The sequence below is a fragment of the Muscardinus avellanarius genome (assembly GCF_963383645.1).
Source record: "Muscardinus avellanarius genome assembly, chromosome: 12".
NCBI lineage: Eukaryota > Metazoa > Chordata > Mammalia > Rodentia > Gliridae > Muscardinus > Muscardinus avellanarius.
In genome coordinates, this window is record NC_137798.1 from 68609832 (window position 1) to 68681920 (window position 72089).

Below are 72089 nucleotides of genomic sequence, written 5' to 3' on the forward strand. Positions count from 1 at the left end.
GGGTGTGGTGGCATATACCTGTAATCCTAGTACTTGGGAGGCTGAGACAGGAGGATCACAGGTTTGAGAACAGCCTCAGCAAGTAATGGGACTCTCATCAACCTAGTGAGACTCTGTTTCAAAATAAAAATAAAATAGGGCTGAGGGTATAGATCCAAGGTAGAATGCCCTGGGTTCAATCCCCAATACCACACACAGAAAAATTATTTTACTACAACTGACAACACAATTACCAGTAGAAAAAAGACAACTTTCTTTCAAAGAACACAATCATGTGGCTCGGTGTAGCTCAGTACCAGAGCGCAGCCTTAGCAGGTGTGAGGTCCTGGGTTCATTCCTCAGCACCAGAAAGAAGAAAACAAAGCCAAATCATAAATATATACTAAATATAAGTGGGATAAATTATGCACTTTGCTCCCAACCATAGAATCCTCTGAGCAGAAGGCAAAGTCTCCAAAGTCTATTTCCTTTCTAGATGCCTTGATAACCTATTTGATCAGCCAACGGGAATGCTGGAACCAGGTATGGTGGTGCACACTTGTAATCCTAGTACTTGGGAGGCTCAGACAGGACAGGAGGATCGCAGGTTCAAGGACAGTCTCAGCAAGTAGTGAGACTCATCAACCTAACAAGACCCTATTTCAAAATAAAAATAAGGCTGGGCGTGGTGGCGCACGCTTCTAATCCCAGCATTTGGGAGGCTGAGACTGGAGGATCACAGTTCAGGGACAGCCTCAGGTACTTAGTGAGGCCCTCTGCAAATCAGTGAGACCCTGTTTGAAAAATAAAGAATGAACAATAAGCCAGACACGCTTGTAATCCCCGCGCTTGGGAGGCAGAGACAGGAGGATGAGCAGGTTCGAAGCCAGCCTCACTGGCTTAAGAGACCCTGTTTCCAAATAAAATATAAAATAGGTCTGGGAGTGTAGCCCGGAGGTAGAAGGGTTCCATCCCCAGTACCATACACACACACACACACACACACACACACACACACACACAAAGAATAAACAATAGGGCTGTGGGGTGTAGCTCAGAGATAGAATGCCCCTGGGTTCCAGCCCTAGTACCACAAAACAAACAAACAAACAAACAAAATTAAAAAATAGGATTAAGAGCCGGGTGTGGTGGCGCACGCTTGTAATCCCCGCACCTGGGAGGCTGAGACAGGAGGATCACACAGGTTCGAAGCCAGCCTCAGCTACTTAGGCTCTCAGTAACTTAGTGAGACCCTGTTTCCAAAAATAGGTCTGGGAGTATAGCCTGGAGGTAGAAAGCCTCTGGGTTCCACCCCCAGTACCACACACACACACAAAAAAAGTAGGATTAGGGGTGTAGCTTAAAGGTGATGCACCTGGGTTCAATCCCCAGACACACACACACACACACACACACACACACACACACAAACAAAAAAAAAACCTTGCTGGGTCTTTGAATAGTTGATGGTAGCCCTAGAGTTGGATGAGTCTGTGAAAGTAAACAGTCATAATAACTGCTTATGATTTTTTTTTTTTGTGCTAGGTATTGAACCCAGGGGCCTGGAGCATATGAAAAACATTTTCTATCACTTAGATACACACCCAGCTCCTGATCCTCATTTCCTATATACAAGTAGGCCTCTTAGTATAAGTAGGAAACTGGGGGATAAAAAACTAGGAGCAGTGCCGGGCGTGGTGGCGCACGCTTGTAATCCCCCGCTTGGGAGGTGAGACAGGAGGATGCGCAGGTTCGAAGCCAGCCTCACTGGCTTAAGAGACCCTGTTTCCATATAAAATATAAAATATAAAATAGGTCTGGGAGTGTAGCCCCGAGGTAGAAGGGTTCCATCCCCAGTACCACCAAAAACAAACAAACAAACAAACAAACAAACTAGGAACAGAAACTGCTCTGCGCCCTTTCTCTGCGGAATCACCATGGTGGCTGGGACCCTGCAACATATCCTGAAAACTGGAGGGCCTTCAAGGCCCACGTTGCTGCTCAGTACAGCGGGGCCCAGGTCCGTGTGCTCTCCATACCACCCCACTTTCATTTTGGCCAAACCAACTGCACCCCTGAATCTCTCCACAAATTTCCTACCAGCAGGGTTCCAGCATTTGAGGGTGATGATGGATTCTGCACGTTTGAGAGCAACACCATTGCCTGCTGTGTGAGCAGCGAGGGGCTGGGAGGAAGTGCTCCGGAGGCAGCCGCCCAGGTGGTGCAGGGCGTGAGCTTTGCCCACTGTGACATCATGCCCCCAGCCAGTACCTGGGTGTTCCCCACCTTGGGTATCATGCACCACAACCAACAGACCACTGAGGACGCAAAGGAGGAGGTGAGGCGGACTCTGGGGCTGCTGGATGCTCACTTGAAGACCAGGACTTTCTGGTGGGTGAACGGGTGACGCCGGCTGACATCACAGTTGCCTGCTCCCTGTTGTGGCTCTATAAGCAGGTCCTGGAACCTTCTTTCTGCCAGGCCTTTCCCAACACCATTCGCTGGTTCCATACCTGCATTAACCAGCCCTTCTGGGCAGTCCTGGGGGAGGTGAAACTGTGTGGGAAGATGGCCCAGTCTGATGCTATGAAGTTTGCAGAGAGCCTCTTCTTTCCCTTGGAAAGAGGAGGGTTTGCGGGAAGAGAAGCAGAAGCCCCAGGCTGAGAGGAAAGAAGAGGAAAAAGCAGCTGCCTCCACTCCTCAGGAGGAGATGGACAGGTGTGAGCCGGCACTGGCTGCTGAGCCCAAGGCCAAGGACCCCTTTGCTCATCTGCCTGAGTGCCTTTGTGTTGGATGAATTAAGCTCAAGTACTCCAATGAGGACACGCTCTCTGTGGCACTGCTGTCTCTTGGGGAACATTTCGATAAGGATGGCTGGTCCCTGTGGTCTGCTGCATACCGCTTCCCCAAAGAGCTCACCCAGGCCTCACTGAGTTGCAACCTCATCACTGGAATGTCTCAGCGGTTGGACAAGCCGAGGAAGAACACCTCGCCAGTGTCCATTTCTTTGGAACCAACAATAGCAGCTGCATTTCTGGAGTCCGGGTCTTCCGAGGCCAGGAGCTTGCTTTTCTGCTGAGTCCAGTGTTACGGTTTAAATGCTGGGGGTTCTTTTTATTCTTTCTTTTTTTTTGCAGGTCTGGGGATGGAACCCAGGGGCATTTGACCTCCGAGCTACACCTCCTGCCCTATTTTTTATTCTTTAATTTGAAACCGGGCCTCACTGAGTTGCGGAGGGCCTAAGTAGCTGAGGCTGTCCGCTAACCGCGATCCTTCGGTCTCAGCCTCCCGAATGCTGGGATTACAAGCGTGCGCCACCACGCCCAGGTTCTTTTTCTTATTCAACTAAAGTTTGTTGAATAGAAAAATTCAAACTAATAAGCAGCTCGGTGCAGCTTTAACAAATCTTTATTATAGAATCAATAGGAAATAGAGAGGAGAAGGAAAAAGCAGCATGCTGGCTCACATGCTGGAGAGTCCAAAAAGGGGATTCTGACCCTTTTTGGGACTACAGCCTTTATATAGATTTTGTATTGGTACCTTTCTTATCAGCGTTACCAAGGCAATGGGCTAGTAACTTATTTCTTAGCCAGGTGGTGCCTCTTTTATCTCCGGACAGAGCACTCACTAAGTGCAGGGGTCAAGAATCTACCTGGCCTCTGCCTCTGTTGTATTAGGCAGTATTGGTGGCTCATCAACTAGGGGTGCTTCAAAGCAGAGCATGGAGTTTACCTTTTCTACACCCAGACCAGGTCACAGAGGAGAGGAGGTAAACAGAGGCACTGATTACCTTTATATAGTTTTAGGGCTAAAGGCTTCAATTGACTCTGAGACTTTTACAATAGGTTAATTATTAGAACGAAGGGCAAAGAGAGAGGGGAACTCTGCATTGTAATAGCTGCCGCCCTCCCCGTCTGAGTGCCTGCACAGCACCCAGGCCCTGACTATATTTTACATTTTGGAAATTAATACCAAAGCAATTTTCTAATACTGGCACATTCAGATTGGCAGGTAGACAAGTCATACTTATGGCGGAAACTAGATCCTGGCAGTGAGGAGACCCAGACACTGGTTCGAGAGTACTTCTCCTGGAAAGGGGCCTCCCAGCATGTGGGCAAAGCCTTCAATCAAGGCAGGATCTTCAAGTGAATGTCTCTTGCACCATCTAGATGCCTGAACCTGCCCTTCAGGAAGATGGGGGTCATTACAAGAAACAACATTGAAAAAAAAAAGAAGAAGAAACTACTCTGCAACCCGGGAGTGGTGGCCCACACTTGTAATCCCAGTATGGAAAGGCTGAAACAGAAGGACCGCAGGTACAAGACCTGCTTCAGCAACTTAGTGAGTCTCTCAGTAACTTAGTGAAGTGAGACCCTCCTTTCACATCAAACATAAAATAGGGATGTGGGTGTAGTTTGGAAGTAAAATTCATGCCCCTGGATTCAATTCATATATATATATATGTATATATATATATATATATATATATATATATATATATAATGCAAAAATAATATAAGTGCTACATCTATTTTGTCTAGGATTTTACACACAAAATGAGTTTCATTTGGAAAAATATTTATGAGTTGGCATGGTGGTACATGCTTATAATCCCGGTACTTGGAAAGCTAGACAGAAGGATTGTGGGTTTGCAGCCAGCTTTAGCTATTTAGTGAGGTCCTCCACAATTTAGTGAAACCCTGTTTTAGTAAAAAAAAAAAAAACCAAGCCGGGTGTGGTGGTGCACGCTTGTAATCCCAGCATTAGGGAGGCTGAGACCGGAGGATCACAGTTCGCAGACAGCCTCAGCTACTTAGTGAGGCCCTTTGCAACCCAGTGAGGCCCGGTTTCAAAATAAAGAATAACAAATAGGGCAGGGGGTAGCTTAGAGGTCAAATGCCCCTGATTTCCATCCTCAGACGTGCAATAAATAAATAAATAAATAAATAAATAAATAACAAAAGCCTGGCATGGTGGCACATGCTTGTAGTTTCATTATCCTGGAGACAGAGACCAGAGTATCACAGTTCGTGGATAGCCTCAGATACTTAGTGAGGCCCTCCCTTTGAAACTCAGTGAGAACCTGTTTCAAAAAAAAAAAAAAAGACTAAAAAAAAAAATAGGACTGGGGGTGTAGCTTGGAGGATGGAACCCTGAGTTCCATCCCCAGTACCGCAAAAAACAAAACAAAACAAACAAACAAAAAAAAGCAAAAAAACCCAAATAGATCTGGGGGTGTAGCTCAGAGGTAGAATGTTCCTGGTTTTAATCCCCAGTTACACATACACACACACACACACACACACACACATACACACACACACACACACACACACACACACACGGAAATATTTCTATTTTTAGTGGTCATTGATTCATTCACAAATATTCTTTGTCATATGTTATATACCAGGTAGTCTCTAGGTTGTGGAGAGACAATGTTAAAACAAAGAACATGTTCTCGCCAGTTTATTTTCTAGTTGGCAGACAGTATCTACAGTTTTTATTAAGAAACACTTAATATAAGCCGGGTGTGGTGGCATATGTTTGAAATCCCAGTACTTGGGAGACTGAGACAGGAGGAGGATCATGGGATTGCAGATGGCCTCAGCTACTTGGTGAGGCTCTCCGCAACTAGTGAGACCCTGTTTCAAAATAATGAATAGAACCCGGGCATGGTGGTGCATCCGTGTAATCCCAGCAATTTGGGAGGCAGAGACAGGAGGATCCGGGTTTGCAGACAGCCTCAGCTACTTAGTGAGGCCCTCTGCAACTCAGTGAGACCCTGTTTCAAAATAAAGGATAAAAAATAGGGCCAGGGGTGTAGCTCAGAGGTAGAATACCCCTGGGTTCCATCCTTAGTACCTAAACAAACAAACAAACAAGCCACCACCACCACTACCACCGCTGCCAACAAAAAACCAATAAGGTTACCGATGTAGCTCAGAGGTAGAATGCCCCAGGGTTTAGTAAAGTACTGAAAAAAAAAAAAAAGAAGTACTTAATGCAATTTCAGTTATGGTAACTGCTATGCAGGGTGGGATGCTCAAAATATTTTAACATGGGTTTGGCCAGCTTGGTATTTCTTTTTCTTTTTTCTTTTTTCATTTTTTTTTTTTTTTGTGGGTTGGGATGGAACCCAGAGGCATTTGACCTCCGAGCTACACCCCCTGCCCAATTTTTTATTCTTTATTTTGAAACCGGGTCTCACTGAGTTGCAGAGGGCCTCACTAAGTAGCTAAGGCTGTCCACGAATCGCGATCCTCCGGTCTCAGCCTTCCGAATGCTGGGATTACAAGCGTGCGCCCCCATGCCCGGCTTTGGTATTTCTTTATACCCTTTTATATTTCCAGTCTTTCTTCGCTGTCTCATTTTCATTTTCTGCTTGCGTCCACTTCCTTGATGCTGAACTTCCCAATAAATTGTTAATATACAATAGTCCCACCTTATCTCCAGTTTTACTCTCTGCTTGATTCAGTTGTCCACAGTCAAGCATGACCCAAAAATGTAAAATGGAGTGTTCCCAAAAGAAGCATAAGTTTTAAATCGTGTGCCGATCATTCATAATAGATTGATGAGGTCTCACACTGTCCATGCCATCTGGCCTGGGATAAGAATCCTCCGTCTAGCACGTCCACACTATGTAGGCTACCCAGCTGTCAGTCACGTAGTGGACCTCTTGACTATCAGATCGACTGATGGCTCATAGTGCTGTGTTTACGTAACCCTCATTTTTCTCAGTCGTGGTACCAAAGCACAAGAGTAGTGAGGTGGGCAACTTTTTCAATATACTGTCATAGTTGTTATATTTTGTTATTAATTATTGTTAGTCTCTTACTGTTCTTTCTTTCCTTTCTTCTTTCTTTCTTTCTTTCTTTCTTTCTTTCTTTCTTTCTTTCTTTCTTTCTTTCTTTCTTTCTTTCTTTCTTCCGGGTATACTGGGGATTAAACCCCAGGGTGCATTCTACTGGGATTACAGGTATGCACCACCATGCCCGACTCTATACAGTTTAATTTATAAACTTAATTTATAAATTAGGAGCTAGGTGTGGTGGCGCATACCTGTAATCCCAGTACTTGGAAGGCTGAGACAGGAGGATCAGAGATTTACGGTCAGCCTCAGCAACTTAGTGAGACCCTCTGCAATTTAGTGAGATCCTGTTCCCAAATAAAAAATAAAAGAATAAAATAGGGCTGAGGGCATAGCTCAGAGGTAGAATACCCCTGGGTTATATCCCCAGCACCACACACTTACACACACACACACACACACACACACACCTTTATCATAGGTATGGAAATATAGGAAAAATCTATACTATATATATAGAATGTACTACTGTTCAAGCTTTCAGGAATCCACTGTTTTCTTTTTTTTATGGTACTGGGGGTGGAATCCAGGGGCTCTCTACCTCCAGGCTACACCCAGCCCTATTTTATAATTTATTTGGAAACAGGGTCTTGCCAAGTTGCTGAGATCCTCACTAAGTAACTGAGGCTGGCTTTGAACCTGTGCGATCCTCCTGTCTCAGCCTCCCAAGCGCGGGGATTACAAGTGTGCGCCACCACACTCGGCTCCATTGGGGGTTTTATTTTTTTATTTTTATTTTTATTTATTTATTTATTTATTTATTTATTTTTTTTGCGGGTTTGGGGATGGAACCCAGGGGCATTCTACCTCCGAGCTATACCCCCTGCCCTATTTTTTATTCTTTATTTTGAAACCGGGTCTCATTGAGTTGCAGAGGGCCTCACTAAGTAGCTGAGACTGTCCGCAAACCGCGATCCTCCAGGTCTCAGCCTCCCAAATGCTGGGATTACAAGCGTGCGCCACCACGCCCGGCTTTCCACTGGGGGTTTTAAAACATATCTCCAGCCGGGTGTGGTGGCGCACGCTTGTAATCCCTGCGCTTGGGAGGCTGAGACAGGAGGATCACACAGGTTCGAAGCCAGCCTGAGCTGGTTTAAGTGACCCTGTTTCCAAATAAAATATAAAATAGGTCTGGGAGTGTAGCCCAGAGGTAGAAGGCTCCTGGGTTCCATCCCCAGTACCACCAAAAAAAAAAAAATAAAAATAAAAAAATAAAACCTATCTCCAGCTCATAACAGAGGACTATTGTATAAACTGGAACTTGTGACTGTGTTCTCACATACTCCCCTCCTTTCTCCCACCTTACCCCCAATCAGAACATAGGCCAGTCTTTTTTTTTTTTTTTGGTGCTGAATTTTGAACCCAATGGCATTCTACCTCTGAGCTATACTTGCAGCCTATTTTACTTATTTATTTTGTTGTGATGCTGGAGATTGATTGAACCCAGGGGCATTCTACCTCTGAGCTACATCTCTAGCCCTATTTTATTTTTTAATTTTGAGCCAGGGTCCCACTAAGTTGCAGAAGGACTCACTAAGTTGCTGAGGCTGGCTGCAAACCTGTGATTTTTCTGTCTCAGCCTCCCAAGTACTGTGCTTGCCACCGTACCTGGCAACCCATTTTATTTTTTGTTCTGAAACAGGATCTCAGTAGATTGCTGAGGCTGTCCTTGAATCTGCAATCCTCCTGTCTCAGCTTCCTAAGTACTAAGATTATAGGCGTGTATGCCACTGGGCTTGGCCAACCTTAGCCTTCTTGTAACTGGGCTATGCCTTCAATTTTTGTATTGTGGGAAGGCTGAGATGCTGGAATCCAAGGGTCTCACTAAGTTCTGGAGGCCCTCACTAAATTGCTGAGGCTGGTCTGGAACCTGTGATTTTCCTGTCTGAGTCTCCTTAGTACTGTGATTACAAGAATGTGCCACCATCAGCCAGGCATAGTGGCCCACACTGGTAATACAGTACTTGGGAGGCTGAAACAGGAGGATGGCAGGTTCACAGCCAGCCTCAGTTACTTAGGCTCTCCGCAACTTAATGAGACCCCTGGGTTCAATCCCCAGTACAAAAAAATAAAAAAGGATAAAATATTGATAACTGTAAGGAAAAGTCTGGGGTAGGGGCAAGGGGCAAGAGGCAGGCAGACAGTAAAAAGAAAAATCAAGAGCTAATAAAATAAGCTTAAAATAAAATGAGAGCCAGGCATACTGGCACATTCGTGTGTGTGTGTGTGTGTGTGTGTGTGTGTGTGTGTGTGTGTGTGTTTTACAGAGGATCAAACCCAGGGGCATTCTACCTCTGAGCTGCATCTCCAGCCCTATTTTTTATTCTTTATTTTGAAACAGGGTCTCACTGAGTTGCAGAGGGCCTCACTAAATTAGCTGAGGCTGTCCGTGAACTGCGTTCCTCTGGTCTTAGCCTCCTAAATGGTGGGATTACAAGCATGCGCCACCACGCCCAGTTCTCCATATTTTTGATCTGGTTATTGTAATAATAAGCAATACTTTAAAAATTTAGCATAGTCTCTTTACAATGTGTGTGTGTGTGTGTGTGTGTGTGTGTGTGTGTGAGAGAGAGAGAGAGAGAGAGAGAGAGAGAGAGAGAGAGAGAGAGAGAGAGAGAGAGACGCAGACAAGACAGACAGACAGACAGACAGACAGACCAACCAGGAATTAAACCTAGGGGCATTCCATCTCTGAGCTATGCTCCCAGCTCTGTTTTATTATTATTTATTTTATTTTATTTTGCAGTACTGGGGATGGAACCCAGGGACATTCTACCTCTGGGCTACACCCTCAGTCCTATTTTTTAGTTTTTATTTTGAAACGGTCTCGCTGAGTTACAAAGGGCCTCATTAAGTAGCTGAGGCTGTCTGCGAACCGTGACCCTCCTGTCTCAGCCTCCCAAATGCTAGGATTACAAACATGCGCCACCACACCCAACTCTATATTATTATTAATTTATTTATTTATTAATTTTTGTGGTACTCAGGATTGAACCCAGGGTCATTTTACCTTCGAGCTACATCCTCAGCCCTATTTTTTATTCTTTATTTGGAAAGAGGATCTCACTAAGTTTCCAAGGGCCTCACTAAGTAGCTGAGGCTGGCCAAGTACCTGTGATCTTCCTGTTTCAACCTTCCAAGTACTGGGATGACAAGCATGTACCACCACACCTGGCTTTTTATTTTTTATTTTGAAACAGGATCTCCCTAAGTCGCTGAGGCTGCCACAAACCTGTGATCCTCCTGTCTCAGCCTCCTAGCCTAAAATACTTTAAAATTATTTGCAGGATGATTACATTTTTGTTATTAAATTTTAATTATTTAAACTTTTTTTTTGTAGTACTGGAGATGGAACCCAGGGGCATTCTACCTCTAAGCTACACCTCCAGCATATTTTTTTCCCCCTGTATTTTGAAACAGAGTCTCACTGAGTTGCGGAGGGCCTCACTAAGTAGTAGCTGAGGCTAGCTGGGAACCTGGATCCTCCTGTCTCAGCCTCCCAAATGCTGGGATTACAAGCGTGCGCCACCATGCCTGGCTAATTATTTAAATCTTAATGATCTGTAGGATGATTAAATTGATCCATGGGATGATTAGTTTCCCCCCTTTTGAAGAAAAGGAGGGATATTAAATACCATGTCTCAGAATGTCCCTTTCTGTTCTTAAAATCTAGCCTATTTAAGGGGATGATGAGGCCTGGGCTCGACGGTGCAGACATGTATCAGCCTGAAGGCCACTGGCTTTCTCTCGTGTATACTGGGAACTAGGGCAAGCGGTGTTATCTGCAGAAAGCTACTTTCTTGCATGTGTGCCAGGACAGTTGCTTCTCGGGGTGCTTGCTGGCCACACCAGCAAGCCGATGCCGATAATGTCACTGCTTCTGCAGCCTAGCTCATGAAAGCCGTCTCTAAGGCGACGGGCACAGCGCTGTGAAAGTGGTGCATGTCAGTCTTCTGCCAGCTGCCGCTGGACCAAGCACCAGAGGGACAGAGGTGCTATCAGGAGGGACTGAGGTGCTACGGGTACAGCCTGTGGCCACTGACCTCTTTTTGGAGCAGTCAGGGGTCTCTTGAAAATGTTACCCACTAAGTCCTGTAACTCACACACCAGCTCAAAGCACTTTCTTTGACCTTTCATCAACCTGCTCCACTGCCCTGGCACAATGGGGCTGTGCACATGGCAGTGTAAAAACATTTTCACATAACAGAGAGGTTCACTGGTATTTTGCGACAAAATACTTAGAAAACCTGCCAAGCCGGGCGTGGTGGCGCAGGCCTGGAATCCCAGTACCTGGGAGACTGAGACGGAAGGATCACTGGTTGGACGACAGCCTCAGCAACTTAGCAAGACTCTCATCAACCTAGTGAGACCCTGCTTCAAAACAAAAAATAAAATAGAGTTAGAGGTGTAGCTTGGAGGTGGAACACTCCTGGGTTCAATCCCCAGTAGCACAAAAAGAAAAAAGAAAATGAAATTCTACCGAAGTGAAAATAAATTATGTAATTTCCTTTTATAAAAAAGAGAAATATTTCATATCTGTTGACCTTTCCTGTCCTAACAAGAGGCTCTCAGTAGTATGTGATGTTGGCGGGTAGTATTTGGGGACTAGAAAACAAAGGAACACTTATCTGTTCCTTCAAGGTAACAGTGACCTTTTAACAATGAATGGAAAAGTAATTTCTTATCAAAAGCAAATATAATTTGAAAAGTTTGTGCCCTTTTGTGATTTTATTGCTGGAAATGATGTTTGTCACTTATAAAACTTCAAGTACTCCTGGCGTGGTGGCGCAGGCCTGTAATCCCAGTACTAGAAGGCTGAGATAGGAGTATTGCAAGTTCAACGCCAATCTCAGCAACTTAGTGAGATCTTTCTTGATTCCAAATAAAAAATTAAAATAAGGCTGGGGATGTAGCTCAAAGGTAGAATGCCCCTGGATTCAATCCCAAACACCATCCAGGCGTGGTGGCGCATGCTTATAATCCCAGCGCTTTGGAAGCTGAGGCAGGAGGATCGCATGTGTTCAAAGGCAGCCTCAGCTACTGAGTGAGGCTCTTAGTAACTTAGTGAGACCCTGTTTTCAAATAAAGTATAAGAATAGGTCTGTCTGGGAGTATAGCTCGGAGGTAGAAAAGCCCCTGGGTTCCACCCCCAGTGCCACACACAAAAAAAAGCCCAAAACAAAACAAAACAATTTCCAGTACCACAAATAATAATAAATAAATAAACAAACAAACAAATAAATAAGATAAAAATAAAAAAGGACTGGAGTGTATCTCAAAGGTAGAATGCCCTGGGTTCAATCCCCAGTAGAAATAAGTAAATAAATAAATAAATAAATAAATGCCAGGTATGGTGGCACACGCTTGTAATTCCAGCACTTGGGATTCTGAAACAGGACGATCGCGGTTTGTAGACAACCTCAGCTACTTAGTGAGGCCTTCTGCAACTTAGTGAGAGCCTGTTTCATAACAAAGAATGACAAAATAGGTCTGGGGGTGTAGCTCAGAGGTAGAATGCCCCTGGGTTCCATCCCCAGACCCCCTCCCACACACACACAAAAGCTTCACAATATCCTAAATGTATAAATAAAATACAAGTAAATTTTTGTTATAAGAGTAAAATAATAAGTATCCATTAAAATTACAAAGATCCTTCAGATACATTTCTAAATGAAGAGAGCAATAGGACAATATATGTTGTTCTTTTTTACTTAAATTAATTTTTTGACTCTTCAGCTCAGCAGAAGAGATGATTTATTGTACACGCATCACACTCAGCCTCAGCAGAGAACTAGCCCAGAACGCCAGAGGCCCCGCGCAAAGGGCCAAAGGGGGCTGTTCGTTATGGGCAAGGTGTCGCTCCCAGAGGTGATGATGGCCCAATGGCGATGGAAGTTCCAGAAACATTGAGACAAATTCCGGTGAGGAGCACGCAGTCCCACAACACGTGGCGGGGTCGCCGGCCTCCGGCATCCTGATTTCTGCTCCTTTGGCCTCCACGCTGCCCGCGCTAGCTTACCTGGACCTCGGCCTCATCTTTCTTCTTTATGCTTCAGTCTGCGCATTCGCTTCTTCCTCCACTTGGCTCTCAGCGCGTAGACGTTTCTAAGAAGATGGCGCTAAGGCTGAGAGCTTAGATTAACTTCTGAAAGGATATTTATGTTAGCTATAGTTTTTAATTTTCCTCTGTGTGTGTGTGTGTGTGTGTGTGTGTGTGTGTGTGTGTGTGTGTGTGTTACCAGGAATGGAACCCAGAGGCTTTCTACCTCCGGGCTATCCTCCCAGACCTGTTTTCTATTTTATTTGGAAACAGGGTCTCACTAAGTTGCTGAGAGCCTCACTAAGTAGCTGAGGCTGGCTTCGAAACTATGCCATCCTCCTGTCTCAGCCTCCTAAGCACTGGGATTGCAAGCGTGCGCCACCATGCCAGGCTACAGTTTTTAATTTTTTTAATTTTTGTGTGTGGGGCATATTCATTCGAGTCACCTCTCCATGCCACTCTGGCATGGGGCTGTATTTCTATTTTCTGTATTTCTATTTTTCTAATAAACTTCTTTAAATCTTCAAAAAAAATAAATTTTTTTTTGTGTGTGGTACTGGGGATTGAACCCAGGGTCATTCTACCTCCAAGCTATGCAGCCAGCCCATTTAATGTTTTTGGGTTTCACTAAATTGCTGGGGTTGTCCTCAAACCCATGATCATCCTGTCTCCGATCTCCAAGTACTGGTATTACAAGCTTGGGAGAGCATGCCCGGCTAGCATATACAGTTTTTAAGTTTCCAGAAGAACTGGTTAACTGTAGTTACCTCTGAAGAGTGAGAGCATTTCACTGAAAGTAGAAAGAGATTTCATTTCTCCTTTTTTACCTTTCAATAATTTTAAGTTTTTTATTTAACCATGAGCAAGTTTAATTGGTTTATGATTACATCTAAAAATATCAATGCGCCTCGCATGGTGGCGCATGCTTGTAATCCCAGCATTCAGGAGGCTGAAACTGGAGGATTGCAGTTCAGACTCAGCTACTTAGTGAGGTCCTCTGCAACTCAGTGAGACCCTGTTTCAAAATAAAGAATAAAAAAAATAGGGCGGGGGATGTAGCTAGGAGGTCAAATATCCCCGGGTTCCATCCTCAGACCTGCAAAAAAAAAAAAAAAAAAAAAAAAAAGTATCAAAATAGCCATATAATGCCAGGCGTGGTGGCGCACGCTGGTCACTTGTAATCCCAGCGCTTGGGAGGCTGAGACAGGAGGATCGCGCAGGTTCGAAGCCAGCCTCAGCTATTTAGTGAGGCTCTCAGCAACTTAGTGAGACCCTGTTTTCAAATAAAATATAAAAATAGGTCTGGGAGTATAGCTCGGAGGTAGAAAAGCCCCTGGGTTCTACCCCCAGTAACACACACACACACACACACACACACACACACACACACACAAAGCCATATAATAAGCTACAAGAAAAATGCCAGGTAGCAGGGGCTGAAGATGTAGCTCAGTGATGGGACACTTTTAGGAAAGCAGCCTGTAAACTTGGAGGCCAGGGTGCCCTAGCCCCTGAGGACTTGTTTCAAATATTGATTGGAAGGGGAGATTAGACTCTCACCTTGAAGAAAGATTAAAGTTAATTACAATCATGAAGTGTTTGTGTGTACATTTTTAAAGATTTTCATCAAAAAGGACTTTCTTTTTAATGCTCAACTAATTAAAAACTAAGTTAATAAAATAATTTCAACTCTCAAAAACATTCTGGTTAATTCTGTTAAACTGGAATTTAACTCGAAATCAATACATTTTAATGTGTAGATAATATGAAAATTTACAACTTACTCCTGATTATTTTTAAGATTTCTCTATCAAGGGCTGTGACAGTAAAATGTTAATGTTACTTGCTGCTTTTTTGCAGCAGTCCAATATTGTGGGTTTTTGTTTTGTTTTGTTTTCGCAGTACTGGGGATGGAACCCAGGGGCATTCTACCTCAGAGTTACACCACCAGCCCTATTTTTTATTCTTTATTTTGAAACAGGGTCTCACTAAATTGTGGAGGGCCTCACTAAGTAACTGAGGCTGGCTGGAAACCTGGATCCTCCTGTCTCAGCCTCCCGAATGCTGGGATTGCAAGCGCTCGCCACCATGCTGGCTTAATATTTCTAATGATACATTGGGAGGTATATGATATTGGAAATTCAAATCAAAGCATTAATTTCTCACATTTTGATCAGAAAGAACTAAGCTAGGCGTGGTGGCACACACCTGTAATCTCAGCACTTAGGAGCTTGGGAGGCTGAGACAAGTGGATGGCAGGTTTGAAACCAACCTTGGCAACTTAGTGAGGCTCTCAGCAACCTGGTGAGATCCTATTTCCAAATAAGAAACCAACTGGGGTTGTAGCTTGGAGGTAGAAGGCCAGTGGGAAAGAAAGAAAGAAAGAAAGAAAGAAAGAAAGAAAGAAAGAAAGAAAGAAAGAAAGAAAGAAAGAAAGAAAGAAAGAAAGAGGAAGAAAGAGAGGGGGGGAACGAACTGTGGAAACTGGATAACAAAGGTCAATTTCCATTCTGGTAATAATATATTTTAGGCTGAATTTGAACTAGTAGTTAATAAGTAAAACTCACCCTCTTGTTACTGATTTGCTTTAGACCCAGAGAAACAGCTTTTGCCTCTGTATAGTCCTCCAGCAGATGAGATTTCATTGTAGTCTTAACCTATTTCACTTTTTTTTTTTTTCCAGTACTGGTGATGGAACCCAGGGCCATTCTACCTCCAAGCTGCACCGCCAGCCCTATTTTTATTTTATTTTATTTATTTATTTATTTATTTATTTTGTAGGTCTGCGGATGGGACCCAGGGGCATTTGATCTCCGAGCTACAACCACCCCCCTATTTTTTATTCTTTTTTTGGTGGTACTGGGGGTGGAACCTAGAGGCTTTCTACTTCCGGGCTATACTCCCAGACCCATTTTATATTTTACTTGGAAACAGGGTCTCACTAGGTTGCTGAGAGCCTCACTAAGTAGCTGAGGCTGGCTTCGAACCTATGCGATCCTCCTGTCTCAGCCTCTCTAGCGCGGGGATTACAAGTGTGTGCTACCACGCCCCGCCTTTTATTCTTTATTTTGAAACTGGGTCTCACTGAGTTGCAGAGGGCCTCACTAAGTAGCTGAGGCTGTCTGTGAACTGTGATCCTCCTGTCTCAGCTTCCCAAAATGCTGGGATTACAAGCGTGTGCTACCACGCCCGGCTTTTATTTTTTATTTTGAAACAGGGTTTCACTAAGTTTCTGAGACTGACCTCAAACCTGCAATCTTCCTGTCTGTTTCCTAAGTACTGATATTACAGATGTGTGCTACTGTGTCCAGCTTTTTATTTTGAAACAAAATCTCACCAAGTTACCGCATGCTGACATCAAATCTGAGATCCTCCTTTCTCAACTTTCCAAATATTGGTAGTATAGGCATGTGTGACAGCACCTGGTTAGACCTTTGTATTTGTTATTTCGAGACAGGGCCTGGGTAAATTGCCCAGGTTGGCCTTACACTAGTGATCCTCCTGCCTTAGCCTCTCAAGTAGCTAGGATTACAGGCATGTACCACCTTACCCAGCAATAAATATTGTGTGTGTGTGTGTGTTTTTTTTTTTTTTTTCTGTGGGTCTGGGGATAGAACCCAGGGGCGTTTGACCTCTGAGCTACACCTCCAGCACTATTTTATTTATTATTTGAAAACAGGATCTCTTTAAGTTGCTGAGGCTGGCTTCAAATCTGAAATACTTCTGTTTTAGCCTCCCAAATACCGGAATTATAGGCAGGTTTGAAGCCACCCTCAGCCACTTACGGAGACCCAGTTTCCAAATAATAAATAAAATAGGGCTGGAGGTATAGCTCAGAGGTAGAATGTCCCTGGGTTTAATCCCCAATAACTAACAAACACACACTCCAAACAGAAAAACCTGAATCATAGCTGGACATGGTCCACACACCTGAAATCCAAGTACTTGGGAGGCTGGAACAGAAGAGCCACAGGTTCAAGGTCAGCCTTAGCAAGTTAGGAAGGCCCTCAGCAACTTACTAAGATCCGGTTTTAATTTTTTTTTTTTTTTTTAATACTGGGGGCTTAGCAGAGCCCTTGCTTGCTCCCTCTCACTGCTGAGTAAGCCCTGAGCTCCAAAGATGAGAATGTTGATGGAGACAGCATTGAAGTTTTTTTTGTGTGTGGATCTGGGGATGGAACCCAGAGGCATTTGACCTCCGAGCTACACCCCCTGCCCAATTTTTTATTCTTTATTTTTGAAACAGGGTCTTACTGAGTTGCAGAGGGCCTCACTAAGTAGCTGAGGCTGACTGAGAACTGCGATCCTCTGGTCTCAGCCTCCCAAATGCTGGGATTACAAGCGTGCGCCACCATGCCTGGCTCATTTTTAAATTTTTTATTAAAAAAAAAACCTGGCAATGAACCTTCTTTGGCGATAGCATATCAGACAATTACTGGTGTGAGTGGCAGGCTTGCCCTTAGTTCTGCCTTGTGCAGGTGGGTTGTTCAGTGCAATGCTACCACTTTCAGCTTCGGGTCCATGGCGCAGACTGATGGTAGAAATAACCAGGAGCAAGTCCAGGCAGCAGGGAAAGCAAGAGAGGGCCTTGAGCAGTCAGCACAGGTTCAGCAACAACCACATCTAGACACTGGCTGGGCTAGTTTCTGAGATGGAGTAGATGTGAGAAGAAAAAAAAAAAGCTAGCTGTTAATTATTTCAGCTAAAAACTTTAAATATAATCACAGGGTCAAACAAGAGAATTGACAAGAGAAGTATGCTTTCTAGATGGAAGGATTTTTTTTTGGGGGGGTCCTGATTATTTGCAGATACAGTAAATAATTGCAGTATCTTACAATTTGATTATTTGCAGTATCTTGCAGATATTTGATTATTTTGCAGATATTTGATTATCTTGCAGATATTTGATTATTTTCAGTATCTTGCAGATACTGCAAGACCCTGAATGGATACATTCTAAAGCCCTCAGTGGGTGCCTGAAACCACTTCATTTCTACTATAGATCATAGCAACCTCAACATATAACCTCTTTTCTTCTTTATTAGGTTAAGAAATTTCACAGTTTTGCTCAAAGGCTGCAGTTTGTAGCTTCTCTTTGGCATATCCCAATGGCCAGCATCACTATTCTTGGGCTTTGGGGCCTTTACGAAGTAAGATCAGGACGACTTGATCAGAAGCAGTGCAATACTTAGCAATACTTTACAACACACTGTCTGATAACAAAGGGGCTCTTGGGTGACCACCTGGTGAGTAGCTTGTACAACATGGATACACTGGTCAAAGGAATGGTTCAGGTCCTGGCAGGGGTGGGTCAGGATGACAGGAGAGACATCGGACCACGCAGGATGGCACACAATTTCAAATTTATAAGCTATCCGGGCATGGTGGTGCATGCTTGTAATCCCAGAATTCAGGAGGCTGAGACAGGAGGATTGCAGTTCGCAGCCAGTCTCAGCTACTTAGTGAGACCCTGTTTCAAAATAAAGAATAGAAATAGGGCTGGAGGTGTAGCTCAGAAGTAGAATGCCCCTGGATTCTATCCCCAGTACCGCAAAAATAAAATAAATAAATAATAAATTTATAAACTGAGGTGGGTGTGGTGGCACATGCTTGTAATCCCAGCGCTTGGGAGGATGAGACAGGAGGATCGCACAGGTTCGAAGCCAGCCTCAGCTACTTAGTGAGGCTCTCAGCAACTTAGTGAGACCCTGTTTCCAAATAAATTATAAAATGGGGCTGGGGGTGTAGCCCTGTAACCATGGCATTGCAAAAATAATCAGCTTTTTTTTTTTTTTTTTTTTTTTGGTGGTACTTGGGGTGGAATCCAGGGGCTTTTCTACCTCTGGGCTATACTCCCAGACCTATTTTATACTTTATTTGGAAACAGGGTCTCACTAAGTTCCTGAGAGCCTCACTTAGTAGCTGAGGTTGGCTTCGAACCTGTGCGATCCTCCTGTGTCAGCCTCCCAAGTGCGGGGATTACAAACGTGCGCCACCACACCTGGCTATAACCAGCTGAAAAAAAAAAAAAAAACATTTATTTAAATTGAAAAAAAAAAAAAGAAATGGGCTCTGAGTGACTGCAACTTTCATATTCAAGATATGGGAATGAGGAGAGTAAATTATCTTATTTGTAGAGATTACAGACTGTTAAAGAAAATTTTAAGGCCCCCCCCACATGAAAAAAATGACCTTTTATCCAATTGAGGGCTTTTATTTTTGTAGTACTGGAGATTGATCTCAGAGACATTCTACCTCTGAGGTTCACACCCATCTCTGTTTTTTAAGTTTTTATTTTGTTTTGTTTTTGAAGATTTAAAGGAGTTTATTAAAAAGAGAGAAATACAGAGGATAGTTACAGCCTCATGTAACACGAGGGGGTGCTTCAAATGAAATCACCTCGTTTTTATTTTAAATCAAGCTGTCATTAGGTTGATGAGTCTCACTACTTGTCGAGGCTGTCCTTGAACCTGCAATTCTCCTGTCTCAGCTTTCCAAGTACTGGGATTACAAGCATGTGCCACCACTTCCAGCCAGTCCTTTTAAAATAGACCAGGGCTGGCTGATCTGGTCCACAATACCCCTAAAAGCCTTTCAGAACCACTTAAAAGGATTTGGCCCTAGAGAATTGAGGTCAAGCTGACTGAGTGGATTAGTAACTTAATAACTATGTGGTTTATTTAATAAGAAAGTGCTGTTTTAATATATAACTTGGATAGTGACTTAAATGTGTGTGGGAATAACCCGGTGGGTTTGTTAACCCAATGGTTGGAGCCTGGCCCCCAAGTGTTGAACTCAGCAAGTCGGCCACGGGCCCCAGGAAGAGGAGTTTCTGAGGAGGTGATTCTGGGTGGGGACCGCGCACTGAGAATCATTCTTCCAGCCAGTTTAGCTAATTCCCTTGGCAGGAGTCTCAATATTTTCTCTTTGTTGCTTGAGGAATATGAAAAAAAGCAAGATTAAGGACATGAGAATTTATCAAGCCGGGCGTGGTGGCGCACGCTTGTAATTCCCGCACTTGGGAGGCTGAGACAGGAGGATCGCACAGGTTTGAAGCCAGCCTCAGCTACTTAGTGAGGCTCGCAGCAACTTAGTGAGACCCTGTTTCCAAATAAAGTATAAAATAGGTCTGGGAGTATAGACCGGAGGTAGAAAGCCCCTGGGTTCCACCCCTAGTACCACAAAGAAAAAAAAGAAAAACAAAGATCAAGATCAGGTAGCCGGGCGTGGTGGCGCATCCTTGTAATCCCAACATTCGGGAGGCTGAGACCGGAGGATCGCGGTTTGCGGACAGCCTCAGCTACTTAGTGAGGCCTTTTGCAACTCAGTGAGACCCGGTTTCAAAATAAAGAATAAAAAACGGGGCAGTGGGTGTTGCTTGGAGGTCGAATGTCCCTGGGTTCCATCCTCAGACCCCCCCCCAAAAACAAACAAACAAAAAAAACAGATGCTACAGCCATTTGGTGGATAGTGTTTGCCCAATTTTTTATTCTTTATTTTGAGACAGGGTCTCACTGAGTTGCGGAGGGCCTCACTAAGTAGCTGAGGTTGTCAGCAAATCGTGATCCTCAGGTCTCAGCCTCTCAAATGCTGAGATTACAAGCGTGCACCACCACGCCTGGTTTATGACTTTCCTTTTGATTTAGACTTAGTTCTAGCAGGTAATGTCCACCAATTGAATCTATAAATCTCAGAAAAATACTTACTGCCTCTTTCTCCAATTCCTCTCTTCCCCAGTCACTCATTCAATCTAGGGGTGGAATTGCAGGGTGGCAGGATAACTGTGTTTCAGCTTGACAAACTGACACATTGTTTTCCAATGTTACTGTGCCATTTAGTTCCACCAGAAATTACTGGGATTCTAGCCTACCATGGTGGTGATTAACTGTAACCCCAGTACTCAGGAGGCTAAAACTGGAGGATGATAGGTTGAAGGCCAGCCTTGACAAATGGTGAGACTTTCATCAATCTAGTGAGACCCTGTTTCAAAATAAAAATAAAACTGGTCTTGGGTATAGCTTGGAGGTATAGTGCCCCTAGGTTCCATTTCCAGTACCCACACACACACCAAAAAAAAAAAAAAAAAAAAGAAAAAAAAAGAAAAGAAAAAAATAAAGAAAAGAAAGAAAAGAAAAAAAAAGAAAGAAAAAAAAGAAAAAAGAAGAAAAGAATAAGAAAGAAATTTACTAAGGTTACAATTTCTTTCTTTCTTTCGTTCGTTCGTTCATTCTTTCTTCTCTTTTTTCTTTTCATGGGTCTGGGATGGAACCCAGGGGCATTCGACCTCCAAGCTACACCCCCTGCCCTATTTTTTATTCTTTGTTTATTTTTATTTTTATTTATTCTTTTTTTTTTTTTTTTTGCGGGTCTGGGGATGGAACCCAATTCAACCTCCGAACTACACCCCCTGCCCTATTTTTTATTCTTTATTTTGAAACTGGGTCTCACAAGGTTGCAGAGAGCCTCACTAAGTAACTGAGGCTGTCTGCAAACTGCGATCCTCCGGTCTCAGTCTCCCGAATGCTGGGATTACAAGCGTGCGCCACCATGCCCAGCTATTTATTCTTTATTTTGAAATAGGGTTTCACTAAGTTATGGAGGGCCTCACTAAGTAGCTGAGGCTGTCCGTGAACCGTGATCCTCAGGTCTCAGTCTCCCGAATGTTGGAATTACAAGCATGTTTCACCACGCCCAGCTTTACAATTTCTTTCTTCAATCCTCACCAATCCTTGTTATTATCCATTTTTTTCCCCATACTGGGGATGGAACCCAGGGGCATAGGGGCATTCTACCTCTGAGCTATATCCCCAACCCTATTTGACTTTGAAGCAGGGTCTCACTAAGTTGCCAAATGCCTTGCTAAATTGCAGAAGCTGGCTGCAAACCTGCAATCCTCCTGTCTCAGCCTTCCAAGTACTGGGATTACAGGCCTGCGCCACCATACATGGCTCTTTGCTTATTAAATGATTTTTTTTAAAAAATTGTGAGCTATAAGCATTTTTAATATATTCTGAGTGCCAGACCTCTTATTGGATACATGATTTGCAAATATTTTCCTCCCTTTTGGTCAATTTTTTTCTCTTTCTTTTTGTGGTACTGGGGATTGAACCCAGGGACATTTTAACTCCCAGCTGCAGTCCCATCCCTTTTTATATTTTAATTTCGAAACAAGGTCTTGCTAAATTATAGCATGCTGGCCTAGATACTGTGATTACCCCCCCCCCCCCCCACACACACACACAGCTTCCCTAGTACTGGGATTACAGTTGTGCACTGGCTGGTCTGTTGTCTTCCCTCATCCCATCCCAACCCCCAACTCTTGATATCCTTTAAGACACAGAAGTTTTCCCTCCTTTGTATTGGGAATGAGCCCAGAGACATTCTACCTCCAAGCTATACCCCCAGCCTGATGTGAGCAAACTATATGCCACAGAAGGTGAAGCTCTGGAAGGCTTAGCACATTATAGTCAAAGACAACATCAAGCCAGATGTGGTGGTAAACACCTATAATCCCAGTGTTTGGGAGACTGAGACAGGAGGGTGGCAGGTATGAGGCCAGCCTCAGCAATTTATCAAGACACTGTTTCAAAATAAAAGGGATAGAAGTATAGCTCAGAGGTATAAGACCTCTGGGTTCTATCCCCAATACCGCACACACATAAAAAAGGACAACATCAAAAGAAAATTCTTAGCCGTGAGTGGTGGCACATGCTTGTAATCCCAGTACTTGGGAGGCTAGGTCTGGGAGTGTAGCCTGGAGGTAGAAAGCCTCTGGTTCCATCCCCAGTACCACACACACAAAAAATATCTTGGTCTTATGATTTTGTGCATGTGTGTGTGTATATATGTGTGGTACTAGGGATGGAACCCAGAGGCTTTCTACCTCTAGGCTACATTCCCAGACCTACTTTTTATATTTGGAAACAGGAATCTAAGTTCCTGAGAGCCTCACTAAGAAGATGAGGCTGGCTTTAAAACTGTGCGAACCTCCTGTCTCAGCCTCCCAAGTACTGGGATTACAAGCACGCACCACCACGCCCGATGTTGGTCTTATGACTTCTGACTAAACATTTCTTTATCCATACAATATTGGCTTGAGTCCTTCATTCAGTTTGTTTTGTCACTTTATTTATTTATTTATTTATTTATTTATTTATTTATTTATTTATTGGTACTGGGGATGGAACCCAGGGACATTCTATTTCTGAGCTACACACTCAGCCCTATTTTTTATTCTTTATTTTGAAACGGGGTCTCACTGAGTTGCACAGGGCCTCACTAAGTAGCTGAGGCTGGCCATGAACCGCGATCCTCCTGTCCCAGGCTCCCAAATGCTGGGATGACAAGCGTGCGCCACCACGCCTGCCCGGCTATGTCACTATATTTATTGAAGGGGGTAGGGGGAAAGAATGGGACCATAAAAGCAAATACTAGTTTGGCACCAGCATCACCAAGCCGAAGGAACTTATTTGCAAAGCCATTCACAAGAATGAGCAAGAACAGCTGTAAAGGGGTAGGCTCAGGGTGTGGGGAGAGCCACTGTCTGAAGTCAGCTCTGACAGACCTGCGAGGGCAAAAACATGGTGTATGTAACCTATCATGACGTGGGACAGCTTAAAGCCCCCAAAGACAGAAGTCTATAATTTTTTTTGTCCCTACTTATAAAACCATCTCATGGAAAAGTCACCAAAAGTATCTTTGGACTTGAAATTTCAGAGGAGTGATACATATGGTATGGCTGTGTCTGCAGACCTACAATGACTAGTAACTTGCTTGTGGGCTAGTTATAAGGTAAATGTAAGACAATGTGTTCACTATGACCTTTTTCATAGGTAAGAGACACCTAATGAGGAAGCCAAGAACCTGCTTGGATAATATTAAATAAAAACACAGGTGGCCATGGATGTACTGAGCACTGCATATATACCACATATTTTTGGTGTCTCTGATTCTGCCAGCACCCTTCCTACACCCATGCCACAGCTTTCATGTCTCCAGCAGCTGGGATTAGCCAGATGTATAGTTGATATTAATCTAAATTCACAGAGGAAATGTCATGGTCTTTTAAATATGATGGGAAAAAAAAATGAATTAACTCCAACTTTCTTCCCAGAGCGTGCCTAGAAATCCCAGAGGGGGTTCCATGAAGGCTAGTCCTCTTTTTAGAACACATAAAGGCCTTTTGTGGCTGGTCTGCAAATGCTTTGAGCTCGTAAGGTAACTCTTCATGGCATCTGAGTAGATTTCTGGGCACGCCGCTTACTTGTTCTATAACCCTTTCATTGAGTTTGGAACTCAGTGAAATATAACTTCATATCCAAAGTTCTCCTAACTCTCCGAGGACTCCTTTTCTAAATAACTGCAGTTATGTCAGTCATGATGTCACCAAAATTCAAGGGCAGGAGCTTTTCCATGAAAAATACAGGATTAATATATAAAATTGCAAAGGAGTAAGGAGAGAGCTGAGGAGGCTCACCAAGTGCTGTGTGCATGTATGTCCCTATCACTCGGGACGGCATCATCATCATCATCATCATCATCATCATTATTATTATTGTTGTTTTAATTATTATTTTGCGGTACTGGAGATTGAACCCAGGGCCATTCTACCTCTGAACTACACCCCAACCTTCTTTTCTTTTTTTTTTTTAATTCTTTATTTTGAAACAGGGTGTCACTAAGTTGCTGAGGGCCTAAGTAGCTGAGGCTGGCTTCGAACCTGTGTGATCCTCCTGTCTCAGCCTCCCAAGTACTGGATTATAGGCGTGTGTCAACATGCCTGGCTAAGAAACAAATATTTAAAATACTTAGGCCCAGTGTGGTGGTGAACACCTGCAATGGGAGGCTAAACAGGAGATTACAGGTTCCAGGACAGTCTCAGCAAGTAGTGAAACGCTCATCAAACTACTGAGACCCAATTCAAAATAAAACTAAAAAATAGGCCTGAGGGCGTAGCTCGGAAGTAGAATGCCCCTGGTTTTGACCCTCAGTAATTAGTGCATGTGCACGTGCGCACACACACACACACACACACAAAAAAAAAAAATTAATAAGTTAAATAAACAAAATACTTATTTGTAAAGATATTTGAAATATTTTTCAGAGTAGAAAATTGAGAGTTTATACCTCCAGTTTCTTAACTATAATAATAATAATTATTATTATTATTATTATTATTATTATTAGTGTGTGCTTGTGTGGTACTGGGGATGGAACCTAGAAGCCTTCTATCTCTGGTCTACACTCCCAGGCCTTTTTAAAAAATATTTTATTTGGAAACCGAATTTCACTAAGTTGCTAAGAGCCTCACTAAGTAGCTGAGGTTGGCTTTGAACCTGCATGATCCTCCTGTCTCAGCCTCCCAAGTACTGGAATTACAAGCGTGTGCCACTATGCCCAGATTAACTTTTATTATTTTAAGATTGTTATCACAAGATTGCCATCAGAAATAAGCAAAAATAGCATAGCATAGTGGTGCACACTTGTAATCCCATACTTGAGAGGCTGAGACAGGAAGATCCAGGTTCGTGGACAGCCTCAGTTACTTACTGAGGCCCTCTGCAATTTAGTCAAACCCTGTTTCAAATATAAAGAATAAAAAATAGGGCTGGGGTATAGCTTGGAGGTAGAATGCCCCTGGGTTCAACCCCCAGCACCCAAAATAAAAATAATAATAATAATAAAATAAAAATAAAAAATAAGCCAAGTGTAAGCCAGGCGTGGTGGCGCACGCTTGTAATACCCGCGCTTGGGAGGCTGAGACAGGAGGATCGCGCAGGTTCAAAGCCAGCCTCAGCTACTTAGTGAGGCCCTTTGCAACTCAGTGAGACCCTGTTTCAAAATAAAGAATAAAAAATAGGGATGGGGATGTCACTCAGAGGTAGAATGCCCCTGGGTTCCATCCCTAGTACTGCCCCCCCCCAAAAAAAAAGCCAGAAGTGGTGGTGCACACCTGTAACCCCAGTACTTGGGAGGCTGAGACAAGAGAATCATAGGTTTGAGCCTCAGCAATTTAGCAAGACTGTTTTTTTTTTTTTTTTTTTTTTTTTGTGTGTGTGTGTGTGTGTGTGTGTGTGTGTGTGTTACTGGGGTCGCATCCAGGGGCTTTTCTTCCTCCAGGCTATACTCCCAGACCTATTTTTATACTTTATTTGGAAACAGGGTCTCACTAAGTTGCTGAGAGCCTAAGTAGCTGAGGCTGGCTTTGAACCTGCTCAATCCTCCTGTTTCAGCCTTCCAAGTACTGGGATTACAAGCATGTACCACCACACCCAGCTAATACTTATGTTTTTTAAAAAGGATATTTATGAACCTTTTCACTAAAAATACAATATTAGAAATGATCACGAGCTGGGCATGGTGGTGCACACTTGTAATCCCTGCACTTGGGAGGTGGAGACAGGAGGATCACGCAGGTTCGAAACTAGCCTTGTTGGCTTAAGAGACCCTGTTTCCACATAAAAATATAAAATAGGTCTGGGAGTGTAGCCAGAGGTAGAAGGGTTTCCAGGAACCACCAGTACCACTATAAAAAAACAAAACAAAACAAAAAAAGAAATGATCACAAGTTAGATGGGGTGGTGCATACCTATAATCCCAGCTACTCTAGAGTCTGAGGCCAGAGGATTACAGATTCAAGGCCAGCCTGGGCAACTTAGTGAGACCCTTTTTCAAAATAAAATAAAAAGGGCAAGCAGAGTATGGCGACACAAGCTTATAATCACAGTACTTGGGAGGCTGAAGCAGGAGGATCCAGATTTGTGGCCAGCCTCAGCTACTTAGTGAGGCCCTCTGCGACTTAGTGAGACCCATTAAAAAAAAAAAAAAAGAATAACAACAACAACAACAAAAAACCAGGGGGGTGTTGCCCGAAGGTAGATAGAATGCCCTTGGGTTCAATTCCCCAGCAACACACACACACACACACACACACACACACACACACACACACACACACACACGGAGCCAAATTGTTTGACTTGTTAAAGAATTTCCTCAGCCAGGCATGGTGGCACATGCCTGTAATCTTAGCACTTAGAGGGGCTGAGACAGGAGAAAAATAGGTTTGAGGATGGACTCAGCAACTTAAACTGTTTCAAAATAAAATATAAAGCCAGGCATGGTGGCTCAAGCTTGTAATCCCAGCATTCAGGAGGCTGAGAGAGAATTGCCTCAGCTACTTAGTGAGGCCCTCCGCAACTCAGTGAGACTCTGTCTCAAAATAAAGAAAAAAAATAGGGCTGGGGGGTGTAGCTCGGAGGTAGAATGCCCATGAGTTCCATCCCCAGACCCACAAAAATAAAATAAAATAAAATAAAATAGGACTGAGAGTATAGCTCAGAGGTGGAACACTCCTTGGCTCAATCCAAAGTAACACTCTCTCACACACACACAGCCTCCCCAAAACAACAACAACAAACAGGGCCGGGGGTGTAGCTCTTTCTATTCCTAAATAGTACTTTGATTTTAAACAAAATGCATCCAAGAAAAAGCCTGTAAAATGGAAAGTGAAAATCCTAGACTATTCTAGAATACAGATAACACAAAGGCAAATACATAGAAGACAACAAAACAAAAACCTTCAATCTTGAATTTGACATTTATTTTAAAATACATTTAGCATAGAACTGTCATAGGGCAGAAAATAAAACACAAAGAAATGGGATAGTCTCAAATACTTTTTAAGCTAGACATAAAAATTAATAGGACAGCATAGACCCAAAGTATGAATAAGAGTTCTTAAAATTCAATTAATTAACCACACATTTTGAAAGAAAAGCTCTTTTCATATTTTCCAATGTACTGATAGGTTCCTAAGTGCCTCGCTTTCTTTTTAAGTATTAAGAGCCCACATTTAGTTGCTTTATTTAAAATGATCAGATTCTGTTTTGGTAAAAATTGACATGCCCCCTAAATTCTCAATCAGAATTATAAAAATATGAGCTCAAATAGTTATACTATGCAAAATAGATATATCTTAATAATCACATAGATATAGATAGATATTGCACTAAAATCAGAGATCCCATACCTGATGTTCATTTATAGGGAAAGTTCTCTTTTATGAAAACTGTACTACAAACAAACTTAATGTTAACCTAATTATAATATCACACTTCAAAATATAAAGGCATGGACCAAAAAAAGTACTATCTCCAAATTTTGTGAAAATAATAAAAAGCTGGAGAAAATAAGATTTAAACGATTGATACTTACTACTTTTTAGATTTTATAATGTACCTTAAGTAGCTATTAAGGGATATTAAAATTAACAGTGGGAAATCCGATCCTTTCCAAATAATTTAGAAAAGTGATTTGTTTAAATATGAAGCACGTGCATTGTCCCACCTATAAAGTTCTACTATATTTCCATTCGCTGGAAAATCTACCCACAGTATAAACAATCAAGACAATTTACAAAAAATATATCTTATTCCTATAACTTACAATGCACAGAAAAATACCTACAAAAAATGGAAATATTCATATCCATTTAGCTTTCCAATAAGTGAGAAACTTTAGCCCATTTTACATTTCTTTTTGAATAAACACTAAAGAATTGAGGATGGTTTGCTTCTATCCCTGTTAGACTCGCATATATTTTAAAAATATTTGCCTGATTATATGTAACTGAAGATAGAATTAACGTCTTATTTTTATATCACAGTATAGATGGCATTTCTTAATTCAGCAACGGAAAGGCACAATTAGCGAGCAATAAAATTCAGTACCTGACTTCTTAAACTTATGTTCAAAAAAGAGTTGCAAAAAAAGTACATTCAACACAGTGTACAGAACTTAAAAAAATAAGTAATCCAAAAACAACTTTCCTGAAAATTTGGTCCGTTAAAAATGCCTCCCATGTTTAACATCATGGGTGACGTGTGATGGCAGTGTAAAAACAGGCGGTAAATGAGCGTGCGGTTGGTGGCACATGAACGAGTCGATTGGTTACGCAGTCCAAGTAGGAAATGGCTTCCACAGTAAATCAGTGTTAGATATATTTGTTAATAACATACCTGTATTATTTCCAAATAACAGGCACAACTGTTTGCATATTATTGACCTCATAATACACTCCCACGGTTTTAAGTAACGTGGGTATATTATTTTATATATAACATATATTAAGTACATAATTGTATATTATGTACTTTAATATATCTCATATATAACTCGAATCCTTAACAGCACAAAATTTCCAAACATTACATGAACATTCTAAATGGATACTTTTCATTTTCCCCAGCACTGAAGAAGCTCAGCTCACCTAAAACAATATCTGGATGTGCAACGGTAAAAAGCACTGACTCTTTAAGAATTTCCTTAAATAAGTTATTTAAGTTAAATTCTTGCAAAAGCCTGACTCTGATCCGACTTTTACCTAGAGTATATTTTTAGATATCAGTAATTGATACCCTCCTTTCTTACCATAAACAGTATTTCCCATCAGGAGATACCAATAAAGACAAATAGGTAGGGCACTAAACATGAGATGGAGAAGCCAACCATGCCGTAGGTGACGTACCTGTAAGGAAGTTCAACTTCCATATGCTGTCTTGCTTTTCGAATATCATCACATGGTATATTGAAGACTTTACAAGCTAAGGGAATGGTGATCCTTTTCATTATATCTCTGACTATTAGTACAAATACCATTCCTATAAGGATCCGCATTATGGCTTTTCCAAACAGAGTTACAGTAATGGGGGGCCTAGCTAATGGCAGTGTGTCTAGAGGGGGATCTAACAAAAGGCCCATGCTGTGAGTCACGTGGGAGCCGCATGCGATTCCAGCACCACTCCCTAGGATCTCGGCTGTGTCTCCTCGGGACGTGCTCCAGGTGTCAAGGGTGAAAGAAAAGATTCCTAAAGCTAAATGGAGACCGACGATGATGAGAGGAGAGTATTTGTAGGTTTGGTTGAAGTTGTCGATCAGGTCCACAAACGGATAGAAGACAGCTAGGATTAAAATGGTGTACAAGAATCCAGCAATAATGTCCTAGGAAAAGATAAGAGTATGGTTTGGTACAATACAAAAAACAGTCTGTATGTCACATTTCAAATGTTGACTAGATACAAATCTTACAAAGTCAAAACCTCAAGGTAGACTTTACGAACTTATCATATAACAGGTGCTGCGACTGTTTTTGTTTTGTTTTGTTTTGTTTTTGTGGTAACTGTGGCTGGAACCCAGAGGCCTTCTACCTCCCAGACCTATTTTATATTTTATTTGGAAAGAGGGTCTCTTAAGCCAGCTGAGGCTGGCTTCGAACTTGTGCCATCCTCCTGTCTCAGCCTCCCAAGCGCAGGGATTACAAGCGTGCGCTATCACGCCTGGCTTGCAACTGTTTTATTTTATTATTATTATTATTTTTTTTTTGGTGGTACTGGGGGGTGGAACCCAGAGGCTTTCTACCTCCGGGCTATACTCCCAGACCTATTTTATATTTTATTTGGAAACAGGGTCTCACTAAGTTGCTGAGAGCCTCACTAAGTAGCTGAGGCTGGCTTCGAACCTGTGCGATCCTCCTGTCTCAGCCTCCCCAGCGCGGGGATTACAAGCGTGCGCCACCACGCCCGGTATTGCAACTGTTTTAATAATAAAAAGATTACAAAACTAGATTGTCTTCACAGTTCTCCCCTTTCATTCACTACATATATAGTCTATACAAATTTATATTCAGATTCTGATCAACAAACCATGCTTCCAATTTGCAGTTTTATTTCTGGAGAATGAGTATACTTTTATTCAATGACACAACCTTTCCTTGCTGTCAGAGCTTAGACACTAGTGGAAGAGACCATTAAAAAAATATGATATCACAGTTACAGATAGTTACAACTGTTGAGAAGAAACCAAGACAGGGAGGTGGGAGAGAATGGGGCAGGAATTGGGGAAGGGCTAATTGAGTGATGTGGGCATGTATGCCTCCACCATCTTGTACTCCAGTAAGATCTATGATTATAATAAAAAGGGGAAGAAGAAGGAGGAGGAGGAGGAGGAGGAGGAGGAGGAGGAGGAGGAGGAGGAGGAGGAGAATTCAAGACAGGACAAGATGGCAGGACAAAGGATCCTCTTGGAGTGATTAGGGCAGCCTGCCTGAGGAGACGACACCTGGGCAAAGACCTGGTTCTGAACCAGAGTGAGCCCAGTCCTTACAGGGCTAAAGGAAAAACGCTCTGGGTGGAGCAACACCAAGTGCGAAGGCACGAGGCTTTGGGTGAAAAAGAAAGTGCTGCAGTCAGTAAAGGAAGTGAGAGGCGTCCAGGGTGACTCAGGCGGCAAAAGGAGGGTGTGATATGAGGTCAGAGAAGGCAGAAGGCCAACCTGAGACCGCCTGCAGGCTAGGGAGAGTTTTGATTGAGTGACCACTGTTGGTTTATTGTGGTGGTGGGGACTGAACCCAGGGGCATTCTACCTCAAAGCTATACCCCAGCCTTATCATCTGCAATCCTTCTGTTAGCTTCCCAAGTACTGGGATTACAAGTGTGCCCCACCACACCTGGCTTTTATTTTTTTATGGTGAAAAGCAAGAAAGGAACTTTATTCAGTATGGTCATACTGGGATAGATATATTTTTTTTATTTAGAAACAGAGTCTCCCCAAGTTATTGAGAGCTTTGTGGCTTCAAACCTGCAATCCTGTCTCAGCCTCCCAAGTACGGGGGTAGGTGTGTGTGTGTGTGTGTGTGTGTGTGTGTGTGTGTGTCCCAAGTATGGGGGTAGGGTGTGTGTGTGTATGTGTGTGTGTGTGTGTGTGTGTGTGTGTGTGTGTGTGTGTCCCCACACCTGGCTTGATTTTTTATTTTGAAACAGGATCTTGTTAAATTGCCAAGGCTGTCCTGAGAACCTCTCGTCTCATATTTTTTTCCCCTGATTCCTTATTTATAAGATAATACATAATCAATTCCTAGAGTGCCCTAAAAGATACCATGGGAGATGCTGAGTAAAGAGAGAGAAAAAACATAGAATTGAGTTCTAAAGGAACTGAGAATCTAGCGCAGGTGACAGATGAGAAGTGGGAGACTGAGAAAGAGAAGACGGGAAGGCAATGCTTAGGGGTAAGAACATCTGCAGTGGGTCGTGAAGAACGGACGGGATAGTTAGAAAGCAGAAAGGGCATTCCCAGCAGGGCGTGGGGCAACGCTTGTCATCCCAGCATTCTGGAGGCGGGGACAGGAGGACCGCAGTCCCCACAGCCTCAGCTACTTAGTGAGGCCCTTTGCAACTCAGTGAGTTTTTGAAACTCCTGTTTCAAAATAAAGGATAAAAAATAGGGCTGGGGGTGTAGCTCGGAGGTAGAAAGCCCCTGGGTACAACCCCAGTACTGGAAAAAAGGGGGAAGCGTTCCAAGGCAAAGGTTACCGCATCCCCACAGGTGTGGAGACGAGAAATTCTCTGTACTGAAGAGACCTAAGCGTTCAGGAAGGCATCACACCTGTGTGAGGGCAAGTTGACCAGACAGGTCACTGACTGGAGATGGAGCAGTCAGACCGGAAGCAGGGTACTAATTAGGAAGCCGCTGAGGTCTGAGGTACGCTGAACAACACCCAGGGGCCAGCCCGAGGGGGGCGTCATGCCAGCTGGGCAGGGAGTGTGTGCTGCAAAGCCAGGCTGTGCTGCTGCCCTGGAAGCTTAATTGCATTATCAAAATAAAAGACTGATGTCAGCCCTAAAATGTACTGATGGGGAAAAGTTGCATATGCAAATACAAAAGTTTCTAGTCACGGAGGCCTTGACTAAGACTTGCAGCTCCACTTGGCTTCAATCCAGTGACAGGAGAGGCACAGAAGAGAGTGTAAAGGAAAATAAAACTGCAACTGGAAAAAGGAACAAATGTTATGCTTAGCACTATATCCAGCTACTGTGATTAATGGAACCTTTCAATTAAATACATAATTACTACCTTAACACTTCACAAGTCATCATATTGATATTTTTGTAAAAATAAGTTAGGAGACATACAATAACCATACTTTCTCATTTAGGTTTCATGTAATGTTGCAAATGACTGAATTAATTTCCTGCCAATGAATGTCAGAAAAAAAAAACAAAGCATTAAAAACCCAATGTTCTCCTTACCAGAATGGAGTGCATTCCCATGTAGACTCTACTTAGGCACACTAGCGAGCACCAGCAGGGAATGAGAAGCAGTCCACATACAAGAGGATACTAAAGGAAAAAAAAAGTCAAATTAGGTCAATTTAGTTAGATACAAACAACCAAATAAATACCAAACCACTGTGCTATGAAACTCCAGGTTATCAAGAACGACTTGCTTTCCTCCCCCTACCGAGCCCTGGACTGAGCGGGGCACACAGCGGACATTAAAGGAATCCTGCAGCAAGGGTGAGCCACCGAAGAGCTCCACTGTTTCTATACTCTTCTTTCTGGGAACTGGCTCATTTTTGCTGCTACAATAGAGAGTCGACTACGGCTTGCCACAGGAGGAGGACAGGAAAGACAATGTACTTAATATGGCTCCAAAATGAAGGCAGGCGCCTCTGGACAGCATCAGTGTCGCGCTCCCCAGGGGCGGACCCTCGCTTCCTTGGTGACCGCCACTTCCAGTTTGCAGGGACATCCCCTCCTGTGGTCCATGAGCTTTCTACTTCTGTGCCCCCCACTAAGTTTCTTCCCCTCCCTCCTCCTCCCCCTCCCCTCCCTCCTCTTCCTCCTCCCCCTCCCCCCTCCTTCTCCTTCTCCTTCTCCTTCTTCTTCTTCTTCTTGTGGTACTGGGGATGGAACCCAGGGGCATTCTACCTCCAAGCTACACCCCCAGCCCTAGTTTTTATCTTTTTTTTTGGAAACACGGCCTCACTACTAGCTGAGGCAAACCGCGATCCTCCTGTCTCAACCTCATGCTGGGATTGCACCACCACACCCGGCTCCCACCCACTCAATTTCAAATGGCAATATTAATGAGAAAAGGTTTGGTGGGGCCCTGGCAACAGAACACACAAAAGGAAAAAAGTGTGAACAGAAATTACAGACAACTTTTGGTATCCTGAGATAAGAGACAGGGGCTGGCCCACATGCTGCAAGTTTGAAAAGAAAGAGGAAGGGCACTTTTGGGACATTTTATATCTCCCAACTTCAAATTTCTCAAAGAAATTGAAGCCACAGTGGATGAAGAAGTAGAGCTGGAAGGAGGGAATGAAGCAGGATTGAGAGTGCAGAGACGAAGGAAGCCATAGCTGCTCTGATTTGGCTTCTCGGCCCCATTTCACATGGTTCTCCATTCCTTCCATCCTTCTTTTTTCTTTTCTTTTCTTTTTTTTTTGCGGCAGTACTAGGGATAGAACTCTGGGGCACTCTAGCTACGAGAGACACCCTCAAGCCCTATTGTTTATTCTTATTTTGAAAGAGGGTCTCACTGAGTTGCCAAAGTCCTCACTAAGTAGCTGAGGTGCAAACTGCAATTCTCCTATTCTTATTTATTATTGGTAGTCTTGCTTTTTTTTTTCTCCCCCCTTGGCACTAAGGATTGAACCCAGGGGCATTTGACCTCTGAGCTAAACCCCCAGCCCTATTTTTTTTTAATTTTTTATTTTGAAACAGGGTCTCACGAAGTTGCGGAGGGCCTCACTAAGTAGGCTGGCTGCAAGCCCGGATCCTCCTGTCTCAGCCTTCCAAGTCCTGGGATTGTAAGTGTGCGCCACCATGGCTGGCTGCCTTTTCTTATTTTTTAGTTACTACCTAGCACACTGAAGACCTGCATCCCAAGGACCATATACCTAAATCCTTCCCATATCCTCCTCGAGGCCTGTACAGAGTTAAGCACATCTTGCCTTAAACCAAACTCATCATCCATCTCCCAAACTCATGCCTCCTCTCATGTCCCCCACTTTATTCAGAAACATCGTAACGCACAGAACAATCTAATAAGAAACTTGAGTCGTGCCTGATTCCTCTCTTAGCCCTGCTACTCCAGCACACCGGAGCTTTCCTCATCCAGCCTCACCAGGCTTAACTTCTGAAAGTGCTTGGCCGGCCATCTCTTTCCATCCCCGCTTATCCAGGCTCTACCTTTTTCTGCTGCCATTTCTCCCCATATGTGAAAAGCTTGGTTTATGAAGTAAGTACTGTGACAGAGAACACTAAAAATTCAGAGGGGCCCTAAGGGATAAACATTTAACTTAGCTTAGGGATGTTAACAAAGCCACCCACAATAAATAAGTTTGAAGTTGTCCTGAAAGATGGGTAGGATTATATCAGAGAAAGGTCTGAGCACAGGGCCGGAAAGAGAGAGCAGAGTATTATAAACAGCAAGAACAACAGCAGAGCTGGGCGTGGTGGCGCACGCTTGTAATCTCAGCATTCAGGAGCCTCAGCTAAGGTGAGAGACCCTTTCCAACTCAATGAGACCCTGTTGCAAAATAAAGAATAAAAAATAGGGCCAGGCGTGGTGGCACAAGCTTGGAATCCCAGCATTTGGGAGACTGAGACAGGAGGATCATGGTTCGCGGACAGCCTCAGCTACTACTTAGTGAGACCCTTTGCAACTCAGTGAGACCCTGTTTTCAAAACAAAGGATAAAAAATAGGGCTGGGAGTATAGCTCGGAGGTAGAATGCCCTTGAGTTCCACCCCAATTACTGCTAATAATAATAATAATAATAATAAGGCTGAGGGTATAGCTTGAAGGCAGAATGCCCCTGGGGTTCCACCTCAGTACCGCAAAAAAAAAAAAAAAAAAAAAAAAAAAAAAAAAAAAAAAGCTCTTCTGTGAGCAAGAAATTGTGAACTATGAGCTTTTCTATGACAGTATGTAATAAACTCTCTTCCTGCTTGGCAATGCTATAACTAGTAAAAAATGTAAATCATATATAAAAACATTATAAGCAGCCAGGCATGGTGGTGCACACTTGTAATCCCAGTACTTGGGAGGCTGAGATAGGTTTGTGGCCAGCTTCAGTTACTTAGTGAGGCCTGGGGGTATAGCTCAGAGGCAGAAGATCCCTGGGTTCAATCCCCAGTTCTGCAAATAAATAAATAAATAAATAAAACCATGATAAACTGGGTGTGGTGGCACATGCTTGTATGCTTGTAATGGAGTACTTGGGAGGCTGAGAAAGGATCAAAGGTTCCATGTCAGCCTCAGCAACTTAGTGAAATCCTGTTTCAAAATAAAAAATAAAAGACTCTACACTAGCAAAACAAATAACCCATCAATAAATGGGCAACTGAATTGAATAGACACTTCACAAAAGAAGAGATACAAATGGCCAAAAGATACATGAAAAGATGTTCTTCATCACTGGCCATCAGGGAGATGCAAATCAAAACTACGCTGAGATTCCATCTAACCCCAGTCAGAGTGGCAAGCATAAAGAAATCAAAGAACAACAAATGCTGGCGAGGATGTGGGGAAGGACGAACTCTACATTGTTAGTGGAAATGCAAACTAGTTCAGCCACTATGGAGATCAGCGTGGAGATTCCTTAGAAAACTGTGAATGGATCCACCATATGATCTAGCTTTACCACTCCTGGTTATCTTTCTAAAGGGATTGAAATCAGAGAACTACAGTAACAAATGCATACCCATGTTCATAGCAGCACAATTCATAATGGCCAAAATACTGAACCAACCTAGGTCTCCATCAACAGATGAATGGATTGCAAAATTATGGGAAATACACAAAATGGAATTCTACTCAGCTATAAAAAAGAATAAAATCATGTCATTTGCAAGATGGAAAGACCTGGAGAACATTATGTTAAGTGAGATCAGCCAAGCACAGAAAGAGAAAGGACTTACGTTTTCTCTGATATGCTCAAATTAGGGAGTATTAGGGATACCAGAGGGGCTCCAGACAATAGAGGAGAAACCTCAGCAAAGCTAGAATGGGAGGAGAGGAAGGAAGAAGGCTGAGGTTGATTAATGAAGGAGCTACATCTAATTTGTGTAAAAATATAAATACAGCATGGTTAACCTGGACACTCATTGTTGGGAGGGGAGGAAGGGGAAAGGGGCAGAGGGTACCAAGCATAGTCTGAATGTATGCCATTTAAAAAAAAATAAGAAAAGCAGGCTGGGGGTATAACTTGGAGGTAGAATGCCTATGAGTTCCATCTCAAGTACCAAAAAAAAAAAAAAAAAAAGAAAAGAAAAACAAAACCAAATAAAAACAACAACAACAAAACAATGATAAGCAGAATAGAAAAAAATAAAAGAACAGGTGCTTAAAAATCAGTGACACAGCACTGGATGGAGGTGATAATCAGCTAATCAGAAACTTGAGAGAAGAACAGACACAAGGCTGGGAAACCAGCTAGCTAAGGCCCCAATAACACAGGTTGCAGGAAGCTGGTGTGGCCAGAGCAGAGAAAGTATACACCACAGGTCATTGAAGAAACGGGTGAGGAGGCGGTCAAGACACCGTGGCACATATCTGTAATCTCAGTACTTGGGAGGCTGAGGTAAGAGGATCACAGGATTGAGGCCAGCCTCAGAAAGTTAGTGAGATGCTTGGCAATTTAGCAAGGTTCTGGTTCAAAAATAAAAGTTAAGCTGGGCATGGTAGTGGACATTTGTAAGCCCAGTACTTGGGAGGCTGAGACAGGAAGACTGCAAGTTCACAGCCAGCCTAAGCAACCTTGTAAGGCTCTCAGCAACTTAGTAGGTCCCTGTTTAAAAAAAAAAAAAAAAAAAGGCTGGGCATGGTGGCGCACGCTTGTAATCCCCATCCTTGGGAGGCTGAGACAGGAGGATCACGCAGATTCAAAGCCAGCCTCCACTACTTAGTGAGGCTTTCTGCAACTTAGCGAGACCCTGTTTCCAAATAAAATATAAAAAATAGGTCTGGGAGTGTAGCCCGAAAGTTGAAGGCTGCTGGGTTTCATCCCCACTACCACAAACAAACAAACAAACAAACAAATAAATAAATAAAATGCCCTTAAGGTCACTCCCCAGTACCAAAATTAATTAATTAATTATTTTTTAAAAAGAGGGTGTCTTTTTTTGGTTTCTGTATGTGGTGCTAGGGATTGAACCCAGGGACATCCTACCTCCAAGCTATACCCTCAGCCTGATTTTTTAATTTTGAGACAGAGTCTCACTAAGTTGCAGAGGGCCTAAGTAGCTGATCTTCCTGTCTTAGCCTCCCAAATACTGAAATTACAAGCGTGTGCCACCACGCCTGGCTCATGGTGGGTGTTTCAGGTCTATGATTCCTACTAAGGCTAGCTTTGACCCCGTGGTCCTCCTGTCTCAGCCTCCTACTGGCACTGGAGATTGTTTTTTGTTTTTGTTTTTTTGTGGTACTGGAGGTGCAACCCAGGGGCTTTTCTTTTCTACCTCCGGGCTACACTCCCAGACCTATTTTATATTTTATTTGGAAACAGGGTCTCACTAAGTTGCTGAGAGCCTCACTAAGTAGCTGAGGCTGGCTTCGAACCTGTGCGATCCTCCTGTCTCAGCCTCCCAAGCGCGGAAATTACGAGTATGCGCCACCACGCCCGATTTAGCACTGGAGATTGAACTCAGGGACATCCTACATCCGAGCTATACCTCCAGTCATGTTTTTTTCTTCCTTCCTTCTCTCCCTCCCTCCTTCCTTCCTTCCTTCTTCTTCTTTTCTTTTTTAATTTGGTAGTGGGGATTAAACCCAGGGGCATTCTACCTCTGAGCTACAGCCCAGCCCTATGTTTTAATCTTTATTTTGAAATAGGGTCTCCCTGAGTTGCAGAGGGCCTCACTAAGTAGCTGAGGCTGACAGGGAACCAAGATCCTCTTGTCTCAGCCTCCCGAATGCTGGGATTACAAGTGTGTATGCGTGCGTGCGTGCGTGCGTGCGTGTGTGTGTGTGTGTGTGTCTCTTTCTCTCTCTCTCTTTTGTGGCACTGGGATTGAACTCAGGGGCATTCTATCTCCAAGTTACATCCTCAGCCCTATTTTATTTTATTTGGAAACAGGGTCTTGCTAGATTGGTGAGAGTCTCATACTTGCTGAGACTGTACTCAAACCTGCAATCCTTCTGTCTCAGTCTCCCAGGTACTGAGATTACAAGTATACACCACCATGTTCAGCTCCCTATTTTTATTTATTTTTTTTATTTTGAAACAGGGTGTCACTAAATATGCTAATTTTGTTGTTGTTTTGGTATTGGAGATTAAACCCAGGGGCATTATACCTCCAAGCCTCAACCATAACCCTATGTTATTTATTTCGAAACAATGACATTCTATTTTTTTTTTTGCAGGTCTGGGGATGGAACCCAGAGGCATTTGACCTCCGAACTACACCCCCTGCCCTATTTCTTATTCTTTACTTTGAAACAGGGTCTCACTGAGTTGTAGAGGGCCTCACTAAGTAGCTGAGGATGTCGGCGAACTGCGATCAAAATTTGGGTAATGGGCCGGGCGTGGTGGCGCACGCTTGTAATCCCTGCGCTTGGGAGGCAGAGACAGGAGGATCACGCAGGTTCGAAGCCAGCCACGCGCGCTGGATCAGGAGACCCTGTTTCCAAAATGAAAATGTAAAAATAGGTCCGGGAGTGTAGCCCGGAGGTAGAAGGGCTTCCAGGAACCCCAGTACCACAAAAAAAAAAAAAAAAAAAAAAAAGGGTACTGCGGCTGATCCAACTTGACAAACATAAGTAAACATTACACATAATATTGTATAGAAAAAGAAAAAACAAGCCAGGTGTGGTGGCACATGCTTGTAATGGTGCATGCTTGCAATCCCAGTACTTGGGTGGCTGAGACAGGAGGATCTGGGTTCAGGTCAGCCTCAGCTACTTAGTGAGGCCCTTCACAACTTAGTGAGACCCTGTTTCAAAATAAAGAATAAAAAATACAGCTGGGAGCCGGGCATGGTGGCACATGCTTGTAATCCTAGCACTTGGGAGGCTGAGACAAGAGGATCACACAGGTTCGAAGCCAGCCTCAGCTATTGAGTGAGGCTCTCAGCAACTTAGTGAGACCCTGTTTCCAAATAAAGTATAAAATAGGTCTGGGAGTGTAGCCCTGAGGTAGAAAAGCCCCTGGGTTCCATCCCCAGTAACACACACACACACACACACACACACACACACACACACACACAACAGCTGGGAGTGTAGAGCGGAGGTAGAATGCCCCTGGGTTCAACTGCAACACCACAAAACAAAACAAAAATGTTAACACCAGCTTTTTCTTATTTTTTTTTAATTTTCTAAGCCAGGTATGGTGTCATATATCTGTAATTCTACTACTTAGGAGGCTGAGATAATGGTGTCCTATATCTCTAATCCCACTACTTAGGAGGCTGAGATTGTAGGTTCAAGGTCAGCCTGAACAATTTATTGTTTCAAAATGGAAAATAAAAGCTGGGTGTGGGCTTGTAATCACAGCATTTGAGAGGCTGAGACAGGAGAATTGTGGTTTGTGGCCAGCCTCAGCTTCTTAGTGAGGCCCTTTGCAATTCAGTGAGATTCTGTTTCAAAATAATGAATAAAAAAATAGAGCTGGGAGTGTAGCTCGGAGGTAGAATGCCTTTGAGTTTCATCACTAGTACATAAAAAAATAAAAAAATAAAAAATAAAAAGGGAGCTGGGCATAGTGGTGTCCGCTTTTCATCCCAGTACTTGGGGGCTGAGACAGGAGGATCGCATGTTTGTAGCCAGCTCAGCAACTTAGTGAGACCTTCTGCAACTCAAAGAGACTCTTTCAAAATAAGAAGTAAAATAGGGCTGGGGGTATAGCTCAGAGGTAGAATGCCCCTGGGTTCAATCTCCAGTAAGTAACACAAAAAAAACAAAAAAATAAAAAGAGCTGGGAACACAGTTCAGAGGTAGAATGCCCCTGCATCCAATCCCTAGTACCACACACATACACACAGGAAAACTCTCAGCAACTTATTCTCCAAATCTTCTATAAGTTCCAGTCTTATCTTGCTTGTCTTTTGGGACAGAATTTAACATTACTTTTCTTTCCTAAGAACACCATCTCTTATTTTCACTTTTGATTTCCTCCAGAGCGTACTATTTCTATGATATTGTCCAATCTACACCCCTCTCTTCGCGAAGACCTCCCCACCCAGACCCAGCAGCTGGGCCCTGGAGACCAGCTCCGGCTGTGGGCTCCTCCTTGGAAACCTGGCCCTGAGGAAGCAAATCAGGGGGCAATGCTGAGCCCATTCGATTGTTTTTTTCTAACATAACTTGAAATAAAATCGGAAAGCCTGTCTGTGCAGTGTGAGTGATGCAGAGCTAGAGGTGAGGCAGGCCTGTGCTGCCAAAGCAGAGGAAGGGAAGGGAGCTGGGCTGTGGGGCCGCCTGGGTCCGGAGGGTCCCAGAACAGCTCTGTGTAGAAGCTCGGCCCAGGGCGGGAATGCCCCGAGGTGGGGCTTTGGTAAGTGGTGGGATCCTGAGGCTCTGGCCTCACAGTGGATTAATCCACTAGGCTGAATGTACTGTTGGGTGGTGGTGAAACTGTAGGCAGGTGGGGCAGGGTTGAAAGAAGTAGGCCGCTGAGTGGGAAGGCGCCCAAGAAGCCGATCCTGCCCAGGCCCCTCCTCCCTGCCTGGCTTCCCAGCTCTTCTCCCGCAGGGCCTGCCACCCCTGGGCCCAGACCTCTGACACCCTGACCAAATAAAATTTTCCTCCTCTAAGTTGTTCATGTCAGGTATTTGCTGCAGAGATGAAACAATGCCTCACACACAATCCCAAGGAACACAGATGCGCAGCAGGCCACTGGTGCCCGTGTTCCCGGGTGGGCTCCCATCCCTCAGGAGGCCCAGCAGCACTCTGCTGCCCGGGGGCCCGGGGCCTGGCCCTCCAGTCTACAAATACATTTCTTCTTTTTGCTTAAGCTAGGGCAGATGAGTTTATTACAAGAACTCACACACACACCCTTTAGATTTCCCTAAGGTATCTTCTCACCTCTCCAGTGGCTACGTGTCAGATTCTGTTACAGGTTCGTTTTACTTGTCAATTCCTTAAATATTGGTATTTTAAGAGGGTTTTTGCTACCCCCTCCGTTCTCACTGTGTGTCCCTTCCTTGGACGGTATTATCCACTCTTGCCACACACCTACATGCTGACGACGCCAACCTCCCCTGATCTCTTCTGTGTATACAACTACCTCCTACAGACCTGTAGGCAGCTGTTTTACGGACACTTCAAACTCAACATACCTAAAACTAAAATCATCTACCCTGTGCCCTGTACTTTTTCCAGATATGACCCACTTCCAACATCTGTCATTTCTACAAAGCAAACTGCTCTCAACTTGCCACACAGAAAATCTGAAAATAATACTTTATTCCTTTTTTTTCTTCCTTTCAGCCATTCCAATCAATGAGACACCATGTCTCATAAACTCTATGTTTTGTTTTATTTTGTATTTTATTTAGTGTGGTACTGGGGATTAAACCCAGGGGCATTCTACCTCCAAGATATACCCCCAGCCCTTTAATTTTTAATTTTATTTATTTATTTATTTATTTATTTATTTATTTTTGTGGTGGTTCTGGGGTTCCTGGAAACCCTTCTACCTCCAGGTTACACTCCCAGACCCACTTTATATTTTTATTTGGAAACAGAGTCTCTTAAGCCAGCAAGGCTGGCTTCGAACCTCCTGTCTCAGCCTCCCAAGCAGGGGGATTACAAGCGTGCGCCACCACGCCTGGCTAATATTTTGTTTTAAAACAGAGTCTTGCTAAGTTGCTGAGAGTCTTACTACACGCTGAGGCTGTCCTCGAACATGCTATCTTTCTGTCTCAGCCTCCCAATTACTTGGATTAGAAGTGTGTACCACTGTACCCTGGTTTAAGAAGCTGATTCTAAAATATATACTGAGCTGGGCATGGAGACACATGCTTGTAATCCCAGTACTTGAGGCTGAGACAGGAGGATGGAGGGTTCACAGACAGCCTCAGTTACTTAGGCCCTCTGCAACTTAGTGAGACATTGTTTCAAAATAAAAGAATAAAAAAATCCGGCTGGAGGAGTAGGTCAGAGATAGAATGCCCCTGGATTTCATCCCCAGTAATGCAAAAATAAATAAAATAAAATATATACCCTTTGGGTGTGGTGACACACACTTGTAATCCCAGTACTTGGGAAGCTGAGATAGGAGAATAGCAGGTTTACAGCCAGCCTCAGCTTTGTGAGGTCCTCCACAACTTAGCAAGACCCTCTTTCAAAATAAAGAATAAAAAATTGGGCTGGGGTAGAACTCAGAGGTAGAATCCCCTGGGTTCAATCTCCAGTATCAAAAATATAAAAGTGGGGGAAGAGTGAATTAAAAACTTACATGTATAAGTACTTTACCTTTCCAATAAAAAATAACAAAAGAATTTTTCTTGTTACTAGACAAACTAAATCTAAAATACATATAGAAAAACAAGAATAGTAAGAATTCTATTTTATATTTTATATTACATATAAAGCTATAATAAATATAATAATATAAACAAAGCATGATAGTGCACCTGTAATCCCAGTATTTGAGAGGCTAACACAGGAGAATTGCAGGTGTGAGGACAGCCTAAGCAAATTAGTGAAAAAATTATACCAAAACTATTGTTTGAGTTGGGCCTGATGACACATACCTATAATCTCTCTACTTGGGAGTCTGAGACATGAGAATTCCAGGTTCAAGCCCAGCCTCAGCAACTTAGGAGGACTCTATTTCAAAATAAAAAATAAAATAGGGCCAGGTGTGGTGACACACACTTGTAATCCCAGCATTTGGGAGGCTGAGACAGGAGAATTGCAGTTTGTGGACGGCCTCAGCTACTTAGCGGGGCTTTTTGAAACTCAGTGAGAGCCTATTTCAAAATAAAGAATAAAAAATAGGGCTGAGGGTGTAGCTCGGAGGTAGAATGTGCCTGGGTTCCATCCTCAGTACTGAAAATAATAATAATAAAAAGGGATGGGGGGCCAGGTGTGGTGGCACACACTCGTAATCCCAGCAGGAGGCTGAGACTGAAGGATAGCGGTTCCCGTGAGCAGCCTCAGCTACTTAGTGGGGCCCTTCACAACTCAGTAAGACCCTGTTTCAAAAATAAAAAATGACTAAAAAATAGGACTGGGGGTATAGCTTAGAGGTACAATGCTCCTGGGTTCCACCCATACACACACAAAAAAAGGGGGGTATGGGGGTGTAGCTCAGAGGTAAAATGCCTTTGGGTTCAATCCTCAGTACAACACACACAAAATGATAGTAGAGATACAAACCTAAAAATATGGATATAGGCCTAAATAAATACTTAATATGATAAAAGTGACAGTTGATAGAAGTGACAGTTCAAGTCAGTAAGGAGAAGTAAATTATTCAGAAAGTGATGCCACTGGGAAATATAAATTGGATAATTAGATTCCTTCCTTAAAGCAAGAAATGCTGGATTTTTTTTTTTTTTTTTTTTTTTTTGTGGAGGTACTAGGGATTGAACCCAGGGGCATTCTATCTCCAGGCTACACCCCCAGCTCTGTTTTACTTTTATTTTGAAACAGGGTCTTAAACCAGGCGTGGTGGTGCACGCGTGTAATCCCAGTACTTGGGAGGTTGAAACAGGAGGATCGCAGGCTAGTGGCCAGCCTCAGCTACTTAGTGAGGCCCTCTACAACTTAGTGAGACCCTATTTCAAAATAAAGAATAAAGAGCTGGGCATGGTGGTGCACGCTTGTAATCCCAGCATTTGGGAGGTTGAGACAGGAGGAATCATGGTTCGTGGACAGCCTCTGCTACTTAGTGAGGCCCTTTGCAACTCTGTGAGACCCTGTTTCAAAATAAAAACTAAAAAATAGGACTGAGGGTGTAGCTCAGAGGTAGAATGCTCCTAGGTTCCATTCCAGTACTGCAAAAAAAAAAAAAAAAAAAAAAAAAAAAAAAGAAAGAAAAAAACTGTGGCTAGCGATGCAGCTCAGTGGTAGAATGCCCCTGGGTTCAATCCCTGTACCACAAACACAAAACAAACAAAAAATCAGGGTCTTGCTAGGATGAGGAGAGTCTCACTACTTCCTCAGGGTGTCCTCGAACCTGTAATTCTACTGTCTCAGCCTACCACGTACTAGGATTTACAAGCATGTACTACCCAGCTCCCCTAGCTGATAAGTAAATTTATAAAATCAAAACAAAACAAAAATAGCCTGTGGAGTGGCACTTATCTGTAACCCCAGTACTTGGGAGATTGAAAACAGGAAGATCACAGGCTCAAGGCCAGCTTCAGCAACTTAGCAAGACCCTGTTACAAATAAAAAAATAAAAAGTGGGGATATATCTTAGAGGTAGAATGCTCGTGGGTTCAATCCTCAGTACCCCCCCACAAACACACAACAATAAACAGCTGTTTATTACAGGCATGCACTTGTAATTTCAGCTACTCAGGAAAGTGAGGCAGAAGAATTACAAGTTTGAGGCCAGCCTCAGCAATGTGGGGAGACCCTGTCTCAAAATAAAAACTAAAAACAGGTTGGGGATATACTCATAGGTAAAGCGGCCCTGGGTTCAACACCCAGTGTCATAAAAACAAACAGAAAACAATACAACAGTAAGTAGCAATGAGAGGGCTTCTAGTTTTGCTCACAAAGGAGTAAGAAGAGCCTTTGCACTATAAGCATCCAGAAGATAAGCTCAATTATATGAAGCAGTTGTTTTCAGATATTAGAAAATACAGTACAAGATTGTGAGTCATAAGAAAAGCAAGCTGAGATGAGCCTCAGCTTGCAGCTGCAGGCAGTCCCCAGGCGGCTGCCCAGGAAGAGGAACCAGTGAGCTGAGGGGAGAGGCTGTGCCCACAGAGCACAGAATACAGCAGAAAGCTAGAGAGGAATCTGCAGAGATGAGCCCTGGACATGTGTCCAGAGCTGTGCACACTCTGAGCCAAGTACCACTCTGTGCTGCCATGGGAAAAAAGCCCACCTGGTACAAGAAGAGCTACCGGAAAGCAGAAGGCCAAAACATCCCCAACGTTCACGTAAGCTTGAAATGACCTTCTCACCACAGAGTAAAGAGGGAACCGCGGAGCAGTTAGAGGATTACACCTAAGGAGTGAGGCTATGTGTAATTCTGGGCCCATCCTAGCAAGCCTAAAAGACAAATGAGAGAGGGGGGGGAGGGGGGAGAGGGAGAGGGAGAGGGATAGGGAGAGGGAGAGAGAGAGAGAGAGAGAGAGAGAGAGTGAGTGTGTGTGTGTGTGTGTGTGTGTGTGTGTGTGTGTGTGTGTGTTCATTCCTGAAGACTTGCTCAGGGGGGCATTCTACCTCTGATCTATACTCACGGCCCTATTTTTTATTCTTTCTTTTGAAACAGGGTCTCACTAAGTTGCAGAGGGTCTAAGTAGCTGAGGCTGCCAGCAAACCTGTAGTCCTCCTGTCTCAAAACTCCCAAGCACTCAGACACCCAGCTAAAGGACTAGTAATTTCATAGCACAACAGAACAAAGTTCGACACTATTTAGAGAACTACAACAAAGTCCAAAAATCTGTATAAAGCACCAAGCAAAGAAACAAACAAAAAAAAGACATAACCTATACACTGGGCATGGTGGCGCACGCTTGTAATCCCAGTAGTTGGGAGGCTGAGACAGGAGGATCGCAGTTCACAAACCGCCTCAGCTACCTAATGAGGCCCTTTGTACTCAGTGAGACCCTGTTTCAAAATAAAGAATAAAAAATAAAAAGCCGGGCGTGGTGATGCACGCTTGTAATCCCAGTACTTGGGATGCTGAGATGGGAGGATCAAGGTTCAAGGACAGCCTCAGCTACTACTTTGTAAGGCCCTTTGGAACTCAGTGAGACCCTGTTTCAAAATAAAGAATAAAAATTGGGCAGGGGGTTTAACTTAGAGGTCAAATGCCTCTGGGTTCCATCCCCAGACTCGAAAGGAAAAAAAAAAAAAGGGCTGGGGTATAGCTTGGGGGTAGAATACCCCTGGGTTCCATCCCCAGTAACACACACACACACACACACACACACACACACACACACACCATAACCCATAACCAAGAGAAGTATTATATTAGAAACATACAAAAATGACACAGATTACAGAGTCATTAGAAAAGGACCTTAAAACATTTATTTAGCCGGGGGTGGTGTCACACACTTGTAATCCCAGTACTTGGGAGGCTGAGACAGGAGGATCTGAGTTCGCAGCCAGCCTCAGTTACTGAGTGAGGCTCTCCACAACTTAGTGAGACTTGTTTCAAAATAAAGAATAAACCGGACATGGTGGCTCACGCTTGTAATTCCAGTGCTTGGGAGGCTGAGACAGGAGGCTCGCACAGGTTTGAAGCCAGCCTCAGCTACTGAGTGAGGCTCTCAGCAACTTAGTGAGACCCTGTTTCCAAATAAAATATAAAATAGGTCTGGGAATATAGCCCAGAGGTAGAAAAGCCCCTGTGTTCCACCCCCAGTACCCCCCCACACTAATTAAAAAATAATTTAAAAAATAGGGCTGGGGGCATACCTCAGAGGTAGAATGTCCCTGGGTTCAATGCATAGTGCCACGATAAATAAACTGATTAAAGTAAAAAACAGAAACAGAAACAACAAAACAAAAACATACCAACCTAGAATTCTGCATCTCACGAAAATATTTTTCCCAAATTGCCAAAATATTAAAAGCTAAGAATGCCATTGCTAAATGCCATTGCTAACAGATCTAAACTAGGAAAAAAAAATGTGAAAAGAACACACAACTCTTTAGGCAGAAGGAAAATTACACCAGTTCCAGAACTACACTGGCATATTCTTCCCATATTCTGGGACATTATGCAAAAGAACAATGTCTTGTGAGTTTAATGACATATATTGATGGTCCCACTCTGAGAGGGGACAGGGGAAATGGAAGTGCACTGTTGCAGAGTTCTGAAGCTCTATCTGAATTCGTCTATTACCACACCAGCTTTCACAATACATTTCTCAGTGAAAGAAAGCAAGGGCCAGAACAGTGCAATGATGATACTTTTTTTTTTTGTATGTGTGGTACTGGGGGCTGGACGGGAGTGGGGGGCATTCCACCTGCTAGCTATACCCCAGCTCGATTTTATTTTATTGTTAAATTTGGAAACTGGGGTCCCAGTAGGCTGCTGAGTCTCGCAACTTGCTGAGACTGTCCTTGAGCCTGCGATCCTCCTCTCAGCCTCTCAAGTGCTGGGAAGAGAGGCATGCACCACCACTCCTGAAACGCTTTCAAGCACTACTTGAAGCTCTACTCTTCTGGTCTCCCTCTTTTTTGCTTTTGTTTTAGGTGTGTGGTGATGGGGATGGAACCCGGGGGCATTCTACCTCCGACCTACACCCTCAGCCCAATTTTTTCTTTATTTGGAAACAGGGTCTCTCTAAGTCGCGGACGCTGGCTGCGAACCTGCGATCTTCCTGTCTCAGCCTCCGCTCCGGAATGCTGGGATTAGAAGCTGCGCCACCACGCCCAGCTTCTGAACTACCTTACAAAGATTTCAAGACTGGCACTACTACGATTTGAGATAGCAATCTTTTAAAGAAAGATTATTTTGGAGAAATAGAAAATACACTCTAAGCAGCAAGTGTTTATCTTTGAGGAATTGGCTCTATTGACGTGCAGTGCTTCTCCCTTATCTAGTGGACCTGAGCCTCCTGAGCCTCCGGGGAGGGAGTGACTCGAGGATATCTGCATTTTAAATACCCCTAGCCCCCAGCCAGGGTGGTTTTTTTTAAAATAATATATATACTATTATTTTAAGAATGAAGAAGCTTCCTGAGAGAGGAGGATCACAGGTTCACGGCCAGCCTCAGCACCTTAGTGAGGCCCTGTTTCCAAACAAAGAATACAATATAGTGCTGGGGGTGTAGCTCAGAGGTAGAATGCCCCTGGGTTTAAACATACAGGGTTAATTTCTTTTCCTTTCTTTCTTTCTTTCTTTCTTTCTTTCTTTCTTTCTTTCTTTTTTTTTTTTTTTGTAGTACTGGGGTTCCTGGAAGCCCTTCTACCTCCGGGCTACACTCCCAGACCTATTTTTACATTTTTTTAAAATTTGGAAACAGTGTCTCCTAAGCCAGCGCGCCTAAGCCAGCGCGCGGCTGGCTTCGAACCTGCGCGATCCTCCTGTCTCTGCCTCCCAAGCGCGGGGATTACAAGCGTGCGCCACCACGCCCAGCATAGAGGGTTAATTTCAAAGGCTCTATCTAGGAAGTAACTTGAACAAATTTCAAGAAGGGTAGGAGGGAGAACTAGATACCAGGCAGGAGCGAAGTAGTCATGCCCAGCCAAAAGAATGGTTTATTGTATAATTCAGTTTCAAGAGGCACTTCAGAATCCTACAGATAAAAGTAACCACACCTCCCCTAAGCCAACAGGTAGATGGGCAAAACAGATACAATCAATAGTAGAGCTATTAGAAAAAACACTGCAGCTGGGCACAGAGGCCCATAGGAGGACCACAGGTTCGAGGCCAGCCTTAAGTGAGCTCCACAACAAAGTGAAGCCCTATTTCAAAATAGAGAATTTAAAGGGCTGGGGGCGTGGCTCCGCCCTAGAATGCCCCCGAGTTAAATACTGCCAAGGAAGGGAGGCTCTAGGGAAGGAAGGGAGAGCAAACAAACAAACTTGGCTTTCATAGCTTAATTCTTTATTTTTCTAATTTTTTTTCACTATCCACTCTGGAAATAACAGCCTTGGAAGTAGTACACTACCACCTGACAGAGAAGAGGAGAACAAAACAGCTTGAGCAAAGGAAGGCACTTTTGTTTATAATACCTAAGAAGATTTAAGAAAAAATAAAAAGGCAAAATAGTCATGATGGTTTCTGTAGTGGATTGTTACAAAGCTTTTTTGCATGTGTGGTACTGGGGATGGAGCCTAAGGGCATTCTACATCCAAGCTACACCCCTAGCCTTATTGTTTTAGTTTGAAACAGGGTCTCACTACACTGATCAGTCTCACTACTTGCTGAGGCTGCCCTCAGACCTGCGATCCTCCTGTCTCAGCCTCTAAAGCAGTGGGATTACAGGCATGTGCCATCTATAGTCAAACATTTATAAAGATAGGACCTTTATATAAAGGAGTCTTTCTTTCAAAACAACTATGCAAATTTAGTTTACTCCAATTTAAAGTGAAATAACAAATATAAACCATTACAAGATTAATTCTAAGCCAGGCATGGTGCATGCTTGTAATCCTAGCATTTGGGAGGCTAAGACTGGAGGATCGCGATTCGCGGACAGCCTCAGCTACTTAGTGAAGCCCTCCGCAATTTTTTTTTCGGCTACACTCCCAGACCTATTTTTTTACTTTTTTATTTGGAAATGGTCTCTTAAGTCAGTGCAGCTGGCTTCGAACCTGTACGATCCTCCTGTCTCGGTGGGGATTACAAGGGTGCTTGTGTGTGTGTGTGGTACTGGGATTCCTGGAAGCCCTTCTACCTCCGGGCTACACTCCCAGACCTATTTTATTTTTATTTGGAAACAGGGTCTCTTAAGCCAGAGAGGCTGACTTCGAATCTGCAAGATCCTCCTGTCTCCACCTCCCAAGTGTGGGGATTACGAGCATGCGCCACCATGCCTGGCCTATTTTTTATTCTTTATTTTGAAACTGGTTCTCACTGAATTGCAAAGGGCCTCACTAAGTAGCTGAGGCTGTCTGCGAACCACAATCCTCCAGTCTCAGCCTCCTGAATGCTGGGGTTACAAGCGTGCGCCACCACGCCCAGCCAGTTACTTTCTACATCTATAAAATGATCACTTGAGACTGGGTGATGTTTAACATTTTGTTTAGCTCAAATTTCTTGAGAGAGAGAGAGAGAGAGAGAGAGAGAGAAAGAGAGAGAGAGAGAGTGAGTGTGTGTGTGTGTGTGTGTGTGTGTGTGTATGTGTGTGTGTACTAGGGACTGAATCCAGGGGCATTCTATTTCTAAGCTACATCCCCAGCCCTTTTTTAATTTTGAGGCAGCATCTCACTAAGTTACTGAGGCTGGCCTTGAACCTGCAATCCTCCTGTCTTAGCCTCCCAAGCACGAGGATCATAAGCATGCACCACCATCTCTACTTTAGTTCAGATTTATAAAACTGTATGTACAAATTACTCAAACCTTGAAATAAGTATAGGTTGTTTAAAAACTATAATGTAAGTTTATTCTGACTTTTTTTTTTTTTTTTTTGTGGTACTCGGGATGGAACCGAGGGGGCATTTTGCCTCTGAGCTACATTCCTAGCCCTATTTTTTATTCTTTATTTTGAAACAGAATCTCACTGAGTTGCAAAGGGCCTCACTAAGTAGCTGAGGCTGGCCGTGAACCCATGATTCTCCCGTCTCAGCCTCCTAAATGCTGGGATTATAAGCGATTATAACCATCACACCCAGCTATTCTGATAATTTAAATGACCCTAAATATTAGCATGTGTCCTGAAAAGATGAAAAGTAAAAATTACTATTTTCTCCTAGTTTGGTTGCTAGTATTAATAGCATACAACATAATTACTCGCTGAGGAGGCATTATAAAAGGCCTTACAACTTTGGAATCCTGAGACTCATGAAAATAAGAGAAATATCATCAGCTAACCAGTAAAAATCATGCTAAACAGTTTACTGACAATCTATAAATTCTAAAATATATAGGTGAAATGAAAACATTTGAGATATTATGCAAAACATACGGTGGTGCTTTACAATCTGAATGGCACTGTATATCTCCTTCAGTTAAATAGGGAAAAACTTTCTATGGTACTTGTCTCTCATCATTCTGCCATTTTTACTGTATATATATATATATATATATATATATATATATATATATATATATATATATATATATATATATATATATTGCTATGTTACTATAAAAGAAATGCCCAGAACTACCCGTGGGAACATAATTTTGCCTACACTGAAACTGCACGTGGGCTGTGTAAGCTTATCAGAGGAGAGTTTTACATAGAATGTGTATTTCTCAATGCTAAGTTGATTTGGACCATTAAAATATTCCTTGGCTGGGCGTGGTGGTGCATGCCTGTAATCGCAGTACTTGAGAGGCTGAAACAGGAGGATTCACAAGTTCAAGGCCACCCTTAGCAACTTAGTGAGACCCTCGGCAATTTTATCCAGACCATTTGAAAAACAAAAAATAAAATTGGGCTGGGGGTATAGCTCAGATGTAGAATGTCCCAAATACCCACCCCTCCAAAAAAAAAAAAAGGCAAAATAAAAATGATCCTTAAGTGATCGTGCTTTCATATTTGCCATTGTTAGAAACTCTTGAGTCTGATCAGGAACCTTAGCTTCAGCCCTGCTTGGTGGTGCACACTTGTCATCCCAGCATTTGGGAGGCTGAGACAGGTGGCTCAAGGTTTGAGGACAGCCTCAGCTACTTAGTGAGGCCCTTTGCAACTCAGTGAGACTCTTTCAAAATAAAGAATAAAAAATAGGCTGAGGGTGTAGTTTGGAGGTAGAATGCCCCTGAGTTCCTTCCCCAGTAAAAAAAAAACAACAACAAAATAAAACCTAGCTTCAGCCAGACTTGGTGTCAGACATTTGTAATCCCAGTACTTGGGAGGCTGAGATGGGAGGATCCAAGTTCTGGGTCAGCTTCAGCTACTTAGTGAGTCCTCCAGAACTTAGTAAGATCCTGTTTCAAAAAATAAAAAATCGGGCTGGGGGTATAGCTCAGAGGCAGACTGTCCTGCGTTCAATCCCCAGCACCAAAAAAAAAAAAAAAAAAAAAAAAAAAAGAACCCTAGCTTCAAGAACTTTTAAACAACGAATTTTTACAGACAATGTAGCAATAATATTGGGACAGCTCTACTGACTGCACAGATCAGTGATCCAGAAGATAATCAAATTTTGTGTCTATCAGCACATTAGCATTCACAGCCCTTAAAAGCAGAACTCAGCCTGCTTCATTAACTTCCATAAACGAGCAGCGTTCGTTTAAAATTCGTTCCTTCATGGCTTGGGACCTGCACGCTTGTTTCTGGGTTACACCACGGCTCTGTAAACAGTACCTCGGGAGGAAGCTAACGACTTTACCTACGTCCAAAACAGAACCCGTTTAGGGGAAGGCATCACAGATTACAGTTAAACTGGGTCTTAGTTACTAAGTAATTAAAAACAAAACCCGTTTCCACTGTGCATCGCCACAATGAAAACAGTTGACAACTCAACCCCAGCCCAAGGGTGATACATTAAATCATGCCAAGTGTTTCCTCCGGCTTCTAAGAAAGGCTCTGCTATTAAAATACATAACAGCTAAATCTTCACGGGGTCCCCCATCGATCCAAGCCCAGAAGGGACCTGTCTGCGGGACCTGTGCAGAGAGAGGTGCGGGCGCGGGGTGTGGGGAGGCCGGCCACACTCGGGTCAGCGCGGCCAGGCCGGACACCCTACCTGCCAGCGGCCGTAGGTGAGCAGGACCATGGCGATGGGGATGGCGGTGCCGGACATGGCGTGGGTGGAGGGCATGCTGTACTCGGAGTTGTAGAAGACCTCCAACTTGACCACGGGCGGCGAGGCGGGCCGCGGCCGGCGGACCACGTCCTTGGTGCACTGGCCCAGGTACATGACCAGCACCCAGATGATCACGAGCCTCCGGCCCACCAGCGCGTCCAGGTTCCAGATCCAGCAGGGGAAGAAGATGATGTAGAAGAGCTCGTTGCCCAGCTCGGTGCCCAGGCTGAACAGGTAGTAGAGCGGCCAGTTGCGCACGGCCGCCAGCTCGCCCTCCTCGCCCGTCAGCGAGTTGCGGCGCAGCGCGGGGCCCCGCGGCGCCAGCCCGTTGCGCACGCCGTTGGGGGCGCCCCGGCCCGCCGCCTTGCCCGCCTCCACCCCGCACAGGCGCTGGAAGCGCGCCACCTTCTGCGGCTCCTGCAAGCGGCCGGCCAGCTGGGCGAGGCGCTGCCGCAGCGACATGGTGACGGCCCCGCGGAGGGCGCCGAGCCGGCCGCCGCTGCCAACCGCCCCGCGCCTGCCCGCGTCTGCCCCGGACGGCGCCGCAGGCCGCAGCGCCCCGCGCGCCCCCGCGCGCCCCGCCCCGCCCCGCGCGCCCCCGCGCGCCCCGCCCCGCCCCCCGGGGGCCGCGCGCGCACGAGCCCCGCCGGGACCCGCCCCCGCCCCGCGCGTGCCCGCGCCCGCCCGCGGCTGCGCGCGACCTTGACCCGTCGCGCCCGCGCCGCCGCGCCCGAGAGCGCGCAGCCGGACGTCCTGTTGGCCGAGCGTCAAGCGGTGCAGGATGAACGGGGCGGGAGGAAGGAGCGTGCGCCCGGAATCCTTGGGCTTCAGTCATTAACGAGTAATTACACAGCTGGCCCGGACGAGGCACTTCCGGAGAGCCACGCGCCAGGTGGCCAGCGGTGGCCAGACGAGAGGCAGATACCAGGGCACTGGCAGGGTGTGCAACCAGTCGGTGAGATTCACAGCTGTGGCCTGCAAAAGAAGACCCAGTCGCTTACACAACCTGAATATCGTTCTCAGTAGGGCACGGTGGCACACGGATGTCATTTCAGGTCTTGGAAATCTGAGACTGGAGGTTCTTGGGTTCAGGTTCGAGGCCAGCCTCAGCAAGTCTGAGACTGGAGGATCACGGTTCGCGGACAGCTTCAGCTACTTAGTGGGACCCTCTGCAACTTAGTGAGACCCTGTTTCAAAATAAAGAATAAGCCGGGCATGGTGGTGCACGCTTGCAATTCCAGCATTTGGGAAGCTGAGACCAGAGGATCACGGTTCTCGGAAAGCCTCAGCTACTTAGTGAGGACCTCTGCAACTCACTGAGACCCGGTATTCAAAATAAAGACTAAAAACTAGGGCAGGAGTGTAGCTCAGAGGTCGGGGTTCCATCCCTAAACCTGCAAAAAAAAAAAAAAAAAAAAAAAAATAGGGCAGGGGATGCCTCTGGGGTCCCATCTCCAGACCAAAGAGTCGGGCGTGGTGGCACACGCTTGTCCCAGCACCTGGGAGGCTGAGACAGGAGGATCCTGCAGGTTCGAAGCCAGCCTCAGCTACTTAGTGAGGCTCTCAGCAATTTAGTGAGAACCTGTTTCCAAATAAAGTATAAAATGGTTCTGGGAGTATAGCCCGGAGGTAGAAAAGCCCCTGGGTTCCATCCTCAGCACCATAAATAAATAAAGAGCCCAAAGAAACCAGGCGTGGTGACGCACGCTTGCAATCCCAGCATTTGGGAGGCTAAGACCAAGGATAGTGGTTCACAGACAGCCTCAGCTACTTAGGCCCTCCGCAACTTAGTGAGACCCTGTTTCAAAATAAAGAATAAAAAATAGGGCGGGGGTGTAGCTTGGAGGTCAAATGCCCCTGGGTTCCATCCCCAGACCTGCAAATAAAATAAAATAAAATAAAATAAAATAAAATAAAATAAAATAAAATAAAATAAAATATAGGAAGCCTGGCGAGTGCACGCTGGTCTACAGGAGGCTGAGATAGGAGGACTAAGTTCCCGGACAGCCTCAGCTACTTAGTGAGGCCCTCTGCAACTCAGTGAGACCCTGTTTCAAAATAAAGAATAAAAAATAGGACAGGGGATGTAGCTCGGAGGTTGAATGTCCCTGAGTTCCATCCCCAAACCCGAAAGAAAAAAGAAAAAGAAAGAAAAATAGAATTGGGGTGTACCTCGAGGGTAGAATGCCCCTAAATTCAATCTCCAGTGCCACAAAAAGTCAATCTTTTTTAAAAAACATAAAGAGCTAGATGTGGTGGCACATGACTATAAACCCAGTACTTGGGAAGCTGAGAAGGATGAGAAGGATCACAGATTTGCAGCCAGCTTCAGCAACTTAGACCCTCTGCCACTTAGTGAAACCCTGTTTTAAAATAAAATAGGAAACCAGGTAAGGTAGCACACACTTGTAATCCCAGTCCTCAGGAGGCTGAGATAGGAGGACAGCAGGTTCTAAGCCAGCCTCAACAATTTAGCAAGGCCCTCCGAAACTTAGTGAGACCTTGTTTCCAAATAAATAATATCGAGCTGGGTGTATAGCTCAGAGGTAGAATGCCTCTGGGTTAAATTCCCAGTACAGCAATAAAATAAAATGGGGTTGAAAATCTAGCTCAGAGGTAGACCATCCCTGGGCTCAATTTCCAGTACCACCAAAAATAAAATAAAAACCAGGTGTGGTGGCACATGCTTGTAATCCCAGTACTTGGAAGGCTGAGATGGGAGGATCGCAGGTTCTCTGCTGGCCTCAGCTACTTAGTGACACCCTCTGCAACTTAGTAAGACCCTATTTCAAGATAAAGAATAAAATAGGGCTAAGAGTATAGCTTGGAGGTAGAATGTCCCTTGATTCTATCCCTAGTATGGCAAAAAATAACAACAACAACAACAACAATAACAACATCGTCATCATCATCATCATCACCATCATCATCATAATAACAGATAAAATATAAAATGAGGCTAGGGGAGTAACTCAGAGGTAGAATGCCCCTGGGTTCAAGCCACAGTACCAATAAATAAATAAATAAATAAATAAATAAATAAATAAATAAATTCTAATAGCTAGGAGGATTGCACAGAAAAAATGTACTTTGTGGTTGAATATAGTAGGTCGAATTTTTATTCTGATGGGGTTGATTTAGAGGATCAACTTCCATTGTTACAAGCTTGAATTCTATATATAGAACAGTTTTTCTTCCAAACTCTCTGAACTCTTAATTCCAGGAGGTTATGTTAGGTAAGGTGAACGTCGGTAACTAAAGAACGTGAACTACTTCCAGTAAACCGTCTGGAAAATGTCCCATACCCTTAGTCATTGGAAACATTTTCATTTCCCAGGGAAGGTTACTGTCTCCTCCTCTTCTCATTCGCAAGCTGGGCTGTGGCCATAGAAAGAAAAATCACTCATCCTGATCTGCAAGTTGCTCACAGTAAAGAGGAGATCGAGCGGGACGTGGTGCTGCACACTTGGAATCCCAGTACTTGGGAGGCTGAGACAGGAAGATCACAGGTTTGAGGACAGCCTCAGCAATTTAGTGAGACTGTCAGCAACTTTGTGAGACTCTGTTTCTGTATAAGAGATAAAGAACGGCTAGGAGCCGGGCATGGTGGCGCACACTTGTAATCCCAGCACTTGGGAGGCTGGGACAGGATAGCACAGGTTCTAAGCCAGCCTCAGCTACTTAGTGAGGTTCTTAGCAACTTAGTGAGACCCTTTTTCCAAATAAAGTATAAAATAGGTCTGAGAGGATAGCCCCGAGGTAGAAAAGCCCCTGGGTTCCACCCTCGGTGCCACAAAAATGGGGGGGGGGGCTAGGAGTCTAGCTCAGAGGTAGAACACCCCTGGATTCAATCTCTAGTACTAAAAACAAACAAAAAACTGCTTTCTGGAAAGTAAATATGATCACAGCTCTGCCCTGCTGACTATCCTTCTGGGTTTCTCCTTACCTTACGGGCAAAATTGAAATTTTGTTTGTCATTCAGGGACCAAATTTAGTTCTCTAGTGATATGAGGAAAAGCAGGCATCCAGGATCTAGTTTAGATAGAACTCTGCTCTGCAGAGGCCGTCTGGCTGCCTTACTGGCTTTCTGTTGGCCCTTCTGACCCGCAAGAGCCCCAGGCCGAGCGGGCGGCGTGGGCAGCGAGGGAAGCCAGGCGCCCTGAGCCCCGGAGGCTCCTGACAGCTCCCCTTCCCACTGTCCTCCGCCGTCCTTCTCACCCCGTGTACAATCATTCTGAGATGAGACGAAGATCCCGGAATAGTGCATGCTGTCCTGTGCCCGTGTGGTCCGTTCATACGTGCATTGTGTGTGTGCTGGGGACTGAACCCAGGTCCCTGCCTACACATCCTGCCCCCAAGCTGCTGCCCCTGCAGTTGATACCGTTTCTCTGTCTTCCACTCACTGCCTTCCCGTCAGTCTAGCTGAATTCTTAAAGACTGCCTAGTACGTTGGACCAGGAGTTTGCTGAAGACAGTTTGTTGATTTCTGTATCTTTATCACCAAACACAGAATTCTTTATTAAATAACTAGATGAATGAAGAACTATGATTGTATGAACTTAAAAAAACTCATTTCCAGCCAACCGTGATGGTGCACACTTGTAATCCCAGTACTTGGGAGGCTGAGACGCTAGGATCGCAGGTTTGAGGACAACCTCAGCAATTTAGTGAGGCCCTCTGCAACACAGCGAGACTCTGCTCCAAAATAAAAAATAAAACAGGGCTGCGGGGTGGGTAGCTCAGAGATAGAATGCCCATGAGTTCAAGCCCCAGTACCGCAAAACAAAACAACAAAATTCATTTTTGCTAGGCACATGCTGGCACAACATAGCTATTCATGTGGCCAAGGTAGCAAAATTGAAAGTTCTAGGCCAAGCTGGGCATGGTATCCACCTGTAATTCCAGTACTTGGGAGGCTGAAACAGGAGGATCACAATTTCGAGACCAGCCTCAGCAACTTGGGGAGGCCCTTAGCAACTTACTGAGAGCTTGTTTCAAAATAAAATATAAACCTGGCGTGGTGGCACACTCTTGTAATCCCTGCGCTTGGGAGGCTGAGACAGGAGGATCGCACGGGTTCAAAGCCAGCCTCAGCTACTTAGTGAGGCTTTCAGCAACTTAGCAAGATCCTGTTTCCAAATAAAATACAAAAAAAAAAAGGTCTGGGAGTATAGCCCAGAGGTAGAAAGCCTCTGGGTTCCACCCCTAGTACCACCAAAAAATAAAAATAAATAAAATAAAATATAAAGTCAGGCATGGTGGCACACACTTGTAATCCCCGCGCCTGGGAGGCAGAGACAGGAGGATCGCACAGGTTCAAAGCTAGTCGTGCTGGCTTAAGAGACTCTGTTTCCAAATAAAAAGTATTTAAAAAAAAATAGGTCTGGGAGTGTAGCCTGGAGGTAGAAGGGCTTCCAGGAAACCCAGCACCACCAAAAATAAAAAATTAAAATAAAATAAAATGTAAAGCCGGGTGTGGTGGCACATGCTTATAATCCCAGCATTTGGGAGACTGAGACAGGAGGATTGCACAGGTTCGAAGCCAGCCTCAGCTACTTAGTGAGGTTTTTTGCACCTCAGTGAGACCCTGTTTCAAAATAAAGAATAAAAAATAGGGCAGGAGTGTAGCTCAGAGGTAGCATGCCCCTAGGTCCCACCCCCGGTACCAAAAAAAAAAAAAAAAAAAGAAATAAAATATAAAAGGGGATGGGTCCAGACATAGTGGCACACACTTGTAATTCCAGAATTTAGGATACTGAGACAAGAGGATCACAGATTTGTGGACAGCCTCAGCAAGTGGTAAGACTCTCATCAACCTAGTGAAACCTTGTTTCAAAATAAAAATTAAGCCGGGCATGGTGGCGCACTCTTGTAATCCCCGCGTTTGGGAGACAGGAGGATCTCGCAGGTTCGAAGCCAGCTGTGCTGGTTTAAGAGACGCTGTTTCCAAAGCAAAATAATATAAAATAGGTCTGGGAGTGTAGCCCGGAGGTAGAGGGGCTTGGGAGGCTGAGACAGGAAGATCGCGCAGGTTCGAAGCCAGCCTCAGCTACTTAGTGAGGCTCTCAGCAACTTGGTGAGACTCTGTTTCCAAATAAAATTTACAAATGTCTGGGAGTGTAGCCCGGAGGTAGAAAGCCTCTGGGTTCCACCCCCAGTACCACCAAAAAAAAAAAAAAAAAAACCAGCTTCAGCAACCTAGTAAGACCCTATTTCAAAACAAAAAATAAAAAGGGCTGCAGATGTAGCTTGGAGGTTGAATGTTCCTGGGTTCTGTCCAGTCAGTGCTACAAAAAAATAAATAAAAATAAACAAGGGCAGAGGTGGTGTATCATAGAGGTAGAATGCTCATGGGTTCAATTCCCAGTACAAAAGAAAACAAAATAAATTCCTACAGAACTCCCCCAAATATACTGAAACTGGAGAAGAGGGTGTAGCTCGGTGGTACTCACCTACCAACCTCAATGCCTAGGAAAATAATAAAAAGGATATGAAAACCTGAAGGATTGCTAAACTTTGTATGAACCTGATTGTGTGACACTGACTCATTCCCAGTTCCGGGGCAACTATGGATTACAAGAGGTCGTTCCCTTTTTAGTCCTAAGACACACAAATCTTCTTTCTTTTTTTCTGGTGGTGCCGGCGATCACACCGGGGCCTCCGGAGCCCTGCGCGGAGCTCCTCCCTCAGCCCGTCCACACGTCCGAGGAGCCTGGAGGGCCTGGTCAAACCGGTGTGGCCATAATCATTTGGAATGACTTCACGTAAATGATCACTTGGACGCAGTAAGAAAGTGAAGATTTCCCTTTTGGAAAGACAATACGAATGATGTAATAGTTATTGGTTCTTATTGTGCAGTATGTGCTCTCTGAGGTGCCTTACAGAGAGTTACTGACTCAGTCTGTCAGAAATTTCCTGGGATGTGTATTATTAAAACAATATTACCAATAATTCAAAAGCATAACTAGTTTAATATATGAAATGTGAAAGCAACTGGACAATACTCGCCAATCAAGTGGAATCTTGGGGTATGGTTCCTCCTGGATAGCATGGCTCCTGCTTTTTTTTTGGCGGGGGGGGGGGTGTGTCTGGGGATGGAACCCAGAGGCATTTGAACTCCGAGCTACACCCCCTGCCCAATTTTTTATTTTTTATTTTGAAACAGGGTCTCGCTGAGTTGCAGAGGGCCTCACTAAGTAGCTGGGAATGCTGGGATTACAAGCATGCGCCACCACGCCCAGCTGGCTTCTGTTTTTTCTAACTCCTCACTCCTCCTCATCCTACTCTTTGGGCCATGCATAATCAACCTGATTAGCTCACAAATAAAAAACAACTTACTAACTGCTCTGTTAAGGAGGTTCTTCTCTTGCAGACCAAAGGCTAATGCATCCTCCTCCCAAATGCACAGGACCTCTGAAGAGCCTCACAGGGCCTGCAACACAGCTCCTAGCCCTCCATCTACCTTAGCTCCATTGTCATGCAGGAAGTAGCCAGAGAAGATCCAGCTGCCTATTTCCCAACATAAATATTATAAAACCTCTGGAATGTGGGCACTGTGAGGTCTGGCTGTGAGGCCTGTCCAGAGGTGGAGAGCAAAGAACTCCAGCAGTGGCCCTAACCATCCCCCTGCCCCCAGCCCATAAACCTGCCTGTCTGGCCCCATGTCAAGACCACCAATGGGGAAAAGCACGACTGTGTAACTATCGCTCCCTCCTAATGCCCCACAAAAGCCCTAGTCTGTAAAACAGGCGCCCCAACTCTTGTGGGCTCTCTCTCCCCAGCAGGTGCCTCCTCCAAGATTTATCCCCAAATAAATCTGTTTCTGCTGTTGAGCTGTGTACTCATGGTCCTGATATTTACCAACATATGATATTTACCAATATAGTCCTCACAACAACGGTAAGGTGGGTTTTTATGTATCCTTATCCCACCTATGAAATACTGAGACAGAGAAACATTTATTTATTTATTTATTTAGGTGGTACTGGGGATGGAATGCAAGGTTTTTCCACCTCTGGGCTACACTCCCAGTAGTGTAGTGGCTACACTACTTTTATATTTTTTTAGAAACAGGGAGGGTCTCACTAAGTTGCTGAGAGCCTCACTAAGTAGCTGAGGTTGGTTTCAAATCTGTGCAATCCTCCTGTCTCAGCCTCCCAAGCGCTGGGATTTCAAGCGTGCGCCACCACGCCCAGCTACAGAGAAACATTTTTAAAAAATGTATTCAAAGTCACAGAGCTACTGAGTACCAGAGCACAGAAACCAGAGTTTACTCTCACACATTCCACTGCAGTTTCTTTAAGTTGCTGAGGCTGGCCTCCAAGCTACAATCCTCCTGTCTCAGCCTCTTCAGTACTAGGATTACGGGTGTGTGCCACTATGCCCAGAGAGGAGGGAGATTTTTTTAAATGTATACAACAGGACAGGGGAGGTAGCTCAGTCGTATAGCTCTTGCCTAACATGTGTAAGACCACAGGTTCCATCCCCAGCATCACCCCCCTACAAAATGCATACACGTTACTAAAATAAAAGATAACTTTGTTAAATGCTTTTCCCCCTTGTGTGTGTGGTATTGGGTATGGAACCTCGGGCCTTTTCACGTGGTAAGCAAGTATTCTACTACTGAACTATATCCTCAGCTGGTTTTACTTTCTGTTTTGAGACAGGGTCTGAGTTACTGAGTTAATCGAAGCTGGCCTCGAGTCTGAGATCCTCTCTGCCTCAGCCTTCAAAGTCCCTGGGGTTACAGGCCTGCACCACTGCAACCCCGTGGTTAAATGCTTTCGTGAAAACGGAGACACGGTGTCAGGGGAATGACTGAGGGATTACTTCTCAAATGGGAAAGAAAGCACATTTGTGTTGGATAGAAATTCAGAGGGGAAAATTCTGCAGAAAAACATCTGAGGCACATAAAAAGACAACAAGCAAACATGGTATCGAATCAAAATTATAGGGGGCCATTGTGTGGACTAGGCCCCTGCACTAGACTCTGACAGATCAGATTAAAATCAAGTGGAGTCACCTAAACCGGGCACGGTGGGGCACGCCTGTAATCCTCGTGACTCCGAGGCTGAGGCGGGAGATCAGCCCGGGCAACTTAGACCTATTGTGGTGTGTGTGTGTGTGTGTGTGTGTGTGTGTGTGTGTGTGTGTGTGTGATGTTACTGGGATTGAGCCCAAAGACATGATACCTCCCAGCTATACTCCCAGCTCTATTTTTTTTATTCTTTTTTCTTTAAGAAAGGCAGACTGCCACGTGGTGCAGCGCCTCATGTGGATGTGTCTGGAGTCTTGGAAGCCTGACTCCCCTACGTTCTCCTACAGATGGACCTTGAGAGCTTGTTTGGAGGTTCTAGCAGGGGAGTGCAACTACTTACCTACCCTTGATGGAAGACCAGTCCTCCTGTATGCGGGGAAGGTCGTCCTCTTCGACCAAGCGCACAGCTTTGGGAAGGACATGGAGCAGTGAGGGAGGAAGGGGACACCCGCCTAGCCAGCCAGATCAGCCGAATCAACCCTGGCGATCAGTGGGGTGACAGATGTCGCAGCCAGATCACCCTCACATCCTTATTCTTTTTTTTTTTTTTTTTTTTTTGTGGTACTGGGGATGAAACCCAGAGGCCTTCTACCTCCGGGCTACACTCCCAGACCTATTTTATATTTTATTTGGAAACAGGGTCTCACTAAGTTGCTGATACATCCGGCATATATCACAGGTTTATAGCTAGTGTCAGCTAACTTAGTAAGGCCTCCACAACTTAGTGAGACCCTGTTTCAAAATAAAGAATAAGAGCTAGGCGTGGTGGCGCACGCTTGTAATCCCTGCACTTGGGAGGCTGAGACAGGAGGATTGCACAGGTTCGAAGCCAGCCTCAGCTACTTAGTGAGGCTTTCAGCAACTTAGTGAGACCCTGTTTCCAAATAAAATATAAAAAAGGTCTGGGAGTATAGCCCGGAGATAGAAAGCCTCTGGGTTCCACTCCCAGTACCACAAAAACAAAAACAAAAACAAAACCTGTGATCCTCCTGTCTCAGCTTCCCTAGTACTGGTATTACAAGCATGTGCCACCATGCCCAGCTCAAAAAATATTTTTTAAGGGGAGGGAGTACCTCAGGATGTAGCTCAATGATAGAGTGCTCTGGATTGATCCTTGATCCCCAGTAACATACACAAACACACACACACACACACACACACACACACACACAAAATACAAGACACAGAATGGAGTCACCATTGCTAAAGTTCCATATCACCAAACTCAAACTAAGCTGTTCATGTGACCTTCCAAGAAACCAAGAAAAAGGAGAGATAACAGCCAGATTTCTCAACAGACCAGTTTCAATTAGCATGATAAATTTTTTTAACACACACACACACACACACACACACACAGAGTCACCTGAAGTAACTCGTCAATCAGTTATTTTTCTTTTGTTTTGTCTCCACCTGACAAGTAAAGAAACTTTGAAGTGGCCAATCTACTTTGTGTTCTCTGTTTCTGCTTTTTATCAGCCTTTCTCTGTCTGTAAACCCTGCCCTGTTCATCTGATTGGAATACTTGCTCTATTTTATGGAATGAAGTGTTACCCCATTCTAGAACTGAAAATAAAGCCAATTAAGATCTTTAAATTAAAAAAAGAAGAAGGAGGAGGAGGAGGAGGAGGAGGAGGAGGGAGGAAGAGGAGGAGAACCAGCCAAGCGTGGTAGCGCATTCTTGTAATCCCAGCATTTGGGAGGCTGAGACAGGAGGATTGCGGTTTGCGGACAGCCTCAGCTACTTAGTAAGGCCTTCTGCAACACAGTGAGACCCTGTTTCAAAATAAAGAATAAAACATCAGGCTGGGAGTGTACCTAGGAAGTAGAACGCCCCTGGGTTCCATCCCCAGTATCACATACAAAAAAAATTTTTTAAAGGTAAAAATTGTTGAGATACCAGAGACAGAAACTTTTAATTTGTTGCTAAAAGCAAACTCCAAGTCAAGCAAGCACAAATACACAGGCCCAGCTCTAATCAGGAAAATAAAAAGGGGAGAGGAGCCCCCACGTCCAGGTGAAGAGGGCATCCCTGATTGGGGAGGCAAAGCTGCCCTGGAACTTAAAAGGATGGCCCAGTCTCCTACTTACTGAGTGGTTGGGCAGGAAGGGCCTGATATTTTTATTTATATTATTATTATTATTATTATTATTATTAATTTTTTGAAGATTTAAAGAAGTTTATTAGAAAGATAGAAATATAGAAAATAAAAATACAGCTCCATACCAGACTGGCATGGAGGGGTGACTCGAAATGAATACACCCTATTTATTTATTTTGGCAGTACTGGAGATGGAACCCAGGGGCATTCTACCTCCAAGCTACACTCCCAGGCCTATTTTTTATTCTATTTATTTATTTATTTATTTATTTATTTATTTATTGTGGTACTGGGGTTCCTGGAAACCCTTCTACCTCTGGGATAGATTCCCAGACCTATTTTATATTTTTTATTTGGAAACAGGGTCTCTTAAGCCAGCGAGGGTGGCTTCGAGCCAGCGTGATCCTCCTGTCTCTGCTTCCCAAGCGTGGGGATTACAAGCGTGTGCCACCATGCCCGGCTTATTCTTTATTTTTTATTTATTTATTTTGTGTGTATGTGGTACTAGGGGAGGAACCCAGGGGCTTTTCTACCTCTGGGCTATACTCCCAGACCTATTTTATACTTTATTTGGAAACAGGGTCTCACTAAGTTGCTGAGAGCCTCACTATGTAGCTGAGGCTGGCTTCGAACCTGTGCGATCCTCCTGTAACAGTCTTCCAAATGCTGGGATTGCATGGGTACACCACCATGCTCAGCTTGGATGGTGTTTTTATGATAATCCCCTTAAGGGATTTCTTGAGGAAGAGATTCTTGCATCTCATGGCATCCTCAATCGTGGTGTTTACAGTTGATATGATTAAGAGGAGGGACGGAGCTGGCAGGATCACACACACGTAAAATCTCAGTACTTGGGAGACTGAGACAGGAGGATCAAGAGGATGATAGGTTAAAGACCAGCCTCTGAAACTCTGACCCTGTTTCAAAATAATAAATAAAACAGGGCTGGGGGTATAGCTCAGAGGTAGAAAACCCCTGGACTCCACCCCCAGTACTCCCTCCAAAAAAGAGGGGGGGGATTAAAAGGCACATTCCATACACTGCAAGAGTGGGGGAGAAGAAAGGCTGCTTTTTTGTGTGTGGATTTTTGGGGATTGCTTCTGGGGGTTGAACCTAGGGACCCTTTGCTCCTGAGCTATATCCTCACTCCACCTCACCCTTATTTATTTATTTATTTATTTATTTTGGTGGTACTGGTAGTGGAACCCAGGGGCTTTTCTACCTCTGGGCTATACTCCCAGACCTATTTTCTATTTTATTTGGAAACAGAGTCTCACTAAGTTGCTGAGAGCCTCACTAAGTAGCTGAGGCTGGCTTCGAACCCGTGCGATCCTCCTGTCTCAGCCTCCCAAGCGCGGGGATTGCAAGCGTGCGCCACCACGTCCGGCTTCTCACCCCCATTTCTAAAAAAGTTTTATTTTGCCAGGCATGGTGGTGCACGCTTGCAGTCCCCGCGCTTGGGAGGCTGAGACAGCAGGATAGCGCAGGTTCGCAGCCAGCCTCAGCTGGCTTAAGGGACCCTGTTTTCAAATAAAACATAAAATAGGTCTGGGAGTGTAGCCCAGAGGTAGAAGGGCCCTGGGTTCCATCCCCAGTACCACAAAAAAAAAAAAAAAAAAAAAAAAAAGAGAGAGAAGTTTTTATCTTGATACAGTGTTGCCTCCGGCTTGCAATCTCCTGCCTCAGCTTCCCTCAGAGGCTGGAAATTATAGGCGTGTGCCTCTAGGATCAGCGCAGTGATTCCAAGGCTCTTAGCAGGTGCTTATTTTATGGAGTCAACGAATGAAGTCCACAGACACCAGGAAAATGAGAGTAGAAAGTTTTATTCTAAAAGAGCGAGCAAGGGGAGAGGCTGGTCACCCTGTGCCCTGGCCGACTCTGGAGTCAGCGGGGGCCGCTGGCACTGCCCGAGGGTAGCCTGGCCAAGCACCATCACTGCACGCTGCATCTCCCCAAAGCGCATTGATCCACAGAGAGAAGCAGGCAAGAGGGAGGGGGCCCGAGAGAGTAGCAGATGTGGGTGCAGGTTTTAGAGGTTTATGTTTAAATCTCTTTCATCAAGATATTATCCAATGACCAAAGTCCCTGTTTTTAAGATTTTCTTTCTTTCTTTTTTATTTTATTTATTTCTTTTTTATTTTTTTGGCGGTCCTGGGATTGAACTCAGGGGTATTCTACCTCTGAGCTACATCCTCGGCCCAATTTTTTTTATTCTTTCTGTTTGTTTATTTATTTATTTTTCTGATATTAGGTGTTGAACATAGGGGCATTCTACCTCCGAGCTACGGTCCCAGCCCTATTTCTTATTTTTTATTTTGAAACAGAGTCTCACTAAGAGGCCCTCACCAAGTAGCTGAGGCTGGCCTTGAATCCGTGATCCTCCTCTTTCAGCCTCCCAAGTACTGGGATTACAAACCTGCGCCACCAGGCCTGGCTCAAATTGTTTCTGACCTAGTTAACTTGTCCCCTGTGGCTGTCAACTCTCCAGAGTCATGAGACTGTTCTCTGTGTTTGTTCCCTGGCCACAGTTCTTGGGCGTAGGTTGGTGCACATATATCTTTGGAGCTTGACATCTTGGCTTTACTACACCCCAGCCCAATGTTTTTTATCCTTTTATTTTGAAACAGGGTAAAATAAAACGGAAAAAAATTAATCAGTAATGATCTCGGTCTTTGGCTGCCAAGGGCAAAACTATTTGAGTTTCATTTTGTCAGAAGTAAATTCCTATGGCACTGTAAATAAATAAGTAAATGTTTACTTGAAAGCAAGGCAGAGTTTGATTTTGCACAAAGGGATGGTGCCACTACTGAGTCAACATGCAGGAACAATATGGAGGAAGGCTGCTGGCTGGCTCATTTTCAGGGTGGCCCTTCTGTGCTTGTTCCTATTGGTGGGAACGAGCCTCTCCATCTTTACGCCATTGGCTGAGGAGATGCAGGGGTGGGGTTGGCACTCACGATTTCCAGGAAATGCTATCTTTACAAGATTATGAGCACAGATAATGTTGCTCCATGGCCGTTGTACAAAACGGAGCCCACATCTAGCTGTTCCTTAGATAGAAAAGGTGATGGTGCACGCTTGTAATCGCAGCATTCCGGAGGCTGAGACCGGAGGATCATGGTTCGTGGACAGCCTCAGCTACTTAGTGAGGCCCTCTGCAACTTAGTGAGACCTGTTTCAAAATAAAGAATAAAAAATAGAGCAGGGGATGTAGCTCGAAGGTAAAACGCCCCTGGGTTCCATACCCGGATCCGCAAATAAATAAATAAATAAATAATAAAAGATCTAATTATATTATCATAATTTCAACACCTAGGTTCAGTCATCCACTCTCATATAACCAGGTTCAGTGACAGGACAAAGACTAGTCTGTTCTTTTTCTCTTACTTGGAACAGAGTTATTCCATTCTTTCCAAAGCTGTTCTTGTAACAGTTTAATGCCCTGCACTGGTCATGAAGAATGGAAATAGTTGCTGTTTGATAAAATTGTGGGTGAAAAGTAGTCGGCCAATGCAGACCTTAGGCAAAGCAAATAGAAGCTTCAAAGCAGAAGCACTGCTCCTGCCCTCTCCGTAGGCCCTGGACTAATATAGCCATCAGACATTGAAAGTGTCCCAAGGCAAAGCGCATAGATTCCACACAACCCGGCCATCACAGCTCAACAACACAGCTCTGCAGAGAACCAGCGGGGCCGCTTCCTGGACCCCCGGCCATCACAGCTCAACAACACAGCTCTGCAGAGAACCAGCGGGGCCGCTTCCTGGACCCCAGAGTCGGTAGAACATCCCACCACACTGTAAGCCAGGGCATTCAGTAGTTTGAAAACTTTTTTTTTTTTTTTTTTTTTTGGCAGTACTGGGGATGGAACCCAGAGGCATTCTACCTCTAAGCTACACCCCCATCCCTATTTTTGGTTCTTTTTTTGTGTTTGAGTGTGGTACTGGGGTGTGGAACCCAGGGGCTTTTCTAGCTCCGGGCTATGTATGCTCCCAGACCTATTTTATACTTTATTTGGAAACAGGGTCTCACTAAGTTCCTGAGAGCCTCACTAAGTTGTTGTGGCTGTCTTTGAACCTGTGTGATCCTCCTGCCTCAGCCTCCCAAGGGCTAGGATTACAAGCATGCGCCACCACGCCCAGCCCTATTTTTTATTCTTTATTTTGAAACAGGGTCTCACTAAGTTCCAAAGGCTAAGTAGCTGAGGCTAAGTAGCTGAGGCTGGCTGCAAACCACAGTCCTGTCTCGGCCTCCTAAATGCTGGAGTACAAGTGTGCGCCACCAAACGGCTAGCCCTTTTCTATATTTATTTTCTAACAGGGTCTTGCTAAATTGTCTAGGCTGGCCTTGAACCTGCCATTCTCCTGTTTCTGCCTCTTAAATACTGGGATTACAGGTCTGTGACACCCCGATGTGTTTTTGTTTTGTTTTGTTTTGTTTTGGGTACTAGGGATTGAACCCAGAGGCATTCTACTCTGAGTTATACCCCTACTACTTTTTATTTTTTGCTTTGAAACAGAGTTGCACTAGATTGCTGAGACTCTCACTAAATTTCTAAAGTTGGTCTTAAACCTGTGATCCTCCTGTCTCTGCTTCTTCAGTCCTGGGATTATAGCATGTGCCACTATGCCTGGCTGTTTTCTTCTCCTTCTCCTACTCCTTCTCCTTCTCCTTCTCCTTCTCCTTCTTCTTTTTGGTACTAAGGATTGAACTCAGGGGCATTCTACCTCCAAGCTACACCCTTAGCTCATTTTATTTTTTATTTTGAAACAGGTCTCACTAAGGTGCTGAGGGCCTTGCTAAACTGCTAAAACTGACCTCTAATCTGCTATCTCCTGTCCCAGCTTCCCAAATACTGGGATTACAGTTATGTACCAACACACCTGGCTGAGTTCATTATTCTTTTTTCCGTTTGTGTGGTACTGGAGAATGACTTGTAGGCATTTTAACTCCAAGCTACACCCCCAGCTCTCTTTTCAATTTTTAAATTTGAAAACAGGGTCTCATGAAGTTGCTGAGGCTGCCTTATGTTATACTCAAAGTTTGGGACCCCAGGAGGAGAGAGACCACCACCACACACAATAATGCAAAAAAGCAGAAAGAGGTTTATTGGGGAACTAGCTCGAGCTAGGGGCCAAGTCCCTCCAATGCAATGGAGTCTTGACGAGGACCCCGAGTCTTTGTTCCAAGGCAGTTTTATACATTTCAGTCACTCAGGCTGTGATTTACAAAGGAGTTATCTTTAAACCAAAAGGAATTTTTACTGCTGTCATCACAAGCAACGACAGGATACTTGGTGCCTCCCATTTGGTTCGTGCCTCCTGCGGTTGGTTGGGAGTTTTTCATCCTGACCCAGGTGCCAAAACTGGCACTTAATTGTCAATTGTATTCCTGGGAAACTGAAACTTAGGCCTAGCGATAGATGAAGCTTGCCATGAACCCATTTCAGTCCTACACTTGAAACTGCGATCCTCCTGTGTCAGCCTCCCAAGTACTGGAATTACAAGTGTGTGCCACTATGCCTGGCTTCATTAGTCTTTAACTGGTTCATCCTCAACATTATTCAGAGAGCTCCATTAACAAAGGAGTAATATTGTGTAGATAAGTGGATAAATACCTCTTTGATGAGCTGGGCATGGTGGCACAGGCTTGTAATCCCAGCATTTGGGAGGCTGAGACAGGAGGATCACGGTTCTATGATGGCCCACTACTTAGTGAGGCCCTTTACAACTCAGTGAGACCCTGTTTCAAAATAAAGAATAAAAAATAGAGCTGGGGGTGTAGCTCAGAGGTAGAATACCCCTGGGTTTCATCCCCAGTACGGCAAAAAAAAAAAAAAAAAAAAAAAAAAACCCGAACAAACAAAAAAACTCTTCTATGGAAAAATGATATACCTGAACAGTTTTAAGTATATTAATGGAGGTGGATTAAAAATGTTTGGGGATATATATATATTTATTAAATAAGATTATAAAGCTTGGTGTGTGGCACATACCTGTAATCCCATCTACTCAGGAGGCCGAGGCAGGAGGATAAATTCAGGGGTAGCCTTGGGCAATATAGTGAGACCCTGTTTCAAAATAAAAAATAAAAAGGACTGTGGATATAGCTTATTGCAAAAGCATGCCTGTAGGTTTATTCTCCCATACTGAAAAACAAACAAAAACAATGTAAGAAGCCATTGTTTATTTGTTTGTTTTTGTTTTGTTTTTGTAGTACTGGGGTAGATCCCAGAGGCTTTCTATCTCTGACTATACTCCCAGGGCTATTTTATACTTTATTTGGAAACAGGGTCTCACTAAGTTGCTGAGAGCCTCACTAAGTAGCTGAGGCTGGCTTTGAACCCGTGCGATCCTCCTGTCTCAGCCTCCCAAGCGTGAGGATTACAAGCGTGCGCCACCACGCCCGCTAAGCCATTGTTTTTGAAAAAACTCCTCCACTGGGTCCCAACAGACCAGACTGAAGATCAAAATGGAGTCATCCATGGTAAAGTCCTTGATCACCAACTGAAACTACTGTTATCTGACTTGTCAAGACATCGAGATAGCTGCCAAATTTCACAAACACGCCCATTCAATCAAGATGATAAGGGAGTCTCCCTTTCTTAATCCTTATACAAAACCTGATATAACCTGTTGCTGACTTATCTTGGGCAATTTAGTGACACCCAGTCTCAAGATAAAAGATTTTAAAAGGGCTGTAGGTATAGCTCAGAAGTAGAATGCCCTTGAATTTAATCCCTAGTATCACAAAATTAAAAAAAAGGAAGAAAGGAAGGAAGGAAAGAAGGAAGGAAGGAAGAAGTTCATTTTTTGTTCTTTTATTCTGCTTACAGCCTTTTTCTGTCTATAAAACAGCTTTTTATTTTTTTTTTCCCCCCTATGGTACTGAGGATTGAACCCAGGGACATTTTACCTCCAAGCCACACCTCCAACCCCATTTTTTTTTTTTCTTAACAATCTGGTTAAACTGGGCGTGGTGGTGCACACTTGGAATCCCAGTACTTGGGAGGCTGAGACAGGAGGATCGCACAGGCTCGAAGCCAGCCTCTGCTACTTAGTGAGGCTCTCAGCAATTTAGTGAGACCCTGTTTCTAATTTAAAAAAAAATAGGTCTGGGAGTATAGCCAGGAGGTAAAAATCCCCTGGGTTCCACCTCCAGTACCATACACACACAAAAAAATAAATAAATAAAAAATAAACAGTCTGGCTAAGTTGCTGAGGCTGTCCTCAAACCTGCAATCATTCTGTCTCAGTTTCCCAAGTCCTAGAATTACAGGAGTTTGCCACCACACCTGGTTAAAATAACATTTTTGCTCAACCCATCAGGACACTTTTTTTTTATTATCATTATAATTATCAGCACTTACTACTAATATAATGGGTCTCATGGTGGTTTCTCTGTATACATTTAACATGTAGATCACATCCACTCTCATTGCTACCTTCTCCTTCCCCTCCTTCCTCCCTCTCAGCCTCCTTCCCTCCCTCTTCTACCTCCAAGTCCTTTTTTTTTTTTTTTTTTGTAGTTCTGGGGATTGAACCCAGGGGCAGTTTACCTCTGAGCTACACCCTCAGCCCTATTTATCTTGAAACAGGGTCTCCAAGGGATGATGAGAGTTTCACTATCTGCTGAGGCTATCCTCTAACCTGTGGTCTGTGGTCTTCCTTTCTCAGTCTCCAAACTACTGAGATGACTAGCATGTACCACCATA

At 44.2% G+C, this 72089-nt stretch overlaps 1 protein-coding gene and 1 pseudogene across 2 annotated transcripts; one reads left to right on the top strand and one right to left on the bottom strand.

Annotated features, from left to right (window-relative positions):
* Window positions 1-1916: 1916 nt before the first annotated feature.
* Window positions 1917-4128, top strand: LOC308271034 (elongation factor 1-gamma-like; annotated as a pseudogene). Its single transcript has 2 exons — window positions 1917-3063; window positions 3991-4128. The product of its transcript is annotated as an elongation factor 1-gamma-like (transcript).
* Window positions 4129-29339: 25211 nt separating this feature from the next.
* Window positions 29340-53701, bottom strand: SGPP1 (sphingosine-1-phosphate phosphatase 1; the record flags this gene model as incomplete). Its single annotated transcript, XM_080706861.1, has 3 exons — window positions 29340-29891; window positions 32975-33064; window positions 53180-53701. 3 exons carry the CDS (start codon window positions 53699-53701, stop codon window positions 29340-29342), a joined length of 1164 nt encoding a protein of 387 aa, XP_080562987.1.
* Window positions 53702-72089: the final 18388 nt, after the last annotated feature.